At 55.0% G+C, this 60948-nt stretch overlaps 1 protein-coding gene across 1 annotated transcript; it reads left to right on the top strand.

Annotated features, from left to right (window-relative positions):
* Positions 1 to 6152: 6152 nt before the first annotated feature.
* col7a1l (collagen type VII alpha 1-like) lies at positions 6153 to 60298 on the top strand. Its single transcript, XM_086147324.1, has 106 exons — positions 6153 to 6325; positions 11399 to 11582; positions 14621 to 14801; positions 14991 to 15150; positions 17158 to 17251; positions 18371 to 18544; positions 18677 to 18840; positions 19438 to 19567; positions 19666 to 19782; positions 19896 to 20051; positions 20378 to 20494; positions 20595 to 20741; positions 20833 to 20952; positions 21165 to 21323; positions 21476 to 21589; positions 21670 to 21819; positions 22201 to 22338; positions 23683 to 23829; positions 24747 to 24866; positions 26079 to 26225; positions 26870 to 27181; positions 27340 to 27479; positions 27576 to 27699; positions 28602 to 28745; positions 28829 to 29019; positions 29183 to 29263; positions 29833 to 29850; positions 29938 to 29964; positions 30054 to 30119; positions 30906 to 30986; positions 31081 to 31107; positions 31530 to 31574; positions 31653 to 31727; positions 31816 to 31911; positions 32033 to 32059; positions 32258 to 32311; positions 32441 to 32512; positions 32598 to 32657; positions 33178 to 33213; positions 33321 to 33365; positions 33590 to 33625; positions 33735 to 33779; positions 34069 to 34140; positions 34698 to 34730; positions 35821 to 35892; positions 36015 to 36074; positions 36156 to 36191; positions 36629 to 36709; positions 36864 to 36899; positions 36977 to 37021; positions 37129 to 37200; positions 37322 to 37357; positions 37602 to 37628; positions 37807 to 37845; positions 37943 to 38005; positions 39145 to 39183; positions 39264 to 39317; positions 39412 to 39444; positions 41038 to 41103; positions 41252 to 41296; positions 41402 to 41437; positions 41509 to 41535; positions 41623 to 41694; positions 41802 to 41864; positions 41995 to 42012; positions 42379 to 42414; positions 42523 to 42561; positions 42641 to 42676; positions 42762 to 42890; positions 42994 to 43086; positions 43602 to 43817; positions 43953 to 44009; positions 45123 to 45167; positions 45496 to 45588; positions 46929 to 46979; positions 47946 to 48011; positions 48086 to 48136; positions 48210 to 48233; positions 48318 to 48626; positions 48797 to 48832; positions 50495 to 50521; positions 50614 to 50673; positions 50949 to 51074; positions 51163 to 51234; positions 51320 to 51355; positions 51540 to 51599; positions 51970 to 52014; positions 52093 to 52128; positions 53477 to 53512; positions 54303 to 54359; positions 54592 to 54663; positions 54755 to 54826; positions 54903 to 54938; positions 55016 to 55096; positions 55175 to 55228; positions 55312 to 55365; positions 55438 to 55500; positions 55576 to 55638; positions 55723 to 55839; positions 56882 to 56959; positions 57637 to 57690; positions 57765 to 57813; positions 58206 to 58400; positions 59550 to 59690; positions 59915 to 60094; positions 60175 to 60298. The coding sequence occupies exons 2-106, from the start codon at positions 11507 to 11509 to the stop codon at positions 60192 to 60194; spliced, it is 8703 nt and encodes a 2900-aa protein (XP_086003450.1). The 5' UTR covers positions 6153 to 6325; positions 11399 to 11506; the 3' UTR covers positions 60195 to 60298.
* The last annotated feature ends 650 nt before the right edge of the window (positions 60299 to 60948 follow it).

The raw sequence follows: 60948 nt of genomic DNA on the forward strand, positions 1-60948 counted from the left end.
GAACCCTGAGGAACCCACGGGGAGAACGTGGAGGCTCCTGTGGGAATCCCAGCAGGGACCTTCTGGACGACCACGGCTTCGCCTTAGAAATTAAAAGTGAAAACGACACGATGGTATTCAGATTCAAGAAACTCCCCAAAGGAGCCGAAATTAACCTAAAAAAAAGTGCGACCTTTCAAAGAGTCGCGGAGCGTCAGGATAATAGTTTCTTTCAATGGAAGGAAAACATTTCAAATGTCACATCACTTCACGTCACGCTTCAGCTTCCTCAGAAGAACCTCGGTTCTTGAATGAGAGCAGAGCTAAAATACACTTTCCTCGGGACGAGATGTTCTGTCACACACAGGAACCCAAAGCCAACGTACAACTTTCTCCAGTGTGTGTGTGTGTGTGTGTGTGTGTGTGTGTGGCCCAATACTTCATGGAACAAGTTTAGACTTGCGCTGGCTCTGTGTGGCTCCTCACTGTGAGCCTCTGGTCCATGAGCTCATAGCTGGAGGTCAGAAGATCACCTGAAGAGGTGTTAGCTGACTGAACGTGGATTCATGACAAATAGAAGAAGAAGATAGAAAGAAGAAGAAGAAGAAGAAACATGTCTGGCTGTTGAAAAACCAGAATTCACCCGCCGCTCTTTGAATCTTCATCTCCTGCAGACTTTGAAGGCTTGAAGAGACGAGGCGCTCAGAGCAGAAGGTGGACCTCGTGGCTCCTGCGAGATGTTTTCCTTCTCCCGTGGACGCAGGGACTTCGGCGGCAGGAGATTCAATGTGCAGAGTCAAAGTGTCGCCCGTCGTCCGTGATCCCGAGCGTGACGGGCGTTCGCAGAGAAGCTTTATGGTCCTGACCTTCAGGATGGGGCGCGGCGGTTGATGAAGAGGGTGGTGTTCAGGGCGCCTCTCGGCAGCGCAGCCTCACCCGGGGCCGGAGCCCGACCCCCCCGACCTTTCCTGCTGATCGGGATCAATGGGAGGATCAACCGATGAAGGAGACCCGACGGTGAACCCGTCTCTCTCAACATCTAAAAGGATGTCTTCTTCTGTCACGATGGACGGAAGATCTAATGGATTCAATGTCCTTTAAAACATCTGACACATCTGCTCTCTGACGTCCAGGTCACATGCAGACAGCTGCTTCACCTTTGACCCCCAGGGTCATGCACTTCCTAAATATCCAACAGGTATTTCTACCAGCCTGGATCACACACACACACACACACACACACACACACACACACACCCCACACACACACACACCCCACACACACACACACCCCACACACACACTTCCCGTGATGAATGAAGGTTTGGCCCTTGTTGTCAACAGATACACTGTCATTTGCTGATGATTTGCGGATGGATGATGGATGGATGATGGATGATGGATGGATGGACGGATGGATAATTGCTTTACAATTGTCAAATGACACTGACAGTGACAGTAGTTCACAGTAGGATGAGGTTCTCCATGCAGGAAGGAGGTTCTCCATGCAGGAAGGAGGTTCTCCATGCAGGAAGGAGGTTCTCCATGCACGGAGGTGTTTCTGCGCTCCATTCTGCTGACATCCTTTGGCGGCTCGGCAGCAGTAATTGGACACACACTCATGACTAATTCCTCCTGCAGCATCTGCGTTCTCTGCTCTCTCAAAGCTTCTCCCAGCAACCCCAGCCCTGTGCAGCCGCCGCCGCCGCCGTCACTGTTTCTCCTGTTGCCATGGCAGCCAGCATCCCAGTCGGGGGACAGGAAGTGGCTCGGTTAATGAAATTAATTCATCACGATAAAAATTGTCCACGAGAGGCGGCGGACCGGGGGGGGGGGGGGTTCGGGATGTGGTCGCCCACGTTTGTCGGCTCCAATCTCCTGCACGCCCGTGAGATGTTTGCTGGGCGTGAGCAGAGGACCTCCTGCAGGACACGACGCCGGACACAAATCCTAAACGGAAACCCGTCGGAAACGTGGAGCGGGCCTGCGGAGGCTGCTCGCAGGCACGGCGCCGGCCCTGCGGCCCTGCGGCCCTGCGGCCCTGCGGCACCGCTCTGACACTTTAATTGTAAAATGTTAGAAAATCCAGCGGTCAGAGTTCAACGCAGAGCCAACGATAGTCTTTTTTCGTCCGGGAGAAACTCGGCTACCGCTATTACAGTAATATATCCAGCAATTACACACGCAGAAATAAGCAGATCTGGATTTCAGGCGGCCGCTTCGGCTTTACATGATTAAAGTTTGAGAAATCACACAATTAATGAAGTGCCTTCGGCGCCGGCGGCTTAAAGATCCTTTGATTCTCCGTAACCTTTGTGATGGAAGCGTCCAAGCGAGGAAGGGGAAGAAAAAAAAAAGCGCAGAAATGAAGATTTCAGAAGGCCTTTAAATCTGCGGTCGCTCCTTGAAAAGACGCCACCAGCCATAAATAGTGAATGACCGCTGATCCCGCGCGGAATATTAATTGGTAATTAGATCGTCTCGCACCTCCGTCTCTTACATCACCCGGTGGCCTCGCCGCCGCCGCCGCCGACCATTTCAAGCGTAGAACCTGCCGTGAAACCGCCTCCTCAGCTGCGTCGCCCCGATTCCTCCTGGATTTTATTCCTGTTTCCTGGCCGCCGCCGCCGCCGCTCCTTCCCCCGCCCTCTTCCCTTTTCCCCTTTTGACTCCCGAAGGACATGATTGTTTTTCGCCACGCCTGCGGCGGGAATTTAATCAAAGCTGGCTTTTTCGCGCCGGCAGCTCTCCTCTCTGCGGGGGGGCGGCTGTGCCCACTTGGTTAGGGAGCACAATTAACCCAGACAAGGCCGGTTAATATTCGGTTAATATTCCCTGCCGGACGCCTCCGACAGGTCCGCCGCACCTTTTGTTTGTAATCACCGGCGCCGCGGGGATCTCTAGATGGCGGCACAACTGCGCACGCAGACGCCACCTTTGGCCGGCAGCGTGAGTGATGGGCCTCCCGCCACTTCCGCGGTGCGTCCGGGGGGTCGGCGGGAGGTCGGCGGCGCGCGGCCCCGTCCGGCCCGGGGGGAAGCTTGGCTTCACCTCGGGTCGCCGCGAGTGTGAGACGGATATAAAAACATAAATCTCAGGTGTGGATGCTTGGCCTCGGCAGGTCAGCGGACCTCCCTGGACGGCGGAGAAACCTTCCTCCACCGCCTGGATTTATTCAACCGTGTTTCCGAATGTAAAAATCCCAGGCGGCGCTATCGGGCCGTCCCTCGACCTTCTGTTTCCGTTAACGGTCCTTCCGCCATTTTCCAAAACGTCGAACAACTCGGGCCGGGGAACGGCGGCAAAGTCCTGAAGATCCTCCACGCGGGTACTTTTGCGTTTCGGGCGGTTCAGGAGTGTCAGGATGAGGAATGCAGCCGTTTGGGTCCAAACATGGCGCCTTGCGTTCGTCCGATTGTTTACCTTTGTAAAGTCAGTCATGTTGCCGCTCCACGCCGGCGTGTCGGGACACCCGAGCTGACGCCTTCACGCAGGCCTGCGTGTGCACATGCCTCACCCGCAGCAGAGATAGCGGGACATCTGTCGCTGCAAGGAAACCAACAAGATATACAGTTGGGTTTTTTTGGTTTGTTTGTTTTGCACGAGTGACACACACTAAACACACACACACACACACACACACACACACACACACACACACACACACACACACACACACAAAACACACATGCATGTAATGACACGCAGAGCAAAACCTCTTCTCCAAAATGTTGACTGTTTTAACGTGGCACTTTTTAAATGCACCGGTTGCGGTTTTCTGCACCAAACACAATACGCTGTCACACAGTCACAGGTTCGTCTTCCAAACCACACGACGCGAGACGATTCGCCGATATAAGAGCCACCTGGCCGATTCGCCGCATTACATTACATGACATGACATCACATTCCAGTCATTTGGCAGACGCTTTTATCCAAAGCGACTTACAAAAAAGTCCAATTCAGTCACTGAAGATCCAAAGTATCAGTAGTTGGAAGTCAGAAATGATCACTCAACCAAATAGCCATCTCAGAGCCATATACACACATTCATTCATTATTTTTATTTTTTTTTGGAGTTGGGGGGGTAAGTGTGATTAGTGGGGCGGTGCTTGGTGAAGAGGTATGTTTTCAGCATGGTGCTCCATGCTCCATTGTGACCGCCAACACCCAGGAAGTAGAGTTTTGCGACCAACATGTTTGGTGCAAAGAAAAAAATAAAAACTGCACATGCGTGTGTGTGCTATCTGAAGAATCCTCGACAGTTTGAAATATTGGAGTATGTAGGTTAGGCTTTAGCACGCAAAAAATGTCCCTGCTTTTCATTCTGCCCGCCGTGTCGCTGGTTGGACACAAACGGTGTGATGTGAATGACGTGCGTGCCATTGGTTGCAGAAGTGTGATTTTGCGAGTGCTGGATGCACTCTTGGCTGCAGCGCTCACTTTTGCAAATAATAATGAGGTATTTTTCAATTTGGGTGCGCGGTTTTGCGAATCGCGTCGAGGTATTTTGCTAAAAGCGGACGCTCCCCGGAAGCACGGCAGCGGCCGGGAGCCGCGGAGCGGAGGCAGGATTCACACGTCGCCAGTTAACACACAAATAACTGCCGGCTCGCGACGCATTAAAAAGCATTCGTGCGGATCCTCGGTTTATGACCTTTTACCCGCAACGCCACAAAGACGGTGGGAAAAAAAAAACAGCAGCAGAGCAGTTTGGAGATAAAGAGCGTGTATTAGATACACAAATAAATAAAGCTGTCTGAATTTATGACCAAAATCCAGGACGCTCCGGGCGCCACCTCGTCGAGACGCCGGCGACGCCCCCAAATAATCCATCAATAAAACAAACGAGGCCGCGGCAAGCGTTTACAATTGCGATTACGTTGATCGTGATGCGAGCGCCGACACCTTTATTGGAGCGGCGGCCGCGGGCCGAGCCGTGGCGAGGACGCAAAACATTCCTGTGACGCCCTCACCGCCGGGCTCCCGTGCGGGAGGAAGTTAAGTCATGCAAATTGTCATTCCGCAGGTGTATTTATTCGCGCCGCGCTTTCGGCTCATCTTTGCAGTCGGTCATCCCGTGGCGCGTGAAGAGGCGGCGGCTCCCCGGTGGTGTTCCGCCAGTAGAAGGTCGCAGATGGAGGCCACGCCGGCAGCTTATCGTCGACGCGTGAGGCACTTGGAGGCTCTTTAGGGCAAGTTTTGTAAGTTTTGCCCCGCTCTCTGCCCCGCCACCCGGAGACTCGGCTTCAGACGGACCCGGCTGCAGCTCCTGGCGGCGGAGAATGCACGTTGAGTTACGGCATGTCGTGACCGACAGCTGGCCAAACCTCATTAAAGCGGCCCCCGCATTCCTGGGGTCCACCGTCAAAGACCCCCCCGCCGAGCGCCGCCGAGGCCTGTGATTTACTCGCTCTCTGCTTGCGGACGGCGATTGGGTCGGCGGCGGCCCCGTGCCTCAGCTCGCCGGCCCCGCATGGAGAAGAAGGCTCGGCCGACATCATGTCATGGAAACATGGCGTGAAAGCGGCGGCTTTTGTGGGTTCACATAAAACATAAACAATACACACACACACACACACACGTCTGGAGCGACAACCGTAATTAAAGCGCGAGCGGAGAAAACACCATCATTATGGAGGAACAACAGAAAACGGGAAAACACAATGACTTGAGTTAACAGGTGGGCGCTGAAATAACCTCGGCTTGGGTGAGAACAGTGGAAGGACGGCTAAACGTGTGTGTGTGTGTGTGTGTGTGTGTGTGTGTGTGTGAGATGCCCCGCACCCCCCCGCCCTCAGGTCTCACAGTGGGAGGGTCCTGGCGGCGAGCAGATGCCTGGCTGTGACCTCGGTGTCAGCGCCTCGGCAGCGCCTGCTCCTGTCGTTAAACGCACGCCGAATTTTCAATTCCTCTGCGGTTCAGCCCTCCTTCTCCTCCTCCTCCTCTTCTTCCTCCTCTTCTTCCTCCTCTTCCTCCTCCTCTTCCCCCGGCCGGCTCTCCGCTGTGCATTCCTGCGGGGTCAAAGCTCAGCGTTGCCTTCCTCCTCCTGGGCTTCCTCAGCGCTAACAGGTAGCCCCCGCCTCCACCCTCTCCTCGCCCTCCCGCCCCTCTTCCCAAACTTTTCCGCGCCTCGGCGCAGTCCTGGAAGGGAAGTGGCGGTTCATTCATTCACTCACACCTCCTCTTCCTCCTCCTCGTCCTCCTCCTCCGGGAACCTCGTCCGGCCTTTGACAGGAATACTTGGTGAGCAGGACTCCAGCTCTGCTGGCTTTGCTCCGGCCTCGGATCGGCCCGTCTTTCCGTCCGCCCGGAGAAGATCCCTGAGGTCCGGTCGTCCGCAGAGGTGAGCGCAAACGTGCGCGCCCATTAGAGGGCCGTCGTCAGAACCCATTAGTTTTACAGCACTTTAATGCGGTGCTTTGCGGAGCGCTTTTAAACTGTTAGCAGGACGGATAGTCTCCCAGCGGCAGGGGGGGGGGGGGGGTCTGGACGGCGGCCAGCGTTTGTTACACCTGGCCGTCGACGCTCATTCTTTACCGCTTGCTTTGTCCTTTAACAGCCTAAATGTTTAACACCCGCCGCCCCCTCGCTCCTCCGCGCCCAAGATGCTTTTTATTTAAGCGGTCGCCGGCTCGCCCGCGCGCCCTCCCCGACCTCTGGGAGGCCGGATTATCCCGTCAGCTGCCGGCTTTCACAAACACGGAGAGCGTCAGGTGTTGTCTTGGCTTCATGCTAAGACTCGTCGGTGCCCATGTGAGCGCTGCCTGCCGCAGCTTGTGCGCCGCGTATTTATGTGTGTCATCGCCGCATATCCCAGGCACGGCGCAACGAAAATATCTGCTATCTTAGGTTGCAGCGCCGAGTAGCGTGCGTGCGTGTGTGTGCGTGTACATGCGTGTGTGTGTGTGTGCGCACGTGCACCTTTTCACCGTTAACAGTTTGCCACCTACAGGGATAATCCATCCTGTGAATTGGTGAGCTGGAAAATGCCATTATGTAGAAATAGCTGACATGCAGCTACACTTGCAGGGTCTGTGATGTGTAAGCGAGTGTGTGCGTGTGTGTGTGTGTTTGTGTGGGTGTGTGTGTGTGTGTGTGTGAGTAAACTTCATTTTGTTGTATTATTTAATCCTCTCGGGACAGTGTTCAACCAAAGGCCTCGGACCAAAGGTGCTGCGAGCCCTGGACGCCTCTGAGAACCTCGGCTAGATGCGACCTGGACCTCTGATCGCCGGGCGGAGGAGCAGATCCGACCGTTTCGAGATACTTTGGCCGACTTTAACCTGCGCTGATATTGGTGGTTGTTGTGGATGTGTGTGACGGAACACGTGGTCCCGAAGGGCTTCCATCTCTGCGCTTCATGAGGTTTTAACTTGACGTGCTGCACAGCTCCTCCAGACCCGGTTCCACCGCCGACCCCCGTAGATGTTCTGTCTGTTGTCCGTTCCTCACGCGCTCCAGGTTCGCTTAACAATCCCAGTTTGCACGAGGCCGCGGCTTCTTTGGTCTCCGGTCCCGGTGTTTTGTCTCCCGCCGCTGGCGTCATGGAAGCCGAGGTCTTTCTGGGACCGTTTGCCTCCTTGGCCGTGGTCCTGCCGCACAGACAAAGTGCAGATGTGCGCTGGTGTGTGTGTGTCGATGTTGTAACAAAGCGAGGTCTCGCAGGAACCGGCTCCGTGTAGCTCCATGTAAACGTGCCTGACTTTCATAGTTGGGTGAAGTTCTGTCGGGGCGGCGCGTTGTGATTGACGACAGGCTCGTCCCTTTATGTAGCTCGCTCAAATTCCTGCGTGGAAAGCTAATGTAAATCATAATGGCGACGACCAGCGCGGCTCCCGAAGGAGGCGCCTTCTTTTCAAACGCTGTAATCCGTTATCGCGACGCGGCGAGATGGCCGGGGTTTCACGCCCTGATCTTTGGGTTGGATTTTCTCGGCTCGGCCGTCGATTGCACTCCCTTCGCCCCGAGCTGTTGGAACTCCTTCTCGTATTTTTGCGCGGCGGGGTTTTAACCCGGCATTAGGCCTCGGGGCGCAGAGCTGGATTGGAAAGGTGCGGTAAAGTCGGCCGGGTAATAATACCAGGATTGCCTTGTTGTAATGGTGTTTTTATCCCATCGCAAAGCGAACCCCCTGCAACGAGCCGCAAAGCTGCGAGGATTCAAAACAATAAAAGATAAAAGGTTTTCACTTATATGACGCGAGCTCGCATTTTTATACGGCCGGGCCGTCGGGGAAACGCTCGGGGTGTCGCGGCCTCCAGGGGGCTCCTGCTGGCGGTGGCGCTGCACGTGTCCAGTTCTGGTCCTAAGAGGTTCTGCCAAAGTCGCCCAGATGCCCCCCGCCTGCATCCACGGGCCCAACCTGGGGGTTCTGGGGAAAATAAATAGGGCGGCGCCGAGAGGGTGCAGACGTGGCGAGTCTGAAACTACAGATGGGATGTTGGGGGGGCCTGTCGGCGTTCTGCAGGGGCGCTGCGGGTCAAGGAGCCCTCAACTCGCCCGGGGCGGTTTCGGGGATCTGCACCCCGGAGGCGGGGAGCCTTGCGGGCTTTAAGCTAAGCCGCTAACGCTGGTTAGCTCGCACGCCCCCGCTGCTGCGGCGAAGCTACGCTTTATATTTAAACTTCAAATCCACTTTTGCAAAGTTGGTTCTGCTGGGTTCCCCCGAGCCGGCCTCCCTCCCGGGGACGCGTGTCGCTGCAAGTGGAACAGGAAGTACAAACGGACGGGAGCAGCTGGCAACGTCCGCCTGCCGTTTTCATCTCAAACCGCTCAGAAGGCCCTGAATCAGCGGCGCAGAAGGACTTCACGTCCCTGCGGTCCAGAGAGGGAACCGTGTGTGTGATGCGACGGCGAGGAGGACGCCCGGAGTCCCGCCGCCGCGCCGTTAATCGCGTCGCAAACTCTTCGCGGTTTCACAGAGACGGGACGCGAACAACAAAAACAAAGCCGTGGGTCCGTCGGCAGGGAGGTCGGAGAACGGCGGCGGCTTCCGAGACCCCCTGGGTTGCCGGGGAAACCGGTGATGTTGATAGAAGTTTTCTTCCTCAGCACCCGACCCCATCCAGTTGACAAGGTGAATCATTTAGTTGAGGGGATTTTTGAGAATATGGCAGCATCTCAGGAGACGTTTCAGGTGTCCAGACTCCTCTCTTCGCTCCTCCGTGTGCCAGTCCTGCATTTCCTCCGTCCTGCCGGACGCCTCCTTTGACAGCTGGAGATTAAAAAGCATTGTCACCTTGAAAGAGTTGGATATTAACGAGCAAGGCGCCTCATTTATGCAGCTAAAGGAAAAGTCCTCCCTTCCCTCCACACATTTCTTCCAGGACTTGTAGATTAGGAGCAACGTTTGCTTGAAAGTAACTTTCAGTCTCTCCCAGACCAAAATGAGACGTATAAACCTTTGTTGGACCCGCCTGAATCTAAAACACTTGCTTCTACTTTTGTAAATATATTTAGGGAGCAGATGAAAGATGCTGCATCCACACTGAGGCACCGCCGGGGAGGATCTGGGGACGAGGTTCGGGAGGAGGAGGATCTGATCCTGCTCTATTAGTGCCGGGCAGCTGCATTATTCAAACCTTTCCCGGTGCTGCCTCTCTGTGACGGCTGCAGATCTCTGAGCCGCCTCTTCCAGACATGCCCAACACCGGATCTTATGCCAGTGGTTTCCGTGTGTGTTTGTGTGTGTGTGTGTGTGTGTGTGTGTGTGTGTGTGTGTGAACCCGATCCAGAGTCTTGCTGTTCGGGTTCCCTCCCGGTTGAGCCGCTGCGCCTCCATGCAAAGCGCTGATATGAACGGTCGCTAACGGCGGAGAAAGCAATACTCGTTTTAAGACGTGGTTACTGAGCTCGGAGGTTCTGCACACGGAGAGAGTCCTCATGCTATGATGGACCTTCTGTTCATGGATCATCTGAGATGTCCATCAGGACCAGTCAGTGTCGTAGCATTAGTCCAAGCACGGTGCGATACAGAATAATTCATTATTTTCTTTTCTTCTTCCTCTTTCCCCTTCAGGGCTCTCCACCTTCTCCATCTCACCTTATCTCTGGATCCTCCTCCATCTAACCCTATTCTCTGGATCCTCCTCTCTCGCACCCACTACCTTCTTATCCTCTCTCACGACGTCCACAAATCTTCTTATTCATTATTTTCTTTTAATGCACCCTTTTTTGTTGTGTCTTGTTTTTATTTGTTTGCTTTCCGGACAGGTCCTTAATTTGTGATGTGATTTTATAAACTGAATAAATATATTGTAAAAAAGAAAAACAAAAACAGGCCGAGAACATGTAGTATATATCATGTAGCATGTAGCATGTAGCATGTAGCATGTAGCATGTAGCACAGACCAGCATCTGAGAACCTCCACGGCCGGCCTGCAGAGTATTTACCTTGGCAACAGCCAGACAGAGTGGAATTATGTTGCCCCTGCTGAGTCTTTATCTTCATCGGGTTCTTCTGTTCTCCTGCGACGCCGGTCGTACGCGTGACCGCCTGATGGCGGCGATTCCACCGCGTCCTCGGAGCGCTCGGCCTCCATCTGACACCGAGACGTGACGCCGTCGCCTACGCCTTTCTTGGGTCGGCGGTTATATTCCTCGATGCCATGGCGCCTCTGCAACCCTTAGTGTGTGTGTGTGTGTGCGTGTCTGTGTGTGTGTGTGTGTGTTTGTGTGTGTGTGTGTGTGAGTGTGTGTGTGTGTGTGTGTGAGTGTGCCCCCACCAGCCTCGCCCTCTGTTTCTGGCGGAGAGCAGGGGAATGAAAGAAGGATCAGAATGTTTGCTTGTGTTTCTACTCTTGGTCACCAGCTCTGTCCAAAACACCAGTCACACACACACACACACACACACACACACACACACACACACACACTCCCTGGCGGGCATGCAGGTACGGGGAGCGGTTCCCAGTGGTCCCTCAAAGCGCCGACACCTTCAACAGGCTCGTATTCAGACAATACTTTACCTTTTTGTCAAATGGAAACAGCGTTTCCTCACTGCATAGAAAACCCTGTTCACAACCTGTCACACACAACAACACAAAGAGTGTGTGTGTGTGTGTGTGTGTGTGTGCATATAAAGATGTTTTTTACGGGGGGTGTCTACCGAACCGGTGCTCGTCACAGGTTGGCTCCAGAGTATTACTGCAGCAATAACACTTACCGCCCGCTCTGTAACTGCTCTCTGATTGTCGGCTCCTTATTGCGGGGTGGGGGGTGGGGGGGGGTTTACTGTGTCTAATAATCACAATAATGTTTAATTTGTCCTCTTTACGGCGCGCACAGCTCTGAATGCACATGAAACATCAAATGCATTTGTTTATGATATTTATTGTGCTGTCATTACCCCACCCCCACCCCCCTCTGTGTGTGTGTGTGTGTGTGTGTGTGTGTGTGTGTGTGTGTGCACCTTCAGGCCGCGGCGGGTTGGGAATTGATGACTGCGGCGTCGGACACAGGAAGGGGAGTCGCGGAGCGCCGAGCCGGCAGGAGGTGATCGGAAGAGGAAGAGGAGGAGAAGATCATGGGCGGCTCCTGGCTGTGGGTCCTTCTCCTGACGCTCTCCATCGCCCTCCACGCCGTGGCGGGGGAGGCCGAAGGTACAGAACCAGCGCTCGCCGCCGACCCCCCTCTCGCCTCGGCGCTGCCTGGTTTCAGATTTCACGGCCGGAGAAGACCCCGCCCTCGTCCCCGACCCGAATCCCCTCGCCGGTCCCTCGATCCCCATTTCATGTGGCGTCTGGTTCTCTCAGCCTCTCGCTATAAATTAGCCGGTTTTCTCTTTGCGGAGCTTAAATCCCTTCCATGTGTCCATGTGAGAGCGCTCACTCCACTCCACCCGGCGCCGCTCGCTGAGGCTCCGCCGTTAAATCCGGGTCGGCACACGAGACCCGGCCCGGCTAGAAGCGGCGGCCCAAACATCTGCCGGACTCACGCGGGGTCACGGAGCAGCTCCGCCTCGCTTGACCCGGCCAGGGTCGATCGGCCAATCGGAGTTTGACGTTCGGCTGATGCGGGTCGGCGAGGTCGGCAAAGGGCCTCTTCGTTAGTAGAACCCATATCGCTGCTCAGAGGCCCCGGAAACCACGGAGCATCTCCGGTTCCTGCTGCAGCCGGACCTCCAGGGGAACATCTCCTGAGGTTCAACCAGGGTTTTGGGACATTTGTGACATTTAGCTTCCAAAAAGAAATGTTTTCTGATAAAAACAAATCAGACCAGCGTGGAGAAGTAGATCAGGTGAAGTTACCTTGTTTCAATGCTGCCGCGGTTAGCTTGCGCAGTGTGTGTGTGTCTGTTAGCATGTGTGTGTGTGTGTGTGTGTGCAGATGTGAACCATAGGAAGCGTTACATCTGAGTGTTATTTAAAGGCATCCCGGCCGAGGTGCTGCGTCAACATAAAAGTTGTAAAGCGCAGACACGGCAGAAGTGTGTGTGTGTGTGTGTCGTCCGCCGGCGCGCCAACTTAGCCCGCATCACTTTTCTGCCCCCCCGTTTCTTCGCTCCACGGTGTGTGTCGGCGGGTTGCACGTTCCTTGCGAGTTGCAGTGAAGGTTCCTTCGGCCACCAGAGTTTGTAGGGAGAGTTTGTAGGGAGATGCAGAATCCTGCCGGAATCCAATTGAAGGCCGTAAATCAGCGCGTGGATCCGAAGGTGAAAGACTCGAGGCTGTTGTTTTTGCGTGAGATATTTTTCGTTTTGCCCAAACGCTCACCAAACACGGGACGTGTCGCCGTCATTCAATCATTCGGTCATTCGGTCATCTCCTGGAAACCAGACTTTCATGGGTCGTCAGATGATTTATTTCTCGTCTCCTTCGACCTCGTCTCTGATGTCGATCCCGTCGCTCGTGGTCTCGCTCGATATGTGGCGTCTGAAACCCAGGAAGGCGACCGGCCGCCGCCAGCAGCCGGAACGGAGGTTTTCCCCGCGGCCTCCGGGACGGTTTGGGGTCACAGCTGCTTGAAAGGTGGAACGGCAGCAGATCCTCTCCGGCTCCAGCCATTATAGTAAAATGTGCGGGCGGCGGAGGAACGGCTTCAATAACACCACAACATCTGCCGGGAGATGGTCTGCCGGCAGATGTTTCTCCTGAGGTGAATGGATTCCTTCTGCGGAGCCTGATCCTCCAGGACCAAACGCGTTCCCGCGTCTCCGGGTCCAACCACTCCAACCCCACGCCAGGAATTGACCGTGCACGTCCTCCTGCCGGCAGGGGGACTAAATCTCCCTGACAAAGTTCTGGTCCGTACCCGGACGTGCTATCATCTGCTACGTCCGGCCTGCACCGGCTGCCGGAGCCGTTTTTTTCTGCGCTCGCGGGAACGTTCGTCTTGCCGAATCCCCGCTTTGCCTCGGACGTCCTAATTGTTTTTTTTGTTTTCTTGATCCCATCTGAACCCGTCGCGGCGATGCGCGATCGTTCCTCCGACGGCAGAGTTCCCCCGCGGCCGACGCCCAGCCCGGCGAGCTGCGGCTAATGCGGAAATCGATGGTGGTCCGGCGCCAGGCTGGACACAACCTTTGAGATATCAGCGTAGACAACCTTCAAGAGAAGCACTCCTAATCCCTCAGCGTGCGTTGTCTCCTTATCATAGGCGTGCGGCCGTCACCTGCCAGCTCAGACGCACAAACTCCTGGATAATTGATCTTGTTTCTCGGCTCGGTGTGTGTCCGCCTGATGGACGCCGGCCTCCAGCTGCACCCTCTCAAAGGCTGCTTGTTTGATGTGCTTTGATCGAAATTCTGCGATAAATAGAGCAGCCGCCTATGTGTGTGTGTGTGTGTGTGTGTGTGTGTGTGTGTGACAGCTGATCGCCTGTCTGCGCGAAGGCTGCCTGTTCGTTTTGCATTTGTGCCGTCTTCTCTCCAGACAGGGTGGCTTCCACAGACAGCATCCCTGGGAGGTTCCTCCAAAATGTTCACGGGTAATGCGTGGCCTCCTCGCCGTAGAAGGTTAGCGGGAGAAATGACTTTGGGTTGCCGCGGGCGACGGGCAAACGTATCCCCGAGCGCTTCTCGGGTGGTGAAGGATGAAGGCCAGAGGAGGAAGGGGAAGGAAAACGAGATTAGCGTTCCCGGACCGACCCGATCGGCGCCGTCAGTCCGCCGCACACCTCGGCCAGCGTCCCGTGGGAACGCCTTCGGGTTTCCGTCTTCGGGTTTCCGTCCTCGGGGGTTTTCTCGGCGGGCCGTGAGATCGTGTTTCCCGCCAGCGCACACCTGTGAATGCGTGGGGGGCGAGGGGGGCGACCCCGGTTTCAGGTGCGTGTACCTTATTATTCTAAGCGTTCCTCATCGCCATACTAAAGTTTTATTGTCGGAGTGCTCGGAATATTGATAGTCTCTTTGGCTGACTTCTGTCTCATTAAAATTCATGGGAATTTGTGTGGCGCTCTGGATGCATGACAGAGGCCAGGATAAACCCCCCCCTCCTCCTCCCCCCGCCGTCAATGTGGTGGAACAACACTGCTATCTGGTGGGAAGAGCGGGAACCAACCATCGTGCGTCGCCAAAAATACTTTTCTTTGGATTTCTCACAAATCCTTTTAAATATTGAAGGTTAGAGAAGGTGAGATCATCCGCCTGGATCTCCTTGAGTTTGAAAAAAGGTGTTTTGGTCTCCCCCCCCCCCGCCAGCGTGCAGGACGGCGGCGCAGGCGGACATCGTGTTCCTGGTGGACGAGTCCCGGAGCGTTGGGCAGAGCAGCTTCTCCGCCATGAAGGACTTCATCTCGTCCGCCGTGTCGGCCTTTGAGGACGGCGCCGTCGGAGCGGAGGGCGTCCGATTCGGCGTCACCGTCTTCGCGGATGTGGCGAGGTAAAAACACATTCCTGCCGCTGTGGACGTGCAATCCGTCGGTGATGGCCAGTTAGTTGGACTGGAACAGCTGGCGGCTCACTTCGCGCTCTGAGGCATCTGTCCATCAGCCGACCTCCAGAGTCACATCTGACAGCCGCCGCCGCCGCCGCCGCCTTTCTGTTACTCGTCCCGTCATCTTTCTTTCAGAATGCGGATCGCTCTGACGGACTACGGCTCCCTGGAGGAGGTGCTGCGAGCCGTCAGAGACCTCCCGTACGGCGGCGGCTCCAGGAGGACCGGCGACGCCCTGCGGTTCCTGGTGGACGCCGCGTTCAGCCCCGTCATCAGCCGAGACCACGCCCCCAAGGTGCGCCCACTCCACAAATGGCATTGGAGCGCATGAACGTCCGTCTCCGTCTGCGCTCCGCGGGCTGCGGCGCGACGGACGATGAATGTTGAGCAGAACGTCGTCAAACAGAGAAGAAACCGCCATTTTGAACGCCGCCGTGAATAATTTAAAGCGCGAGGCTTCGGCCTCAAACCGCTGACCCCACGGCCGCGACACGCCGGCTCTGTTTGCCAAACGCACCGGCGGCCGGAAGCTTCGCCGCCCGACGGCAGCACGAGGGACGGTTTAGCAACGCATCGAGCTGTTTCAAAAAGCACAGATGTCGGTCTCAGCACGCGTTCTTGGCATAAGATTCGGATCAAACTCCACAGGTTTGTCTGGGAAACATTCTACGGACATCGGCTCCTTCCTGGGCGAGGAGGAGGAGGTGGACCAGGTGAAGGACGCGAGTCACGTCAATTCAGAGGTTTATTTCCACTGTCTGGTGGCACTTTGAAGGCCAGGAAACCCCTGCTGGCGGCCTTCTGCCTCGACCGCACAGATCGAGACAGAGGAGGTCCGAGGGCCGGGAGCCACCTTACCAGTAGCTAACAGCTTCACGCTAACAGCTACAATGCTCCGATCATAGCTTTAATATTAAATGTTGGACGCCCGGTGAGACGCTGCAGGAGGTCCGGCCACCGACGAGAGCTCTGAGGTCCCCGTCACGCCTCCTGATCCTGTCAGACTCAGATTACCCGCTGCGCCGAGAAACCACGGGCTTCCTTTCACGTAAAGACCGGGGTGCAAAATCGCACGACCCTGGATGGCCGTCCTCGGCGAGGCTCGCCGCCGCTCCGGAGCGCGACCTCGCCGAGAAACGCTGGTTAGCATTCCGATCTGCCCTTCCCATCTCGGAGTGTGTGCGAGCCAATCATTCTGGATGCGGGAAGGCGGAGGACGGAGGCTCGGGCTGATATATTGAATTTGTAGCGCCGTCATGCATGCAAAGAGAAGCTACAATCTCATATTGATGTTTTCCGTCTCTAACTGCGGGATGAACTTTCGATGCTCCGAGGGCGTCCTCCTTAATGGGCGAATCATGGGGCTCAGCCACGGCGGCCTCTTCCAACGGTTTGATCAAGTTAGCAATTACGGGCTAAATAAAGAGAATGTCCGACAGAATTCTCCGGCAATTTATCGGAAACTATAAATGTTTGAAGGGGAAATTCAACCCAAACGTGACTCGAGGCGGGCGGGAGCCGTTTGGACTTCAGGAATGACAATAATACTGTGTTTATGCAAAATATCAGGGTTAGCGCCGCCTCCTCCATGCTTGGTTCCCACAGGAGGGCTTCCTGTGCAGCTTGGTTCCCACAGGAGGGCTTCCTGTGCAGAGCCTCCATGTTCTCGCGTGTCTGCGTGGGTTCCTCGGGTTCCTCGGGTTCCTCGGGTTCTCCGGGTTCCTCCCACCATCCAAACAGGAGGTTCCTGGAGACCCTGACGTGCGAAGGGTCGTACGATTGACAGGTGAACCCCAATGATTGGCTGGGATCGGCTCCTCCCCCTCCTCCCCCAACGAAGGATGAATCACAATAACTTATTCTTATTAATATTTATTACTTTGGCATTTTTGTAGTTTTGACCAGATGGCTTCTTTTAACTGTTCCGGACCGTTAGGGTGATTTAATGTCCTTTTGAGGAATTCAGCGGCGATCAATGAGAATTAAATATGTGAGCACGGCCACCGGTATCCGGCCTCATAGTAAACTATTAAAACCGCTGGTTTTCCGCTTCGGTAGAAAAACGATGCAAAGCCCTGGGATGGGGCTCCGGGGCCCGAGACAATATCATCTGTAAACATTCAGCGGCCGCGCGTTACGACCAGAATAACGAAGGGGAAGCAGGTGTGTTAGCTGCGAGGGCTCCTGGCGCTGTGGTTCCTTCACACACACACTTATCCATGTGTCTCCATGACGGACACCAACCATCTCACGCACGCGAGCGGAACGGCAAACGTTAACATTCTGCCCGCGTTCTCCGCAGATCGCCGTTTTAATCACCAACGGCCGCTCCGACGACCCGGTGGACGCGGCGGCGAGGGCGGTCGCCGACCACGGGATTTCTCTCTTTGCAGTAGGTGAGTGCCGAGCCGCCGAGCGTATTGTGAATTCCTGCAACCCCCTCACTGCGGCGCGCCGCAGATCATATCCCGGCTCGCCGTCTTATCGGCGCCGTTTGCAGTCGGGGAGCGGCGTCCCGTACATTTGAATTCCCCGGACGGAGGCGACGCTGACGTCTGAGCAAAGCTGCGGAGCCTCCTCTCGACATGTCTGCTACAAGAAGAGAATCCTTCTCGCCGCCGCCTCCACCAACCTTCAACCCGCCACCTCGCTTTCTGCCCGAAGCCGGAGAATAATTAGGGCTCATTAGCCGACCGGGGGGCTTAATCGCCGCCATCCTTCAGCGGGCGGTCCGGCGTCCCCGCCTCCGACACCGAGGCCGCCGCTGGAATCCATCACGGCCGGAGGAAAGACCTTTGACTCCGCCGAAGCGCCTGCCTGGCCTCCGCCTGCCACGCGTCCGTTTCCGAAGCGCCGCGAGAACGACCGACGGGGAGTGATCTCCCACGGGAACGCTCGGGAAAAATGTGTGCGCTCATATTAAGACTTTATCCGAGGCTCTGGCAGGAAGTGGCGCCGCCGAGCCGAGCCTGACAAATTCCCGTAATTCCACGACTTGAGCTATCCGGCGGGAAGCCCTCTGTTGGCTCGGCGGCGGCGGCGGCGGCGGGAGGAAAACCACCTGGAAGGCCACAGCTCCCCCAAGTGGAGTCTGCGCTGAAGTGCAGGAGGAACAACCGCCGGAGACCTCAAGCCGCTTTCTTTGGTTGTACGTGAATCTGCCAGAGCTTCCAGAGCTTCTGGAAACACCTGGACGATGAACCGGGTGAAAACATGAGTTCATGGACGGATGAGGTGACAACGGGTGTTGCTGTTCCGCAAGAGAAAACTCTTTTCTTACGTTTTATATTTGCTTTCACCCTTTATCATTCCCGCTCCTGACGGAGGCTCGGCCCGGCGGACAGAAGGTCCCCGGTTGGATTCTGTGCAGATCCTCCATGTTCTCCTCCGTGTCTGCATGGGGTTCCTCCTGCTGCATGTAGATGTCCGGCAGGAGCCGGGTGTCTTCCTCCCATTTCGAGTCCCGGCACCGCTCACGCTTCTTCTCCTCCACGCCCATGTTCTCCTGCGACCAGGTGTGAGGGGCGCCGACGAGTCCGAGCTGAGGAGGATGGTGTCCCGGCCGTTTGAGGAGCACCTCCTGATGGCCGCCGACTTCTCCGTCCTGGACGGCGTCCTCCCGAAACTGTCCCGCCGGGTCTGCTTCGCCGCCTCCGAGCCGCCGCGGCCCGTGAAAACCTCCCGACCCGGTCAGTGGGAAGCCGTCTCCTCCAGGGCCTTCGCAGATGTTTGGAGAACCTGCAGCCAAAGAGTGGAAAGCTCTGTGACGTTCTCGTCTCGTCCTCTTCGTCTCACTCCTTGTTCTCGTCTCCTCCTCCAAGTGGAAGAGCCCGTGGTGGGTCCTCGAGACCTTCAGGTCAGCGAGCTGAGCCACGCCTCCCTCCGGCTGACGTGGAGCCCGGCCACCGGCGACCTCACGGGCTACCGCCTCCTGGTGACCCCGGTGACCTCCAGCGGGCAGCTCCTCTCCTCGCAGCAGAGACAGGTGAGCCGGACGCCAGACGCTCTCCAGATCAGACGGCTGAGGAACCACCACGGCCAGGACGGACGCGTCTTCTGCTCGGCCCCATCGTCAAATGAGCTCCTCGCAAATCCGTTTTCTGGAGCTGCCGATGAAGAATAACTTCTCGACCTTCTGGCGTGCCAGTCCCATCCAAAGCGAACCACGCGTTCTCCTTGATGTTCTCAAGGAACCTCCTCATTTATCTCCCTCCTTCTGGAGTAAAGTTTCGGAGACATTTTGCATTTATTACCAAATGCAATCAGAAGGTTTTCTGTCGGTGGGTTGAGTCGGGGGAGGAGGAGCGAGTGTGCTTGCAGATGCAGAGCAGCAGGAGGAAGAACATTGGCAGATCCTCCAAATCTTTCCATCTCAGGAGATAAAAACCAAAGAGCATTTTGGCAAAAGCCCGCAGCCTCCACAGCCTGCAACCGAAACATCTGTCCGTCTCACCTCTACCACCGGCTTGGGAGTTCTCCCAAAAACCAAATTTTCGAGGCTCGTGCGTTTGCGGCGGCATCAGATGATCTTCTAGCAGTGTGTGTGTGTGTGTGTGTGTGTGTGTGTGTGTGTGGTCCACAGATCGACCTGAAGGCCGACGTGACGACCGCGGTGGTGACGGAGCTGAACCCCAAGGCGGACTACTCCCTCACGGTGTACGCCGTCTACCCCAGGCTCATCGGGGACTCGGCCACGGTGGCGGCCCGGACCAGTAGGACTTCCCTCACGAACACCACGCATCTTCTCAGCCCCGTTATAGGCGATCGTCACGTACGTCTCCACCCAAACCTCCCTGTTCTTGTCCTTCAGCCCCGTTGCCCGAGGTGACAAACTTCCGTGTGATCGAGGAGGGTCTCTTCTCCCTGCGCCTGGGCTGGACGCCTCCTCTGGGGAAGCTCAGCGGCTTCAAAATCTTCATTCCCAGATGTACGGTGACGCCGACACCGCGCTTCCTATGAAGGGCCAAAGTCCCGACTCTGCTCAAAAATGAACCGGCGCTCTGTAATTTGCATTATTACGGATTTGCGTTTCCCCCCCAGCCAACCGCCCCGGGTTCACGTACGAGCAGCTGCTCCCAGGAGACGCCTCCTCCCATGTGATCGACAGCCTGGAGGAGGACAAGAAGTACACCATCAGTATTTATGCTGTGTATCCCCAGGGGCCCAGCCAGCCGGTCTCAATAGTGGGCAAGACATGTATGCTTTCTTTTTCTGCCCTATGTATTAATTTCCATCATATAACCGAAAGGGTTCCCGAGGTGTAGTACCATCATACATCCAGAGCAGGGTGATGTTGTTCTAAAATGAAGTTGAACCTCCACCGGCCTCCGTATCGTGACGCTCCGTGACAGTGCAGACGGATGAGTCGAGATTTATGTGTTTGTGTGGATGGTGATGGATGAGCATCGCATGCACACTAATGCCTAAACATCCAAAAGCAGCCAAGAAACAAGAAAAGCACGTTTCTCTCAACAGAAGGACTGAACTTGTATGCGTTTGTGTGTCTCCTTGATGCGCTGCAGTGAAGCTGGTGCCGGTCCAGAAGTTCCTGGTCCAGAACGCCACCACTGACACCGTCCAGGCGAGGTGGGCGTCGGTGAAGGGGGCCACCGGCTACCGTCTGACGTGGGCCTCCCCAGGTACCGGGCTCGCCGCGCCGCTAGAACTCGGCTTTAAGTCTGGAGGTCCGTCTTCACGCCGTGGTTTAACAGCGCCGGTTTGTCGTCGTGTCTCTTAAAGATGGCCACATTGAGAACATAAACCTCAGGGACACCTTCAACTTCTACATGATCCAGGGCCTCCACCCCGGCTCCGAGTACACCATCACCATGAACCCCATCTTCGGGGACATCGAAGGCCCCGTGACAACCGCCAAACTCAAGACCTGTAAGTATCACGTTAGCAAGAAAGAAGGTGCGCTTACGGTTTGAAGACCAGGAGGATCTGGGTGACCTGTCCGCCCCCCCTCCTCTGGCAGTGGAGAGCAGCGCCGTGCAGACCCTGACGGTGTCGGCCGTGACCACCAGCAGCGCCGCCGTTTCGTGGAACAGCGTCCCCGGGGCCACGGGCTACAGATTAGCCTGGGGACCCACTCCAGGTGATCCCGGCCTTTTCCACATCTCCAAAACACACCCGGGCATTTCAGAGCGGGGCTGACATGGCGCTACGAGCCCCTGCTGATTGTACCGTTCATGGGGAATAACCGCCAAATCGCCGATATTCAAAATGATGAGTCCCAAATCTCAGATCTAATGCCCCCTCGCAACGCCCAGATGAAAGTGCGTCACCGTCCTGACGCGTTGTTTCTAGAGTTCGGCGGTCGTGATCGTCCCCGGCAGCTTGCCCTGAACGCCAGCACCACGGAGTACCACCTGAAGAACGTGGCCCACGACACGGAGTACGTCCTCACCCTCTACGTGCTGTTTGGATCGGCGGTCGGACCCGGGATCAGCGCCACCTTCCGCACGTGTGAGTGCCGGGGATGCGCAACTGAGGGAGTTTGGGGTTCAGTCTTCCGAGACGACCCTTTTGACCCGTCTTTTCGTATCTATCGTGCCTGCGGCGCTTGATACGTTGAGGCAACGACAACGTCTGATGTCTCCTCCTCCTCCTCCCATCAGCTCCTCTGGGCTACGTATCCAACTTCAAGGTGACGTCCTACACCAGCAGCTCGGTAGACGTGGCGTGGAGCCCTGTGGTCGGAGCGAGCGAGTACAAGCTGTCCTGGGCCACAGGTGATGCGTCTGTATTTTCGAGTCCCCCGGCGTCAGATCCAGACCGGCGGTCTCATGTTCTGGTACCTCTGCCCTCGCAGACGACGGCGCCCCTCGGTCCCTTTACCTGGACCGCAGCGTCCTCTTCCATCGCATCGCAGACCTGAGGCCGCGGTCCGGCTACACCGTCACCATCCGGGCGGTGTACGGCAACACCGAGGGCCCGGACATCTCCTTGTCCCAGCTCACAGGTACAGAACGTCTCATTTGGACCCGTGACTTTTAGGATCCTCGGTTCCCCGGACCGTCTCGTTAATGAAGATCCGTGGCAACCCGTCACCGTTTGACTGACGGGTCGTGTTCCCGGAGCTTCCCATCTAACCACAGCTGCCGTCCTCGTCCTCGCGACGAGTGTCAGCGGGGCTGCTATCAGTCAGTCAGCTCCCGCTTCACACACCAGTCTCATCACAAATTGCAGGCTTTCCATATAATTCCCATGCCAGAGATTCTCCCACGAGTCGAACGCGGTGCACGTTGTTTTCTTCAAGTGGTCTTCGACCCGCGGCGTCTCGTGCTGCGATCGGTAAAATGAAACCAGACTCCGTCAGGAAGCGTCGCGTTGTGTTTCTCAGCTGCCGTCTCGGACTCCAAGCCCGTCCAGGCGCCGAAGGAGGTGAAGGTCAGCGACATCGGGGTCAACTCCTTCACCCTGTCCTGGAGGAAAGCGCCGGGAGCCAGCGGATATAAGATCTCCTGGGTCCCCTTCCTGGGTGAGACCGGCTCCTCCTCCGCCCAAATCCTGCATGTATTATTCCAACCCTTCCTGAAATTTCGAGTATTGAATAGTCGCGTTGCTCGGTATAGTTCCCTTTTCACCCGAGTCCTTGATGTGTTATTTCTTTGTATATTTATTTACCGTATTTTCACGACTACAAGGCGCACATAAAAGTCTTAGATTTCCTTCAAAATGTGCGGCGCGTCCTATAGTGCAGCGTTCCCTGTGTGTGTTGTTGTTGTAAGGCGGACGTAGTAGAGACACCATGAGAAGGTTAAAGGGGGAAGTGTTGGCGTTGATTGTATATAAAAGAACAGGAATGTGCGTTATGTAGAACATCTTTGTTTTAACAACCCTGATTACAAAAGCGACAAACACATCCAGCCCAGCTACGTCCCCAACATGGATGAGGTGCCAATCACTTTCGACATCCCTGTGAGTCACACTGTGCAGAAGAAGTGGACCAGCACGGTAGTGAGGCGCACAACGGGGTACGAAAAGTCTTCTTGGAGACCACAGTTTCACTAAGAGTGGAAGGCAGCGCCCGGCGAGTTACGCCACAATTTGCTAATGGATTGTAGATGCTCGGGCTAACGTGTAGATGCTCGGGCTAACGTGTAGATGCTCGGGCTAACGTGTAGATGCTCGGGCTAACGTGTCTGCTGGCACTGTTGTTTGAGCTTTTGAAAAAGCCGGCATCATTTCCGAGGAAAGCGACTCTGACAGTGAAGAAAGTGAAGCTGGCATATTGGATGGAGATTTAGCCCAGATGTTCAAACCAGAAACAGAGGATGAGGACTTCCATGGTTTCGATGGATGACGATTACCGATAAAAAATGTGAATACCAAACTCAGTTTTGCTCCCGCACTATTTTTAAATACACACACTTGTATGCTTGTGTGTGTGTTGTTGGCGGACGTAGTAGAGGACACCATGAGAACGTTAAAGTGGGAAGTGTGGGCGTGGATTGGATATAAAACCCGCGCCTTATAATCAGGCGCGCCTTATATGTGAGTTAAATACAGTAATGGATCACATAACTGAGACTGCACCTTTTAGTACGGTGCGCCTTACGGTCGTGAAAATACGGTAGTTTCCACTCGCCGTCGCCTCTGTTTACCCTGCACTCCAGTCATTGTAGCACTGCGCTCTGGCCGGTGAATGCAGCGAACACGCTGGCCTTTAAAATGCAAAGCGTTCTTTGATGCATTTAACCTTACGCTCCTTTTCAATTGGCCCCGCGGGAAGCCGATGAGCAGCTCTCAAAGCAATTGGAAAACTCTCTCGTCGTTTCAACCATATTGTCTTCCGCGTCCATTATCTCCCCCCGTCCATCAGGTGGCGAGGAGAAGTTCGCCACCGTCCCCGCCGGCTCCAGCGCCTTCACCATCACCGACCTTCGAGAAAGCGCCGCTTACAAGATCCAGGTGTCGTCCATGGTGGGCGCCAAGGAGGGAAGTCCCGTCCTGGTCACCGCGCGCACCCGTGAGTCCCGTGAAGCGTCTCCGAGGCGACGCCCTCCCAGCGGCGGGTCCCTGGGAGGGCCTCCCTTGTGGGACCCTCATTGAAAGTGGTTTGAAGGTGGCGGGATCCTCAGCGTCCATGTTCATCCTGAAACTCATTTCTGACCGCGTCGTCTGATGAGCCACCTCGCAAAGACGCGATGGGGATGGAGGAAATGTGCTCGCTTGGACCTTCATGGAAAATCAAAGCACCGGAAGTGTTTAATTTCATTTAATTTTTGGAGAGAAGGTCAGGGAAGCCAGACTGAGAAGGTTGGGTCACGGACAGAGGAGGGAGAGCCAATGTATTGGTAGAAAGATGCTGGAGGTCTAGAGGAAAGACCAAGGAGAAGATGGACGGACGTCGTGAGAGAGGATATGAAGGTAGTCGGTGTGAGAGAGGAGGATCCAGAGAACAGGGTGAGATGGAGAAGGTGGTTTGCTGTGGAGACCCTGAAGGGAAAAGACCAAAGGAGAAGAATTTACCTTTAATTGAATTTTATATGGATTTAATTGAAATGAATGAGAGGGAAGGAACTAATCAATACCTGAATCAATTGCTATGATAGCCATTTCCCTTTGACCATCAGAAATAGAAATACTGTATTGATCCCACAGGAAGTCGTGTGAAGTCAGGCGCTCCATACAGAAATAAAAAATACATAAAATAAGATGAGATGGTCAGATATAAAAGAATAAAGATAATAAAGTAGAAGTGGTTGAAGAAGAATAACTTACCAGGGAAAACACAGCCAGATGGACCAGATCAGATCAGATGAGATCAGATAGTGTGACGTTGTTCCCGCTGACATTAAACTTGTCAAATAAGCGCTGAATGTCTCTGAGTCGGCAAGAAGAAGCAGAATGTCCTGGTCTGACCTCGTTCCCGCCGCTCCGCAGTGGATCTGCCCAAGGTCGACGGGTTCGCCGCCTTGAACACCACCGACGGCAGCACCGTCCTCAACTGGACTCGCGTGGACGGCGTCTCCGGATACCTCCTGTCCTGGAGACACATCTCAGGTGCGACAACGCTGGTTAAACGACAACACACACGAACACACAACACACAAACAACACGCGAAGACGACGTATGAATTCATCAGAGTAGCTTCAGCCGGCCGCCGGCTCTGCTTCATCTGCCTTCTCACGCGAAGCCAAGGTACATGTTTGGCCAAAGTAGTACGATTCAGGTCAATGTAGTTGCGGTGTGCACGTGATTGTACGCGTGGTCTTATCTCTACTTTGAAAATGAAATTCATCGCCGAGCCTGCTGGACAAACATCTCTATGACTTTGGAGTAAAAGTCCTCTTTATCTTCTTTTAGTTTTAAAACTTTCTCTGTCCGATGGCGGCTCTACGCCGTGCACTGAGTTTGAAAAGGGCGTGTTATTTTTTACCCATCAACTGATTGAACGTCCAGTTTTCAGAGGTTTTTGAACTTCTGCGTACAGTCTTCCATTTTGCAATCAGGGTAAAACGATAGAAGCAAACAGAGTGACGCGGCGCTCTGGACTCTTTTATTTCCCACCATACTTTTTGTGTGTCACTCATGAAGAAGACATGAACCCTCTTCAGGGAGGCAGAGGTTCTGCTGCCTCACCTCCTGCTCCTGCCAGGCGAGCGAGGAGAATATGAGTTAGCTCGTCGCCGCCTCGCTTGTCGTCTTTCCACCGCGGTTGAACAGGAAAATACAGAAAATCAGCGATATGGACTCACTGAGTCACTGGAATGATTAGAATCATACAATAATACATTTCTATCACGGATCAGCGGACAAATATTAACAAATTTTATCATTATTTGTTTTTCATGATGCCGCAGGGGAGGCGCTGCCCGACGCACGTCACCGTATTATTCCCCGGCTTCCACACATTTTACGGGCTGCGTTTGTGCGCGTTTTTTCCGAGAAATGAACCTTTCTATTACGCAGAAGGTGTTGAGCGCAACGCGCTTTATTACTGTTTGTGCGAACGCTCCGCTGCGGAAAAGATAAATGAAATTAATATTCACACTTTATCGGGTCGTAAATTCCTTCGGTGTGAAATTCTCATAACTTTAGAGGAGTGTGTTGGATGTAATCGTCGGTCTGTTGATGCAGAACAATTTGCGGCGACTGTGTTTACGCGGAAATGCAATTAATTGGGATGTAACATCATAATTGGATTCACGGCGGAAGCGATTGTTCCCGCAAAAGCTAATCATTTGAAAGTACCTCTGTGTGCCTTTCTGCAGTGCTGGAGACGAAGACGGAGACGCTGAGCCCCGGCTTCAGCTCCTATAAAATCGGCGACCTTTTGTTCGGCAGGACGTACATATTCACCATCAGGCCTTTGTACGGGGAGGTGGAAGGGCCCGTCAGCACCGTCTACCAGAGGATAGGTGAGCACACAGTTTCTGCACCGGGAGAGGCAGCAGAAGGAACGCACGCCTGAAACGCAAGCATGCATGTCAGTGGCCGAACAGATAGCGACCCACGCGCCGCCTCTTCATTCATTACTTCCCTCCTTCATTATCCTGCGGCCAGGAAGCCCATCCCAGCTGTCACTGCCAAAATGCTGCCGTTCCCCCTGGATCCGTCACATGCAACCATTCAGCCTCTCATTCACACGTCATACCGAGACAAACAAGCATTCATCCCGTCATTCATATGCATAAAGACATACAAGCATTCACCCTGTCATTCACACGCCATACAGAGACAAACAAGCATTCCCCCAGTCATTCCCAGTCTCATCTAGACGGCGGTAGCGACGGCGTTACAGCAGCGTCGGCAGCGAAAGGTGCAGTCGGGCACCTCAGAATGTCCAAACTGTCACCCTGTTGAAGATTTGAGGCCTCAGAAGGATGAAGCTGCAGCAGCTGCAGCCGTCCTGTCTGTGCAGTGAGCGCTGCAGCGGCTCGTTACGACTGAAACTTCAATAATTGCATTTTCATTGGAGCTCAAAGGATGACCTTACTGAAACCTACAATGTTATCAAGTCTGACACGTCATCCGGCTAATGGAGTGATTATGTGCATCTCAGTGGGACAGGATCCTCCAGTCCAGCCGGTCCATCCGGTCCAGCCGGTCCAGCCGGTCCAGCCGGTCCAGCCGGTCCATCCGGTCCATCCGGTCCAGCCGGTCCAGCCGGTCCAGCCGGTCCAGCCCGCCACGGCCACAGCAGCTCCCTTCACGACGGCCTCAAAGACCTCCAGGACCACTCGGCATCCCGTCGCCGTGCCCCCGACCAGAACCTTAACCGCCAAGAAACCGAGCGTCCCCGAGCCCAAACTGATCGGGATCTCGCGTCCGTCCACCGGCCTTAACTCCAGGACCACGGCTTCCTCCAGAGCAGGTGATTATGGGACATCTTCCGATCTCCATCCGTCCCTCTGTTGAGGAACAGACTTAAAAGGTCTCGAGAAAGCTCAGGTCTGGACCTGCCGCTCATGTCGTGTCAGATGATCCGCTGATTTATGATGAATGTGACGTCGCGTGTTTGTGTTTTTGCAGTGTGCGCTCAGGCGAAGGCAGACATCGTCTTCCTGGTGGACGAGTCCTCCAGCATCGGCGCCAACAACTTTGTGAAGATCAAGGACTTCATATTCCGGGTGGCCACCTACTTCCCTGCGGTCGGCCCTCGAGGCACACAAGTCAGTGTCTCCGACAGCCGCGATCGGGTTGATGTTTCCCTTTCGGCCGAGGTCGGACGCCTGACCTCGAGGCCTTTGTCCCGGATCCTCTCCTAGATAGCGGTGGTTCATTACAGCGACGAGCCGCGGATCGAATTCAGACTGAGTGACTACAGTGACAGGAACGCCGTGCTCAGGGCCATCAGGGGGCTTCGCTACGGAGGAGGCAACACCAAGACGGGTGAGCCGGCAGAAGCGAGGAGGTCCGACAAACCAGGAGAGAGCGGTTGTTCTCGCAGACGTCCTGCTGGAACGCCGCTTAGACCGGGCAACCAAGTGCATCACTCGCAGTGCTTCTTCTTGTCCTCTGGGCTGCTCCCTTCAGGGGTCACCACAGCCAATCATCTCCCTCCATCTAGCCATCAGCCAATCACCTGCCTCCATCTGACTACAACCAATCACCTGTCTCCATCTAGCCATCAGCCTATCGCCTGCCTCCATCTCACTCCATCTACTTCCTGTCCTCTTCCCCTCTTTCCCATCTGCAAACCTCCTCTCTGGTCTTCCTCCAGACCTCCTCCAACCTCAGCATGCTTCTCCCCAGATCTTCTGCATCCCTCTGTCCATTTCCAAACCGTCTCAGTGGGACTTTATCCCCAGAACATCTAACATACCGTCCCTCTGATGGCCTCCTTCCTGATCCTCTTCATGCTCCTCCCTCCCAAAGGGGAACCTCCACATGTCCACCCCTGCCTCCTGTCTTCTCCTCAGTGTCTCCAGAGCAGAGATCATGGCTTCTCTCACCTCCACCTTCATTCTGGCTAATAGTCTTTTCTCCAGCCATTCCAACCTGCCTCTCCAGCTCTTCTCCGTGGCGCTGGACCGTTGTCCCTCTGAACTTAAACCCCATCGCCTTCTTCACGTCCACCTGTGTAGGCTCAGCGTTCCTCTTGGGTTCCTCTCGTTCACACTGGTGTATCTTGTCCTGCTGGAGCTCACCCTCCTCCTTCTCCTTCCAGGAGCAAACCTCCACCTCTGTTGATGTTCTACCACCTGCTGCAATCACAATGTCATCTGCAAACGATGCAGTCCGGTATGTCGTCTCTCGGCAGGTGTGAGGGTCCTTCTGCTTCTCTTCTCCAGGTAAAGGCATCAGTTACGTTCTTCAGGAGCTGTTCCAGGAGTCTCTGGGGATGCGGCAGGACGCGGCCCACGTTCTGGTGCTGATAACGGACGGCCGGGCCCAGGACAACGTGGTTCCTCCGTCCAGGATAGCGCGAGCTCTAGGTCAGAAAGATGAGCGCGGCCCTCGGAGGGCGTCGGTGTGTCCCGTCTCCTCCGGGCTGACGGCCCGGATCTCGTCCATCCAGGGGTGAGCGTGATGGCGGTGGGCGTCGCTAACGCGGACGTCGACGAGCTGAATAAAATAGCAGCTCCGAGCGCCTACAAGAACATCTTCTATTCACCGACGTTTGAGGACTTTGGAACCGTGGAGAGAGAGTTCATCAACAGCATCTGCAGCGAAGAGCTGCTCTCCGAGTTCAAACCGCACGATGACGAGGTTTGGCTCGCTCCTTATCGCTATCCGACGGAGTGACCTGTGAACGTTCGCCTTTGGCTTGATCACGCACGTGTTTTTAAATGAACCTCTCATCTGTGGGATTATCAGAGGTGCGTGAAGCATCTCGCCATGCTGTTCTCAAATCAACTTATTCCTTCTCCAGTCCGCTCAGCTGGACACCCCGACCGAAGACCCTAAGGAGACGCCGAAGCCTCAGGGTCCCTGCTCCTCCGGCTGTCTGAAGGTCGGTGCTTCCCAGAAGCAGCTTTCTGGTCGTCGACGGAATCTAAAGGTCAGGGTAGAGCAAGGGGACGGCTACTGCCGTGGAGATATCAGCTAATTCTCCATATCATTGTGTTCTGATAAGATTAGGACCTCCATTGAGAGGTCACGTGGTCTACATGACGTGATTATCTTTCCAAATCCACACGTCTCCTGTGTTCGTAAGAGAAAGCCTGTCGCCTAGCATAGCCTTAATCATGCCGTTGTTGACAAAAACAGCGCTTGCGTTTGATTATCAAAGCCGCCGTCACTGCGACCGAACGTTCCCGGTTCGGTTCCCGACCCCTCCGAGTGTGACGAAGACACCCAACCCCCGACCGCTCCCCTGATAGACGCCAGCCGACTGCTCGTGGTTCATCCATGATGGCCTCAATGCAGAGACAATTCCCAGCAAGGGATTAATAAAGTGTAAATCATTTTGATTAAAAAGTGTGAAGCCGTTTTTCTCGGCCGAAGAAAACAGCGGAATGATTTCGACGTAATACCATCCGTCATTCAATCGCATCAACTGTTTGTTTGTTTTTCCCGCAGGGCCAGAAAGGAGAAAAGGTTGGTTCACGGCGACACAAACCCTGAAATATGCAATTCGACTGGTGCAAGAACGTTAGCCAGGCTTACTCCATGTTTTCTCTCCAGGGAGACGGTTCTGGACTCGGAGGGCTGGTAGGTTCCCGCAACGTTGTAGCCAAGATGTGCCAAATATTCAGATCGATACATCATCGATACATTGGCGGCGTTGATCTGTCGCGCAGAGATTCAGGCAAAGTCCCGGCCAGTTTGATCCTTTCATATCGTCCAAAGGAGAGAAGGGAGAGAAGGTAAGAGCCGGCCTTCACCGCTACCACGCTCACGCTCCTCATCGCCGTCGCTATTTGTGCCGAAAAATAGCGTCTCGTTCCGACGGCTCCTCCTCCCATGCATCAGCTCTGCTTCGCCAGAACTCTTTATGCCCAGAGAAGTTCAGATATTTAGACGTCTCCACTGTCCTGTGTGTGTCAGGAAACATTTCCCTGCACTTTGTGGCATAAATGCAACATAAAACAATGAATACACAATCTGTAAATAAAGAGCAGCGTAGGACAGCATTGGCTGTGCAAATTGCAAACATATATTTATATTTCCATTACACTTATACATTCGCCAGGTCACCTTACTTATTATCATTTCATTTTTACCACCGCCTGTTATTTTTATAACACCCTTGCACATCCTTTCAATCATTACTGTTTGCACACTTTTCTACCCTTTGGTGCTGCTTTGGAGCTCCACTGAACGCCACAGGAGGTCTTTCCTACCTGAGGCTATCAGACTTTTTAATTCCTCTTCCTTCAGCCGAAGGGAATCTTCAAATCTTTGTCATCTTTAAGACCTTAAGACACTTGATAGCCTTAACTTTGACACTTTATATTTTATTGTATTTCTTATTCTCCCTCCTTCCTGCTATTATCTATTATTGTTATCTTTTGCTTGAAACTCTGGCACAACAATTTCCTTAAATTTCAAATTTCTGGGATAAATAAAGTTGTGTCTGATCCTGGACCACCTCTGTGTGCGACATAATTACCACGTTTCCTCTCACGGACCTTCATGCTCGACTTTGCCAGGGACCTTCCGGAACAGACGGTATCCCTGGGTTGCCGGGGCGACCGGGGAGGACGGGACCCCCGGGCTCCGCCGGCCAGCGGGTAACTGCATTCGGGAGAAGCGAACGCACGCCGACGTCGGAAAAGTTGATTGTGTCCGTGTGCTGCAATGAAATAAGCCTCATTGTTTCCACAGGGCGCTCCAGGCCTTCCAGGTGACACGGTGAGATGATTTATGGGAACCTCCCAAAGCTCCGCTCTCCAAGACACCAGATTCCACCGCTGACGTATCCGTTCAGAGCCGCCGCCTCACAGCCAGAAGGTCCACGGTTGGATTCCAACAGCGGGCCTTTGGTTGTGAAGCGCGAGTGCGCGGGGTTTCTCCAGGGTCTCCCCGACATGTTCATTGGAGACCCCACATCGCCCGGACGTGTGAATGAGAGGGTGAACGCTCGCGTGTCTCTAAATGTGATGGACCGCTCCAGGTCCAAGATGGGCTCCAAAACAACCCGACCGCCGGCCAGGAGGCGTGGAAGATGAATGAATGAACACACATAGCCTCCGTCGCTAGTTTTCTCAGCGTATCACATCTCTGTTGGATTCATTGGATCCTGCGCCTGATGTGTGTTTTCTGCTCCCCCGAAGGGCGTCCCTGGACTCACGGGTCCGAAGGGCCAGCGAGGAGAGAGGGTAAGTCCAGGCCTCGGCGGCGTGCGCCGACCTAACCTGAAGCACATGTACGCTTAGCACACGTTTGCCGCCCGGCAGGGGGAGCCCGGCTACGTCATCGCGGGCGCCGACGCCAACTACGTTCCAGGGAGGAAAGGGGAGCCCGGCTCTTCGGTGCGTCCTCGCCGTACCCCACCGGATCTCATCCCGCTGACCGTTTTTGGGCAAAGCCGATATAATTTCACCCGTCTCCATGTCTCAGGGTCCCCAGGGACCCGCCGGCGTCCCGGGAGTCAACGGATCCCCAGGTTTGCCCGGGCAGCCGGGGCCCCCCGGAGCGCCGGGGATATCCGTCAAGGTGAGCGGGGTTTGATCCGGGTCGGGGACGGCAAGGGGATCCTAAACCCCTGGGGTCGCATGAGTAGCTCTTCTTAGCGTTACACCTCACGTGCTGCCTGTGTTGCGTCTGGTTTCTGCAGGGAGACGCCGGGGAACCCGGAGAAAAGGTACGCCACGCATCTGTTCGCTCTCCGGGCTCGGGGAGTCATGGAAACCCGCCTACGTGCATTCCAGCGACGGGACGCCGTCGTGCATTTTCACCCGACAGAAGCCTGCGTTTAATATCTGCAAAGAAAGAGCAAAGCATGTGGGCATCGAATGTGTCAGGGTTTATTTTTATCTCATGATAATTTTCCTTGAATCAGGGACTTCGTGGGAAGCAGGGCCCGAAAGGAGACAAGGGAGAGGCCGGGAAGACGGTGAGCGAACCCCTTCAAATACACCCTCCGTCTCCACGTCTGGATATTTCACATTTTGCGCCGCGCGTTTCCCGTTACGTTTCCTTGTATTTTTGCCTCCGGTCACATGCGATGTAAATCCCCCCCCAGGGCACCGCAGGGCTGCCGGGGCCCATCGGGGTGGACGGGCTGCCGGGATTAACGGGGCCCAAAGGAGACAAGGTAGACGCTTCTTTCACCGGTGCAATATATATAATATAATCCGAACGTTCGACAAGGAGGAGCTGACGAGCGGACGTTCCCGCAGGGCGATGAAGGAATCGGCATCCAGGGCATCCAAGGCCCCCGAGGACAGCCGGGAGAGAAGGTGCGTCTCACTGGGTTTGGGGGCAGAAGGGGGTTCCTGCACCAACGGCGTGACTCGCGTCGCTTTGCGTCCGCAGAGCTGATATGGAAAGATTTAATCCACGTTCCAGACGGAGATGAGTGTTTTTGCGGTGGCTCGCCTGAGTTTTGCACAAACCCAAACATCTCAGATCTTCTAAGTCCCCTTCTAAGCCGGTGTTTACTTGTAACAATACAGTCCATCTTCCATAAGTCAGATGACTCCCAAGAGCTTTTGCTGCATTTGTTCAATGGAAGAGCAGCCGCTCTGTTTTCCTTCTTCCCTTCAGGGACGCACAAACCTCTCCAGCATCTCCTGAACTTCATGGAAGCTGCATGAAACATGAATGAATGTGGGGACCACGCCGTCGCTTGGCGTCACCTCATTGGTCCTCCGGAACCAAAATAAAACATTTATGTCATGAAATTGATTCTCTTGTAGGAACTCTCAGAATACATCGCTGTGAAGCAGTGATTTACCTTCTAACCTTTTTGTCTTGCAGGGAATTATGGGCTTAACGGGACCAATCGGACCCAAGGTACCCATGTGTGTGTGTGTGTGTGTGTGTGTGTGTGTGTCGGGTGTGGAAATGATCCAGACGGATCCAAAAACCCACGTCACATTGTTCCAAATTGGTGTTTCCAGGGTGAAAAGGGAGAACAAGGCATCCAGGGAGTCGTCGGGCCTCGGGTTTGAGCTTCATGGTTATCTTCTCTGCAATAGCCGGCAACCAGCTCCTCCATGATTCCCCCTGAATGCACACGCCTTCATTATACTTTTGACTTCCAAATGTGTGTGTGTGTGTGTGTGTGTGTGTGTGTGTGTGTGTGTGTGTGTGTGTCGGGGGGGTGATTTGTGCAAATCAGCCATGAACACATTTGGAGCCGGCGGTTTGTTTGTTGGTTTGCCTGCAGGGAAAGAAGGGATTCAAGGGCGAACAAGGACTGAAGGTGAGTCTTGTACCTTCGTCTCGTCCCGAAACCTTCTCGTTCTTTACAAATACAGGAAAAAAGCTAAATGAGTGGAATTAAAACGCTTTTCCCAACGTTTGATCGCCAGGGCGGCGTGGGTGAGAGGGGACCCACCGGACCGCAGGGACCCACGGTAGGTTGCACAGAGAACTCACCAGAAATGAGAACAAGCCGAGTTTTATGACCCTCCGGGGACGGAGGCGGTGTTTTCACTGCCGGCAGATGTTCACATCGGTAAATGAAGAAATTCAAATGGGGCTCCGGTGGTTTCACGCGTCGAAGCGAGCGTTGCCCGGGAACAATCCCCAGCTCACGCTCTTCATCCCAATAACGCGGCGGCGAGGGCGGCCCTCCTGTTTCTGGGCTCGGCCTCCCGGCCGACAGAAGCGCCTCAGACGCTCCTTTTCCGTTTGCCTCCGCAGGGACTGACGGGGCCCATCGGGCTGAAAGGGGACGAGGGCCCTCGAGGGGCCCCCGGGGACGCAGCCAAGGGGGTAAGATGGCCGCAACGCGTGAATACATTACATTACATTACATTACATTACATTTGGCAGACGCTTTTATCCAAAGCGACTTACAATAGAGGACATAAGGACTGCAAATAACACTTGCAAATACAAGATGCACAGGAAATATACAGAACAGTAAGCTGGGGTTAGTGAGGTTGTTTTTTTTTTTTTGACAAAGACATACACAAACGTCCACACACACACACACACACTGCATAGCCTAATTTTGCTGCCTAACCTGATCTGGGGCATCAGCGCAGTAAAAAGTCCTGAAAGAGAACAGTTTTTACCTGTTTCTTGAAGGTTGAGAGAGATGATGCTAGTCTTGTTGCTTCCGGAAGTTTGTTCCACCACTGAGGTAGTAGAACTGAGAACAGTTTCGCCTGAGATCGCTTAGAGCGAGCAGAAGGTACTGCTAGTAGGTTTGTATTAGAGGAACCCAGCTCTCTGCCGGGAACATAAGGTCTTATCATTTGGTTCAATACGAAATATACGAGCACCGGATTGCCAGCGCTCACAGTTATTTTATTCTTTTCCGACAGATCATCGGTCCGACCGGAAAGAAGGGCGCCCGGGTAGGAGGCCTTTGGAACAACCGACACACGGACCAATGACGTGTTTGAAACACAGTCACTTCCAGCGCATCACACTTTTGACAATCGCTGAGACACAACTTTGCAAAATCAGCTGGTTTTGTCAACACATTTCAACCGAAACCCCAAACCAAACTACAATATACCTCATATTTCCTGCAACCACTACCGCAAACACCACAAGTAGAATCCCTCATTCGCACCGACGCGCACACTTCCTTCATGAAACCAGATTCACGTCCGACCAAAGAGCGCTCTCGTCTTCGTCACGCTAAATCCTGACCCAGCAGTCACACATTTCAAATACTTCAGATCGTTCACATGCACAGGATATATTTGCACACGCTTGCAATCCAAATGTTGTATTTTGTATGTATATTTATTTTTTGTCAGTAAAGCCGGTGCTACCCTTCGGTCATGTCATCGGACAACTGTGATTTTTCATTGTTGTTAAGAAAGGTGCTCGCCTGTAGTCCTCCAGTGCTGTGATTGGCCGGTGGATCAGATATCAGCCAATCAGCTCAGGTCCTGTCATTTTGAACGGCTCCTGTGAGCAGAGGACTGCGGTCAGCGCCTTGAACGGTGTAAAATGACTGCAAAGCAGATGAAAATGTGTCTAAAGTTTGGGAAACCGGAGAAGAGATTTTAACTCTTCAAAAAAAACATAATCCTTTTGTTTGCTGAGTCACTGCAAGTCATAGTTTTACTTTTACATTGTTACTTTTACCCTTCAGTTTGGCTGCGGGTGAAAGGATTAGCTTGGATAAATGTTTCTGTGCTTCTGCTTTCATATTCATTCTCATCACAAATACACCTGTGTGTGTGTGTGTGTGTGTGTGTGTGTGTCTGCTCTCATGTGGTTTGTGGTTTGCATGCCGGTGTGGTTTGTGTGTGTGTGTGTGTGTGTGTGTTTGTGTGTGTGGGAGTTTATCTGCTTGCACATGTACATGCCTGCTCATTGTATGTTTGTATGCGTATTTTCATGCATGTTTGCGTTTGTGCGTGTGTGTGTGTGTGTGTGTGTGTGTGTGTGTGTGTGTGTGTGTGTGTGTGTGTGTGTGTGTGTGAGCAGGGAGACCTCGGCCCAGTGGGCTCCACGGGCCCTCAGGGAGTGAAGGGCGAGCGAGGAGACAAAGGAGAAAAGGTTGATAAGAACGGAGTGATTTCAACCACATCTTTGCTCACAAGCAAACCCACCAACCAAAGGGTGTGTGTGTGTGTGTGTGTGTGTGTGTGTGTGTGTGTGTGTGTGTGTGCGTACCTCAGGGGAGTCCGGGGTTCGGGATTCCCGGCCAGCAGGGACCGAAGGGAGAGAACGGCGAGAGGGTGAGTCACCGGATCCGAGTCTGAGTGCGTCGGAAGAAGTCAGCCGCCAGCGACGTCTGATGTGATCACGATTATTTGCAGGGCAACGTTGGATTATCTGGGAAACCGGGACCGAAGGTCAGTGAGCGGAGGTGCCGCGGCGGGGGGGGGGGGGGGGGGGGGGGGGGGGGCGCTTCGGGGGGAACCTGTGACACCGACATGAAGCTTCATTTTGAGTCAAAAAAGATTCTTCATCCCACCAGTGAGATGGTCGACAAGTACTAAAATCAAAATAGCCGACAGGGAGTGCGTCGTCTGCAAGCACACGCACTAACACACCAACACACCAACACACCAACACACCAACACACCAACACATCAACACACCGACACACCCAATAAGTGCAGCACGAGAGCAGGTGGAGGTCAAAGCACAGCTGCTGCTTTTAAAACATCTGTGTCAAAGGCCTCTTGGACGGACGGCCTTCGCTCCGTCACGCTTCCTCGTGTCTCGCCGAGTCTTCGTCGCATATTCAATTGCACGCCGTCAATTCAACATGTGCGTGTCTGTGCAGGGACACGACGGCTCCAAGGGCGCAAAGGGGGACATCGGCCTGCCCGGCAACCCCGGAACGCCGGGATTAAGAGGTAAAGATGTAAGTAAATGGCGGGCGGTCCGTCGGGAGCGGCTCGTCCGGGCCTCCCCACCGCACTTCCCAACAGCGGACGTAGAGCGAGGCCGAGCGCCGTCTCTACGCTCGTAAAAGACCAACAACCGGCCGCAGTGTGTGCCTTCTGCGTTGTGTTCAGGGTGCGCTCGGATCCCGAGGAGACCAGGGAACGAAGGTGAACGCGGAGGAATCCGACGCCTCGACGTTGGTCCGACTCGGACCGCGCGTTGATCTGTCGTTGTGTCCCGGCAGGGGGAGCAGGGGCCGCAGGGAGAGCCCGGCCACATCGGGATCAGGGTAATTCTCGGGCCGGTTCCTCCGCTCAGGATGGACCGTCACAGCTGCGACCGCATACCCGACTTCATATTCTGTTTGCTCTTCTTCCCTTCTTGCATTTCTCTCAGGGACCTCTGGGGTTGCCGGGACGACCCGGGGATCGCGGGGAAAAGGGAGAAGCCGGCGGCTTCGGTCGGCCCGTAGGTCCTCCCTGTCCGTTCCCTCGGCTCGGTTTCACCGTTACAAACTCCAGTCCGGTGTGGTTTGTCGTTACTCCGTGATTCGCCGTAGCCATTTCTCTTTGTCTTTGTCTTTCTGAAGGGAAGCGATGGAAACAAAGGCCAAAAAGGCGAGCCGGTACGTTTGTCTCCGCCGTCTCCTCGCCGAGCCGTTCTTTGTCCGCGGCGCTCCTACTCACCTCCCGTGACGTTCTTGATTTCCACCCCGATAAGTTCTCCGCTCTTTGTGCGCTCCACCCTTGGTCGCACCCTCACCCCCGCCGCCCGCCGGAAATCCCAGATTTAGCCTCTGACAAACACGTCCACGTGTCCGGAAACTAACCGTCTCCTGTCTCTGCTCTTTGTTTCCCGCCGCTGCGAAGGGGAGACCGGGCCCTCCGGCGGCGCAGGTAAACAAGCCTCGGTCCCGCCGTTATCTGATCAGCCCCGCTCTGCGGCGAGGCTCATTAAGAGCAAACAAATAAATTGAAATGAAGTGCCTCCGTCATCCGACGCCGGAAAATAGATGCCGAATTAAAATCCGTCCGCCAATCGGCAAATGAACTCCGGTGGTTTTTGTTCTGCCAGGTGGTTGCGGACAATAACATCCTCACCAGAGTGATCAAGGTACCCGCTCTGACTTCTGTTATTAAATCTGACACTCCGTCGCCATCTCATCTCTCCTCTGTTGGTCCCTCCTCCTTCTCCTCTTCATCCTGTCCAGGGCGAGCTGGGAGAGCCGGGTCCGCCGGGTCCGAGGGGGGAGACGGGCCTGTCCGGACCCAGGGCGAGTAGCCAGTTACTTCCTCTTGTTCCGGAAACGACCGTTTGAATAAGTTGCTCCCGCCTGAGCCGTGCAGTTTGTGCCGGCGTTCAAAAAGCCGCGCCGGTGTGGCAAAGTGGTTTTTCGGGAAGGACTCCGTACGGCGGCGACGGCTGCAAGGATGACTCCATTTGACGTACGATGGCAGAAGATCCGTCTGCGGAGGCTCTCGGCGATCCGGCTCGGGGTTCGGTCCTGTGGAAATCTCAGGGCTGCTCCCAGACGGTCATGAGCTGTCTTGCAGAGCTCGGGTCCGACGTGTTCGTCGTGCTATCGGAGTGAATCCATAAGCGTCGGATCGCACGGGACAAAGGAGGGGAACCCGTTGGATCGCCTGGACTGAGGCTGAGTCGGCGGTGGATCTTCTGGGGCGGCTCGGAGGGCACGGGCGGACCTGGTGTGAGTTCCCAAACGGGTCCGATCCCCAGGAGTCGTACCTTTGTTCCCCCGTCAACACGACCGCCCGGTTCGATGCCGTTCACATAACAAGCCGTCGCAACTCAGAGCAGCAGCCTCACAAGGAAACTCCTCACAGACCGTCACGGCCGAGAGGAGAAACATCTGCAAGGACAGAAACTCCAGTCCGGTCGCCGTGAAAAGATTTCGAACGGTAAATAGTTCCTCCGCAAGTCCCTTTTGGAACCACCGCCACGGCCCGAAGCACGAGAGACGGAACACGCAGCAAAACCAGGCTGAACCGACCGAAGCTTGGACTCCTGAGAAGGATCAGTATCCAGAGATGGAAGTCCAGCAGAACTCGTGGAGGAAAGGAAGCCGTGCCAAAGTCAAGGAGCAGCAACGAGCTCAGCAACCAGAGCTCAGATCTCCTCAGTTATTCTGTCATTATCTGCCGCCGATCCTGCAGTCGGGTAATCTGGAAGCTCTCCCGGCTGCGATTGGCCGCCAGGGGGGTTCACTCTGGACCCATCACCTCCTGCATGGGTTTGGACTGTGGGAGGAACCCGGAGAACCCTGAGGAAACCCACGCAGACTCGGGGAGAACCTTGAGACGTGGAAACTCTTCTGTCATTTATTTATCCAATTCTCAGGATATTGATAAATGTCATCAATGAGTCGAACCTTTTTTTCTGTCACGCCTGCAGGGTCCGGAGGGGAAACCCGGTCCACCTGGACCATCTCTGGTACGTGGAGGCCTCATCGAGGAGGAACTTGTACTGATACGTGCACGTCTGCGCCTCTCACTCAGAGTCCTGATTTGCAGGGCGGCTTCGGGGGAGTCGGGGCCGACGGCTCGCCGGGGAAACCGGGAACGAAGGTGATTTGAAATCTGCCTCCGCGGCTCGACGGCTTTTATTCAAATGATGCGAATGCGAGAGCTTCTCTCACCGAATGTGCGGTCGTATCCGCAGGGCGAGCCGGGACCGAAGGGAGAGTCCGGTCAGGTAAGTGAAGCGCTGTAATTACGCCGCAAAATGCCATTTCTTCTGCGGTAATGGCTGCAGATTTGCGTGCCGGGCGTCGGCGGGAGGCCATTTGTGGACGCTCCACGGGAACGCTCTCCGAAAACAAATGCATTCAAAGGACGTGCGGGTTTTTTATCTGGCAGCCTAAAAGTTAATCCGTGTGGGAAAAAGAGCCGCCGTCGGCGCCGGAGAGAAACCGGGAAGCTCTGGGTGGGTGAGCGGTAACGGCGAGGCTACGTTTCTGTCCATTAACGTGCAAATAGAAGCCTCTGTGCAGCCATCGCCTCCCGCCAGGAGACGCCCAGCTTTAACTAAAACCCCTGCAAGATTTAAACAGCGAAGGCAATTAAGTTGTTACAGTTCATTTGGTGGAAAAGCAGCTTCCATTACGGATCCAGTTCACCGTGTCGCAGCGCCACATCGCTCATGATCTATATTTGCAGAGGGGTTACACGACAGCTAAAATACTTTAGTGAGAGTTCTTCAACTTCTGATTGGCCGCTTCGCGGTCACGCGGTTATCGAACAGGAAGTGAGGATGTTGTGAAGCTGCTGCGGTCCAACTGTCTCCTCCAAGCGTGGAGGCCACGTGCTGCACCATGATATCTTCCCATAACCTCACCGGGACTTCCAGACCTGAAATCTAGTAAAGTACGGATGTTTGACAGGATTTTTTTCACCGATCCAAGAACAGTCCTTCCCGTCCAGACGAGCTTAAGCTGCGATTCCGACAGGAAAAATCTGGTCCGGCTGCGGCCGCCTGGTTGTTGTAGATCCTCAGAGGACTTCTTCCCAGGCAGAGGAGTTGGATGTCTAGAAACATCTCCACAACTCCACCCGTCGGGCAAGTCCTGAAACGTCTAGTGTCACATCTGTGGCCGACTGCCTTCGGTGCTCCTCGGGGTTGGACCACATCTTCCATCAGACTGGGCGACAGAGACGTCTCCTGAAGTTTCTTCCAAATCCCAGATTCCACCAGAAGACACATAAACCACTTCACTCTTCAGTTTGTGGCCGAAGCCTGTTCTGGATCCGTGGAGATCAGAGAGGATCTGTTGATCTCATGCAAGGGAATGAGGCTGTTGCAGCAGCATGACCATGTGGTAATAATAGAGAAAAGATGCAAATAAGGGATATAGATACAAATAAACAGTCGATGAACACTGTGTACGACAGAAGGCACAAATATAAACAGAAGAAGTGCCTCATACCGGGAGTGTTTTACAACTAGCAGCCGCACAGAGGGAGATGTGGGGGTGAAAGAACAAGTAAGGTGTCCTGGAGAATTAATAAATGTACTTTGAATATAAATACAACACGGATGAGATCGCAAAACATATTTTGGCGCTTCATTTAAAGAAAAGCTCGTACGAAAGCAACGAGAAGCAACTTGGCAAATGGCACCAATCCATCAGTGCACCTGCTGGCAAACAATTACAATCATTCTAAGAGTGAATATTTTCCATCGATTTCATTTTCTATCCACATACAGAGGATTATTTGAGGTAGGAACAGAAGTGTGTTGATTTTTCAGTGTGTGTGTGTGTGTGTGTGTGTGTGTGTCATTCCCCAGAGGGGTGAAAAAGGCGAGCCGGGCCGGGTCGGGATCGCAGGAATGCCCGGTTTACCTGGAACTGCGGTGAGTCTGGAGCTGATGAGCTGATCCGGTTCTGTGGCTGAAAGTTTCCTCCAGCTGTCAATCAAACACAGCCCTGCTGGATCCACATTCTACAGAAAATCCATCTTCAGGATCAAAAAGTAGATATTTGGTGTGTTTTCCTGCGCAGGGGAGATCCGGCATTGACGGGAAAAGGGGCCTCCCGGGAAAAGATGTGAGAAGCCATCGACCCTCCGGTTTTTGGGGGGATTTTCTTCCTCATTTCCTCGGCGGTGGATGGTTTGAAAGGGAATGTAAATGTAATTATCTTCTCCCGCAGGGAGAAAGAGGACAAAAGGGAGACGACGGCAGAAAGGTTCCTCCTCGCCTCGCCGACGCCGAACAGTGTGTTTTTCCTTGTGAACCATGAGTGGTGTGTGTTTGCAGGGGGAGCGAGGAGAGAAGGGGGCCAGCGTGAGTGCTCTGCATGTTGAAAAGACAAGAAAACAAAAGAGGAACAAAGTGAGAAAAGTGCAGCTCGAGTGTGTTTGGATTCTTCAGGGCAAAGACGGCAGCAGAGGAGAGCCGGGAGCTCCGGGCCTGCCGGGGAAGCAGGTCCTGGTGACCTCAGAGGTAAAAGATGGCTCGGCAGCTCTTAATCCCGGCCGTCCGGGGGGAAGGCGTGGTCGATTCAGGAGAACGCCGGCCGCTCTCTGACTCTGGTGTGAATCTTCTCCCAGGGCGCCTCCGTGGACGACGTCCGGCGGGCGTTCCCCGTCCCCATGGGTCCTCCAGGAGCCCCCGTGAGTCTGACGCCGCCGCCGCCCGTCGCTCGCTTCGCCCGAATGAAACCCCAGAACTCTCCGAGCGCCGACGTTCCATCTGTTTGGAAGGGAGGATGAGTGTGGCGGGTTTGTGTTTCTCTGTGTCCAGGGTTCTCCTGGAATGAAGGTAGGACATCCTCGGCCCAACGCGAATGTCTAGGTGGCGTCCGAACGCGGGGATGAATGAGTAAATGAACATGTCGGGATCGGAGCGGGACGTCCCTCCGATCAGAAGGACGTCGGTTCGATTCCCGGCTCCTCCTGTCGGCATGCGGGCCGGCTAGCGCCTAGCATGCTAGCTCTGCTCTGCCGCCGACACTGAGTGAACGGGTGAATGTGATCTGCTGTAAACACTATGGGGTAAACTGCAAGGTGATGGGAGCACGATGAAGGTGGAGACCATACACACACACACACACACACACACACACACACACACACACACACACACATACGTATACTGGATGTGCTGCCCACGTTTGTCTTTCTACAGGGGGAAAGAGGAGAAAGAGGCCTGAGAGGAGAGAAGGTGGGGCTGCAGGCAACAGAAGACACCAAAGTTCATGAACCTCCTGTAGAAATACTCTGTGTGACTGTGTGTGTGTGTGTGTGTGTGTGTGTGTGTATGGACACACAGGGCGACGCTGGAACACCTGGGAAACGCCTTGAGATGAAGGTGAGTGCTGATCTACCTTCTCCACCTCCACGATGGATCTGGTCTTTCCGATGGACTGAGTTGTGGACGTCTCCTGCAGGACCTGGAGATGATGTTCGATGCTTACGGCATTCGGGTGAGCACCATGCTCGGCTCGGCTCGGCACACCCGTGAGCGGCGGCTGCATCTCCGTGTTAATCACCTTAAACCTCGTATTCCAGCTGCCGCTGCTGAAGGCTCTGATTGACAGACTGCTCCAGGACGGCGTGGAGGAGCTGCTCCACGTTCTCGCCACCTCCAGGAGCTCAAGGGACGGCACGGAAACCTCAAATGTCATCACGGAGTACACGGTGTGTGGACGGCGTTCCTGCCGGGGAGCCGGTCAGACTCCGGTGTTATCGGTCCTCGGAGATGGATTTTCACCACCGCGTGTCTGAATGTGTGGCCGCTCAGAGTGCGCTGAAGGTGGACGTCTCCAAGCAGCCCCTGGTGGACACCACGGAGGAGCTGGAGTCAGAGGAACAGCTGCCGCAGCCTCGGAAAGCTGTGAGTTGACAAAGATATTTTTCTTTGATTGCCTCCTGCAGGGTCCAGGTCAGCTCCTCCTCCTTCCTGTCCTCTCCATCCATCCATCCATCCATCCATCCATCCATCCATTCACCTCCTCGCTGGTCTTCCCCCAGACCTCCTCCAACATCAGCTTCCTTCCACCCAGATCTTCTCCATCCCTCCTCTGTCCGTGTCCTCAGCATGACTTTATCTCCAGAACATCTACGTGTGCTGTCCCTCTGATGGCCTCCCGCCTGATCCTCTCCCCATCCAAAGAGGAACCTCCACATCTTCAGCCGTGCCTCCTGTCTTCTCCCCGTGTCTCCGAGCCTCACCTCCATCTTCTCCAGCTTTCCTTTCACTCTTCCTGATGCTCTTTCTCCTGCCGCCCGTCCAACCCGCTCACACGTATCTTCACCGAGGTGGACCAGATGTTCGGTTTCTTCTCCGTCCCCGAGCTCTTCTGTCTGCGAGGCTTCGCCCGAATCTCGCCTGCGGTCTTCTCACCACAGGACCCTTTGAATGAAACCTCTGATGGCCCTGCGTCCTGGACGGCAGCCAGAGGAGCCCAGGAAGATCCAGAGGAGAAGGAGGCGGAGAAGAGCGGAGAAGGAGGCGGCGGCGAGGCGGCGCTGCTCAAAGTGAACGCGGCCGCAGCCGACGGCGCGTCCACCGGCACGTCCACCGGCACGTCCACCGGCACGTCCACCGGCACCGCCTCCCCGGAGGTGAGCGCAGGGGAACATCTGAGCCGCAGGTCTTCTTCTCTCCAAGAAGAGAGAAGAAAACGAACCTCGTTCGAGAAGATTCCCCGAGCATCGGCTCTTTGCGAGGGGCGACCTCACGTGCTTGTCCTCGCGCAGGAGGACGCCCTGAAGAAAGCCAGCGTCCACAAGAAGAAGAGCCGGGAACGCGTGAAGGTACGGTGAAGCCGCCGAGGTCAGAGACGCCCCGAGGATCAGAGAGCAGCGCGAGCGGTCGGCCGTGGGACTCCTGGACCATCTCCGCCGGGCTGGAGGACCACACTGGTGGACCGGGCCAACACCAAACGCTTCACGCAACAAACAGATAGAAACTGCATGTCAGAGAAGGTTGAGGAGGAAGGTCACGCTCTCAGAACATGACGGAGAGAAGAAAAGTTGATGCAAAACGAGCTTGCGTTCAGCTTGCGACGCCCAAAAACATGCAGGATAGATAAAGAAATAGATGAATGATCAGCTGTGGTTCCGTCCTGCGTGGAATCTTCATGTTCTCCCCGTGTCTCCATGGGGTTCCTCCAGGTTCTCCCAGGTGGAGACCCTTTGTTGTCACATGTCTCTGTATGCAGCCCTGTGATTGGTCCAGGCTGAACCCTGCCTCTCGCCCAATCACAGCCGGGGTAGAAAAATAAGAATAAGAACAACTTTATTTATCCCGAAGGAAATTGTTGTGCCAGAGTTTCAAGCAAAACATAACAATAATAGATGATAGTAGGAAGGATGGAGAATAAAAAATACAATAAAATATAAAGTGTCAAAGTTAAGGCTATCAAGTGTTTTAAGATCTTAAAAAGTACAAAGATTTGAATAGCCCCCCCCCACGAGCCACAGTGCACGATAAGAGATGCGGATGATAAATGAACGAAGGAATGGAAAAAATGAACACGCACATTGATAAATAAGCACATTTAAAAAATTATAATCCAATTTTTTGCAAAAAAAGAAATTTTGATTTTCAAAATCCTAGCAAAAAAACCTCAGGTTTATTTATTTTTACCGGAACGTTCTGCTCGGGGTAAAACCACACCGAACAAATGGCGTTGGCAGGTTCACCAGTTCAACCGAAGTCATTTACGGTTCAGAGAAGGTAGAAACGTCCAGGTCCGCCTCCGCCGTCCCACCGGCGGAAGCTCCGATGAACGGCCTGGAACTCCTCGCCACTCATCTGCTCTTTGTATCTCCTGGACTTCTCATGTTGTACCTGATCACCCACCGTTTCTGAAGCATGAGGAGCCCTTTGTCCTCCTTCTGTCTGACTGTCAACTTCTTAACCAGGGCAAAGGAAATAAAGGACGGCATAAGAGGCAGAGACACCGCCTGGTAAATGTCCTTGAAGGGGTCACGACTAAAAACCGGCTAACCGCGGCAGACTAACCCCGGATGGCCGCCGGCATGGCGTCAGCGCATCTTTGTTTCCCCGGCCACCGCGGCGGTCCGACCAAGGAGCCGGCCGGCGGCTTTGGACGCGGCGTTTGGCTGCTGTCGCCTGCCGGAGCGAACGCATGCTCGCCGGGAGACGCTAACAGATACCGGATTCACGCCCTCGCTTGCCTGCTTGGCGTCTTCCTGCCCGCACGCTAACACGCCGCCACCTGCGACGGTTTCCTCTGCCGCAACCATATCCCCTCTTATTTTCTTTCGCCTACAGACGACTGCGGAGGGAGGCCGGGCGGAGGAGGCGGAGGAGGAAGAGGAGGAGGAGGCGTTTTATCCCGATGACGAATACAACTCTGACTTCGAGGTGGGCAGCCGCGGCCGTGACGTTTAAAGTGCTCCGCTCGTGTCCGACCCGGTGTCAACCGCCCCCGCCACCGATTTCAATTTTAATTCTTCGCGAAACGGCGCCGTCCCCTGAGACGAGGACGCCTGGGAGAATCCCACCGGGGAAGAGTGGATTAATGACACGCCCACCACCTGATTCAATCACGAATTGGCGTGACGACGGCCCGGCGCTCCCGGCGCTCCCGCCTGCCCGCGCCTCACGCTCGGCTGCGTTTACAAGTTATAATTACATTCAAGCGGCAGAACTTTCCCCGGGCGGCTCCTCGCCTTCCCCGAGTCGCCCCATGATTCATTTTAGTCCTCCGATATATTCAGCGTGTTCTCGGCGGCGCCGCCGACGTGCCAAAGCGAGGTAGAAATGGGGGCGGAGCCAGCCGGCGATGGCACGTCCACGCCACCTGCTTTCTCCTCGAGGAGTTCACGACACGCTCTTGGGTCTGTTTGTGCGACAGCGGAGGGGAAGATCTGCATTCACGTGGAACATCTACCCGGCTCAGTGCAGGTCGTCAGGGGTGGGTTCATGATGCTGCGAGAAGGTCCTGCTCCAGCTCTTCCACCGTATCTGGGTCTGCCGTATCAGAGCGAAGCAGCTGGAGACCACCGACACCCGCATGTTGGCAGAAACCCTTAAAATGAACCTTCTGCTTCATCTGACCATCTTCTCTCACTCCAACCGTCTTCCTGTCCTCTACCACGTGCTGTCCATCTGATGGACTCCTTCCTGATCTTCTCCATCCTCCTCGCTCCCAAAGAGGAACCTCCACATCTTCACCTCCGCCTCCTATCGTCACCTCGGTGTCTTTCCTTTCCTTCTGGCTGACCCTCTTCTCTCCAGCCGTTCCAAACTGCACCTCCACACTGTCCTCCGTCTCTTCTCCACGCTCTCCATCGTTCTACCCGTTTGACCTTCGGTACTTGAACTCCTCCACCCTCCTCAGCTCCACCCCTGTGGCCTCACCGTTCCTCTTGGGTTCCTCACATTCATGTACTCTGACTTGCTGCACCTCCTCTGTAGATGTTCCCCCACCTGTTGCCTTCTATCACTGTAGACCACAGTGTCATCTGCAAAGAACATGCAATTCTTTTAACTCCAAGAATTCATGTATGGTCTTTCTACGTGTGTGAGGGACTCCGTACTTCTACCTCTTCTGATTCTTCGCAATCGCAGAAACGGACGAACGGACGAACGATCAGTTTGAAACGTCAACCTCTCGAACAGCGACCGTGTTTCTCCCGCTGATCTTCTGGGCTTCTGAAGAGCGCCGCTGTTTCCAGTCATTCTGTGCTTCTTCTTTACAGGAGGAGGCGTCCCTGGCCACGCCCGCCGTCACGCCCGAGGACGCCCACAAGGTAAGACTCTCCTCCGGATCCTTGCATGCCTCGGAATGCTGAGAGCCCTTCCAGAACATCCAGGGTGAGAGTCCCGGACAAACGCGAAGAGATGCCGGAGGCGACGTCCTCCTGTAAAGTGCGGGACTCCCCCTCCTGAAAAGGGGACGAGAAGGTGCAAGAAGGTGCATTCGCGTAGACGGCCGAGGCCGCGGTCCAGGCGTTCGGCTAGAAGCATGAGATGTTTGCGGGCCGGCGGGCCGGCATGCTATGAGCACGAACGGTACGACGCTCGCCGCTCGACAGAGATCTTAATACTTTCCCTCTGGTTTTTGTTTTTTCGAACAGGGAAGCTCTTAAGTCCAGACAGACTGTGACAGTAAGGTTTTAAGCTTTGGTAGGAAACTCACCGCGTGGAAAGCCAGACTAGACTGTGAAGGTGTCGCTGGCGAGGAGTCCCGCCCAACCCGAGTCACGAGGCTTCTCATTGTCACGCCGACGAGCCCCCCGACCTCCAGTTCCCCTTTGCTCCGGCGGCGTTCTGTTAAACGAATGGGCCTTAGACTGTCTTAGTGTGAACGCCAATGTATCCTTGAATGTTCTACCACGTCCTTTATTTATTGCTGTCTGTCACCAACATCCTCCCTCTGCCTCCTCCTGCGTCCAGATGGACATTTGATTTTTTTTTATTTATTGACACCTGTGTTTTGATGCACCCCGTATTACTCCAAACATTGAAATAGTGTTTGTTTTTTTTCCTCGCCAGGTTGAAACCCTTTATTCGCCGGTGATTTTTTACATTTTTTCTGTTCCTCCAGTGTTGTGTTTACCTCCTTGTGCATGTACAGCTCAGTAAAGCAGACGTTCAACCGTCCACGCAGCTCCGAGTCTTTATTTCCCCCCTCAGAGTGTTGTTTTGTACGCGAGCTAGCAAGCTAGCTAGCTAGCACATGAACCTGCTCTTAAAGATGTGGGGGCCCCCGACAGGAGCCCCGGCCCCGGCCTCGGCCCCGGGGGAGGCCGAAGAGGGGCGCGACCTGGCGCCCCAAAGCCGTAAGTCACGTACACTTTGTTTCAATCTCCGTTGTCACTTGAGATGGGAGCGGCAACGCTGTCTCCTGTTCCAGGTCCCCATGCCCGGCGCTCGCGGTGGACCTTCTCCGCTCCAGGAGGACAAAGTAAAGTTCCTTTCTGTCTTTTCGGCACGGTTAGAAGATGTGGACGGGAGGCTGAGAATTGTTTGGGTTTCAGCGCGCGTCCTCCGGCGGCTGGAATGTGAGTCCCGACCGGCGGCGGCGGCGGCGGCGACGCGACAAGCAGCTTCTGTGGTTTGTGAGAAGAAAGGCGGTGTGTGTCCAGAGGAGGCGCCCGGACGGGGGGCCGGACCTCGGCCAGCGGCGGCGCCGAGGCCAACCGGACCGACCCGAGGAGGACCGGGAGGCCAGCGGAGACCAGGAATGGGAGACGGAGGACGACCTGGAGCCGGAGGGCGAGGACGACGGTGACCCGGAGGAGGAAGGTCTGGAGAAGATCGGGACGGAGGAGGACGGAGAGAGGGACTTTGAGAAGGAGAGGGAGGAGTGGGAGAGGAGGAGGGCGGATCTGGAGCGAAGCCCAGAAGGTCCTGGACACCACTACCCGTACCCTCCGCACTACTTCCACCTCAAGGTGAGGACCTCGCAAACATCTCCGACATCTTCACATAACCAAGGAGTCTCCTAGCGACCGTAAGAAGAACCTGCGATGGGAACCCACCACCTTGCGTCTGAATCCTGGATCATGAGAAGGTCCTGAGGTCCGCTGGGGTTTGTTTTAACCGTACCTTCTCCGTCCTGAAGGGTCAGCCGGGGGAGGACGGCCGGCCGGGCAGCAAGGTGAGCGCTCTTCTTCTGACATGCTCTAGAACAGAACAGAACAGAAGCGTGGCAGCTTTGCAGGGTGACAGGTAGCTTCTGCTCCAGGGAGGATCAGTGAGGACCCGCAGGGACGAGGGGATTAGATCGCTTCAAGAAAGAAACCGGGTGTTGGCCGTGTGGAGCGACCAGGGAGGAGGTCCGGGGAAGGACCTTCTCAGATGCAGGGCCTGAGGCATATTCTCTGGTTTGGAGACGCTGGCAGGAGGCAGAGGTGATGATGTGGAGGTTCATCTTTGGGAGCGAGGAGGTCAGAGAGGATCAGGAAGGAGGCCATCAGAGGGACGGCACACGGTAGAAGTTCTGGAGGTTAAGTCAGACGGAGATGGTTCGGACATAGAATGGAGAGCATCTTGGGAGAAGGAGGTTGGAGAGGTTGGAGAAGGTCTGGAGGAAGACCAGAGAGGAGGTTTACAGATGGAGGGAGAGAGGCAGATGATTGCTGGTGCCGTTCCCTCCACCAGAGAGGAACCGGATGAATCTTCTCCACCTCGCCTCCCAGAAGGACACTTCCTGTCACCTGTGATACCACTTCCTGTTTCCCGTTCACTTTGCAGCCCTCGTGTGGCCAGGCGAGCGGTGGTCCTCAGCTTCACGGCCGTCGGTGAGGAGCATCGTTAGCGTCGTCCAGAATGACGGTCGCCGTGAGAAACGTGCCGTCAGTTCATGAAAATATTATCTCGCCGCCGCTCTGAGGGACACCAGAGCGCAGAACATGTCTGGCCTGCCAGAGAAGACGGGACGTCCACCACTTTGAAGTCCCTCCTGCTATTTCTGTTGGACTGACAAGGCAGCAGATGAAAGAGGACATCAATAATTCTCCTTGTTCGTCATCCAGAGACGCCTGGTGATTCCATCCAACGGCCCTTTATGGCGCCTGCTCTGGAGGAGCCCAGGAGGAGGCAGGAGGCAAAGCTGGAGGGAGATGAGCAGAGAACATCTAGAGGTGGAGGTCTGACCCGGAGGAATGAAGGTTGGCGGAAGCGAGGGCAGAATATGTGCGTGTGGACGAGAGGAACCCATGAGGAACCGCGAGGCTTCAAGAGCAATGGAGAGGGTGGAGAGGAGATGGAGGAACCTGTGAGGGCAGGTTGGAGAAAAGGTACCAGCCAGAAGGAAACAAAGGATGGAGAAGGTGGAGGTGAGAGAAGCCATCATCTCTGCTTCGGAGACACTGAGGAGAAAACTGGAGGCAGAGATGAAGATGTGGAGGTTCCTCTTTGGGAGTGAGGAGGACGGAGAGGAGCAGAGGAACGGCACTGGGTAGATGTTCTGGAGATAAAGTCACACCGCGATGGTTTGGACGTGGACAGAGGAGGGATGGAGAAGATCTGGGTAGAAGGACGCTGAGGTCGGAGGAGGTCTGGAGGAAGACCAGAGAGGAGGTGGATGGAGGGATGGATGGATGAGAGGAGGACAGGAAGTTTGTTGGAGTGAGAGAAATGAATTAGACGGAGGCAGATGATTGGCTGAGGGTTAGACGGAGGCAGATGATTGGCTGAGGGTTAGACGGAGGGAGATGATTGGCTGTGGCCCCTGAAGGGAGCAGGCCAAAGGCATGTGGCTTATAGAGGAGAAGTTGGTGTTCTCTGTGAATGATCTGTATCTTTATCCGTGTTTCAGGGTGGAATCGGTGAAAAGGGACAAAAGGTAAACACGAGGCTAATTGGTGATTGGCTGAAATGACTCCTCAGCCGTCACTTCGGGCGAATGAAGTTATTTTGGACCTTCTGCATCCTCAGGGGGAGCCGGGCATCGGCCACAGAGGCCCAGAAGGACAGGCTGGTCCTCCAGGTCAGAAGGTGAGCCGCCTCTCTTCCTTCCCTCTCTTACGACATCTCAGTCGGCGAGCAGGAGGAACGGCGTCCGAATCCCCGCGACCTCCCATTCCTCTCCTCGGGCTGATGCTGCTTCTCCTCCACGTTTGAATTTACGCTCCCCCCGTCCTCTGGAATCGCTCGTCACCCGATAACGGCGACTTATTGCAAAGCCGGCCGTATTTCATTAACGGCGGCCGGAGCGTGTGACCTTCGGCCGCGGTCGTCCTCGTCCCGTCCTCATGTTTCCTCCCGTCCAGGGCGAGCCGGGGGAGGCGGGGCCCGCCGGCGCTCAGGGCGTCCAGGGGATCCGCGGCCACGCCGGAATGCAGGGTTCTCCGGGAGCCAGGGGCGTCCAGGGGGATCCGGGACGGCCGGGTAGAGAGGTACATCTCCACGCGTCGCCCTCGGGGCCGTCACGTGTTCGACGGGAGCACATCTTCACCTCTACATGCCTTTTCTGGGATGACGCAGGGGGACCGGGGGCGGCGGGGGAAGAGTGGATCCTCTGGATCTCCTGGACCTCAAGGAGAGCCTGGACCAGATGTAAGGAAACACCTCTTTGAGTTTGCACTCCTGAAGTTCTTGACTCCGGATGTCAACAGAGGCGTTGTTGTGCTTCTCTTTGCAGGGTCTCCCGGGGAGGCCTGGAGTCAAAGGGGAGAAGGTACGAATAGGATCCTCTCAGTCATGGATAGGCTCCGCCCCCGACCCCGCCGCAACCCTGAGCGGCGGTCTCGATGATGCATGAATGAATGACTCCGGTCGGACTTTCTCCTTGTCGAGAGCGAACCACCAGACCGGAGGTGTCCACGGCCGCATCTAAGCAGGGTTTCCGCTCCTCCTTGCAGGGTGACAGTGTTCCAGGAGAGCCCGGGGCCCGGGGTCAGCCCGGCTCCCCCGGGACAACGGTGAGAACAATGAATCCGCCGTCTTAGAAAAACAGCGTTTAAGTGTGATGGCTGAGGAGGAGGTTGAGTCAGCGGCTGGTGGAGGTGAAGAAGCTCGCTCTGACAGCTCATCGCCATGAAATATCTGCCGGGACAAAAGCGGCGTCTCACCATCTGCTTTTTGTTTTTGTCCCCGCCATGTTCTCGGCGCCGATGACAGAACGCCGGTGTGCATTTCAATCCCTCTCTCATCTCGACGCCCGTCCTTCCTGCTTGTACAAATCATCTCCGGCTAATTTGCCCCGCGTTGATTCTCGCCGGCTGTCACACACACACACACACACACACACATATATATATATCATGACTCAAAAAATGCATTTTATTCCAGGGTGATAAAGGCACGCCGGGTGTCAAGGGAGCGCCCGGAGATCTCGTAAGCGCTTCAGCAAAAATGAGGTTTTGGCTTTCAGGGCGGCTCTGTTTCCTGAGGATCTCCTTCCTCTGGTTTCAGGGTCCCAAAGGCTGGAGGGGCTCCAAAGGGGAGAAGGTGAGCCGAACCCCTGAACCCCCAAGGGTTCTCCTGGCTGGCCTCCTCGCGGCGGAACCATGTCTTCCTGCGTTGGGTTTTCTCGTAGACGTGTGGCCCGTCGGAAGCGTGTCTTGATAGCTCAGCCTTGCGTGGTGTTGAATGCGATCCGGTGTGAAGCTCCACAAGAAGAGGCAGCGCCGTTATTATTTGTGACGGATAAAAAGTAGCGTCAGATAGATCCAGACCAGATCTGATCTGATCGGGGCTTCATCTCCGCCGCCGCGCCGTCGCCCCCGCGTGATGAGGGAAGTGTGTTTCCCGAGCAGCCCAGGAGAAGATGGATGTGTTTGCGTCAGGAGTTGCGGTGATGCCGGTCTGATGGATGGCTCCGGCTGCTCCGCGATCGGCTCCTCCTGATTTGTGTGAAAGCGCCGGAGCTCGCGAGGGGAAAGCTGGCGACGCAGAGACGGCCGAGCGGCGGGTGACCTCTTGACCTCGTCTACTGGACGCAAGGTGAGATGTTTGAGCGGAGAAGGACCGGAGCCAATCCAAGATGGCCGAGGCCCGTTCATCTCCAGGGAGAACCAGAGGAGCTCCATGGAGGAGATACAGGGAGACCAGATGATGCACAGGAGAGGGTTAGAAGGAGGCGGGGGATTGGCTGAGGGTTAGATGGAGGCATGTGATTGGCTGAGAGCTAGAAGGAGGCAGGTGATTGGCTGAGGGTTAGAAGGAGCCAGGGGATTGGCTGAGGGTTGGAAAGAGGCAGGTGATTGGCTTAGGGTTGGAAAGAGGAGAATGATTGGCTGAGGGTTAGAAGGAGGCGGGTTATTGGCTGAGGATTGGAAAGAGGCAGGTGATTGGCCGAGGGTTGGAAAGAGGAGAATGATTGGCTGAGGATTAGAAGGAGGCAGGTGATTGGCCGAGGGTTGGAAAGAGGAGAATGATTGGCTGAGGATTAGAAGGAGGCAGGTAATTGGCTGTAGGTTAGATGGAAGCAGGGGACTGGCTTAGGGTTAGATGGAGGCAGGTGATTGGCTGAGAGTTAGAAGGAGGCAGGTAATTGGCTGAAGGTTAGATGGAAGCAGGGGATTGGCTTAGGGTTAGATGGAGGCAGGTGATTGGCTGAGGTGACCCCTGAACGGACTGGCTCACAGGAAGAGAAGAACTTCCAGAGTCTGGATGACCACCAGATTTCTCCTTTGTCTCCAGGACTTTGCTTTTTGTTTTCAGTTTTGTTCCATCGAGCACCAAATGGATAATGAGAAGAAGACCTTTGGAGTTCACGTGATACTATAAATACGACGTGCAGTTCAGTAGCTTATAATCATGAGGAGTCATGTAATGAGAAGATCTTTCCTTGCAGGGTAACCGTGGGTTACCAGGAGTCAGAGGAGAACGGGTAAGATCATCTCAGCTTACTCTTCGAACGACTAACCTCTGACGCTCTTGTTGCCAGAAGCCATTTTAAACGATAAGATGATGTCATTAGACTCCGCCCCTTCCTGTGCTCATGCGCCGCGGACGTTCCCGTCGGTTCCAGGACCGACCGATGCATCTCCGAGCTTCTCGGTCTCCCAGACAAACCCCTTCAGAGTTCAGAGTTTTGCCATTGAGTCCAGGATCACCTGCAAGATGGTGCTCCTCACCTACAAACGCTCGTACCACTGCTGAAACTCTGCCATCCTTAGTATTATGGGATACAGAGCGCTGGGCTGAGCTGAGCTGAGCGTCTGGTCTTCAGACCTCAATGTCAGAAACCCCGACTCTCGTCCACGTCATCAGATCCCTTCTCTCGTCTCCGAAGCCTCTTCTTCTGTTCCTCACTGTGTGGACGGCAACTCGGGTTTAGAAACACAAATAAACTGTTAGCATCAATTCATTTCATTCGTTTTATTGTTATTGTTATTATCGTTGTTGTTGTTAATATTGTTAATGTTGTTATTATTGGTAGTAATACTGATAGTAGTATAAATATTCAGTCGTCATAGAAGCAGTGGTGGTAGTAGTACCATTGTTACCAGTTATTATAATTTGTATTATTGTCATTGTTTATGTTAATGTTGTTCTTATAATTGTTCGTATTCTATCTATGGAGTGGTAGTGTGGTGGTGTTGTTGTTGCATGTATGTGTGTTCATTGTGTGTGTGTGTGTGTGTGTGTGTGTGTGTGTGTGTGTGTGTGCTGTGCAGGGCAGTGTGCTTCAGATCCAGGGGCCTCGTGGATTCAAGGGCTCCAAAGGAGATGCGGTAAACCTTCTGTCCTTCCATCCTTCTGTCCTTCCATCCTTCCATCCTTCCATCCTTCCATCCTTCCATCCTTCCATCCTTCCGTCCTTCCGTCCTTCTGTCCTTCTGTCCTTCTGTCCTTCTATCCTTCCATCCTTCCATCCTTCTGTCCTTCCATCCTTCCATCCTTCTGTCCTTCCGTCTGTGATGGCAGCCGTGGGAAACACTGGACTGTCTTTCCGTGGCGTTCCAGGGCGAACGAGGACCGCCGGGCTTCGATGGCGATAAAGGAGAGAAGGGCGAGGACGGCCCTCCTGGAGTCAAGGCAATCCATCCTCAAGCTGATCCCGCTTTCCAGCAGAAGATTACAAGAACAACCCCTTTTTTGGTCAGTGAATATATCTTGTCTTCCAAAGGGCCTGAAGGGCGACGCCGGCACGAAGGGGGCTTTAGGGCGCTTCGGGGCTCGAGGACCAGTGGGTCAGAAGGTCAGAGCGGGTTCACGTGGATTATCTCGAGGCTTCACGAAGCTCCTTTGGCTGAACTTCTCCTCCCGTCCTGCAGGGAGACCCGGGCGAGCCGGGAGCCAACGGGGTCATGGTAAAGGAGAACGCACAACCGCTAAACAAACGGGGAACCGGGTTCCAAGCCATCCACCGTCTTTGGGGTTCTTTCAGGGCCGTAACGGCGACCACGGATCCGACGGAGCCAAGGGGGACAAAGGGGACATCGGGCTCCGGGGTCAGAGGGGCAGTCAGGTCCGAGCAGACCCAACCCTCGCGTTCTCTCGCCTCCCTCGGAGGATCCTTTCTTTTGACGCTTCGCTTTTTCTGCAGGGGGATTTCGGGGAACCGGGCTTACCTGGAGATCGAGGGGAAAAGGGGGAGAAGGTTGGTTGTTTTCCCCCAAAGACGTTCCCCGCCGTTCCCTTCGCTTCCTGCCCCGGTAACCTTTGCTTCCTGCGCCCCCCCAGGGATTCCGAGGTTTTCCGGGGCACATCGGGATTCCGGGTCTGGACGGTGAAAAGGTCAGGCGTCTATCATTATCTGCTGGTAACCCCGGGGCGGAGCTAAGACGTGGGCGCTGTGTGTGCTAACAGGGAGATATGGGTCTGTCCGGAACCCCCGGCATCCCCGGCCTGAACGGACTCACCGGGCGCAAGGTAAACACCTCAGCGCACCTCGCCCTTCGGTCAAACGTCCTCCTTATCTCCGCTCCTCGCTGTGGTTTCCATCAGGGGGACAAAGGAGAAGGGGGCGTCGACGGCGTCGACGGCGACGTCGGGCAAAAAGGGGAGAAGGTTGGTGGATTATTGCGATCTTCGTTTTCTTTCACGGTTACGACGGTTCACCTGGCCTACTGGATCTGCACGGTCCCCCCGCAGGGCGCGTCGGGGTTCCCGGGGTTCCCCGGGTTCAAGGGCTCGGCGGGGAGTCCTGGAAGGGACGGGGACGAGGGACCACAAGGAGCCGCCGGACCCCGGGGCCTCGCAGGACTGAAGGTACAGTCGACTTCCCGGAGCTCAGGTTTTACCTTCACTTCTTGGTCACAATGTCCTCGACGCCTGTTACGTGAAGAAACGAGACGGAGGAGACGGACCTGCGTGCGCATGGTAGATGTTTTGGTCACACTGAGATGGTTTGGACGTGGACAGAGGAGGGATGGAGAAGATCTGGCCAGAAGGACGCTGAGCTTGGAGGAGGTCTAAAGGAAGACCTCAGAGGAGGTGGATGGATGGACGGGATGGACGGTCTGAGAGGACGGGGTGAGATGGAGGCAGATGATTGGCTGAGGAGCCACCGGAGGGGAGCAGAAGAAGAAAACTCTCATGTCCTCTCCTCCGTCTTTTTTCTGAAAAGCGTTTCATTCTCCTCCCTGCGGTGAAAATCCTCCACAGGTCCTCGATGGTCATCCGTTTATCTGCTAAATCCTGCATTCACACTCGTCTGAAAGCTGGATCTGCGAGGGTCACTTCGTCCAGCACTGGCTGGCAACTCTGTGTTTGTCTACGGGGAGACGAAACATGCATTTCAAAGAGTCCAACTGAGAAGAGGAGGAAGAAGAAGAAGAGGAGGAAGAAGAAGAAGAAGAAGAAGAAGAAGAAGAGGAATAGTGAGAATGTGAGAAAGCACTGTGGACAAAAGGAGGCGCCGCACTTGATTACAGTCATCAGTGTGTCTGAAGAGCAGCGTTGAGGGCTCTGCACCGCAGCACGGGACACAGCATTAACACACACACACACACACACAGACACACACACACTTTCCATCTGTGTGTGAGTGTGTGTGAGAGAGAGAGACAGTTCTATTTCTGTCTGCGGCTCTCAAGTAATATGATACTCAATTAGCTCCTTTGAGCTACAATTACCCGAGTGTGTGTGTTGACAGCGAGTCACTGGGACCTTCTAATGAGGATATTCCAGGGACGGGTATCATACTGAGGAGTGTGTGTGTGTGTGTGTGTGTGTGTGTGTGTGTGTGTGTGTGTGTGGTTCATCTGTCATGTGATGAAACATGATGTCTGGGTGTGTTTGTGTTGAGCAGGGCGAGAGGGGAAGACGAGGCCGAGTGAAGGCGTGTCAGAGAGGACCTCCTGGGACTCCTGGACGGAGAGGAGAGAGTGTGAGAGCTTTACGTCACACACACACACACACACACACACACACACACACACATACTAACACACACGAACACACACACATTCATCCCAGTCGTGAAGCTGGGATTTTCACTGATTCGATTTGAGGCGTTCAGATCCTCATGATGGCAGTTGGAAGTTCTCTCACGAGAAGTTCTCGCTCAGCAGATACAGGAAATGATGGATGCTGTGAGAATTCAAGCAGTCACAGTTTCCCGTCACTTTCACACTGATGGAACCAGATAGTTTGTCCGGGTGTCGGCGGCAGGGAAAGCGGCGGGTGAGCGGAGACAAAGAATATATAATGAGCAGAATAAGGACAGCATCGGACGTGCAGATTGACCTGCAAACGGCGGAGCGCGACTTCCAGCGTGTAAATCCAAAGAAGTGCAAACATCCAAGGAGGGCGCCGGGCGGCGAACGAAAATCCAAAATACCATGCGGTCCATGCTCAGTAAGATAAACCCCGATTGGCCGGACGAGCAGCCGTCCGGGACACAAAGCGAGGAGATTGTAAGCCAGTCAGCTCTAGATCTTTGCTCTGCGTCAGGATAGAAATGAGCATCTCGAGCTTCTGAATGCTTCTTTTCGCGCCATCGGGCGGCGCCGAGTCCTCGCTCTGAGAGCGGCGGGAATGAGTAACACGGTGCTTTGCCCGCAGGGTTCGACGGGGACTGAAGGAGCTAAAGGCGAGAAGGGAGAGCCCGGACTCTCGGTACGTGATTCCACGCACCTTCATGCAAACGCTGTGGAGACGCAGATCTGAGTTTGTCTCTGGTGTGTCTGAAGGTTCATGAAGTGAAGGAGCTGGTCACCCAGGAGGTGGCACAGAAGTGTGGTAAGTGTGTGTCGTGTTTCTTCTTGACATTTATCCCCGGAAGAACGGATAGCGGTCGCTGCAAAAGGCCCACGAGTGGCGGGTGTGTGTTTGTGTTTGTGTGTGTGAATGCGTGCGTCTGTCAAAGAACTCCTGTGGCAGCGGCACGGCACCCGTGTGTGTGCAGCCATCTGTTGTGTTCTGGGAGAGGAACACACACACGCCACGGCGCCAGAGCCATTCACAAACACGAGACGCCGCCCGATTTGGACACGACGGAAAGGGACGCTCCGTAATCACGTATCGCATCGTATCTCGTCCGAGCCGATGAGCCGCTCGCAGATATCGTTTTACGCGCCGAGGTCGTCGTGGTTACGAAAAACAAAGACGACGGCGCGTTCTCGTCCTCGCAGGCTCGGACTACAAGTTCGTGGTGAAGTCCGTGGATCCGGACGGGGCCGAGGAGGCGGAGCCGTCCTCGCCTCACGCCGTCCAGCCAGGAGGGACTGAGGGAGGCTGGGAGGAAGAGGAGGAAGAGGAGGAGGAAGACGGCGCCGGGGAAACGGCTCGTCCGCCACCGGAGGACGCGCTCCCAGCAAACAGCACTGGTATGAAGGTGTTCGTGGGAGGCCTGGGGGCCCGGGGCCCGGGGCCCGGGGCCCAGGGCCCGCTCCGTCATCACATGCAAATCTACGTCAGCACCTCCCGCTCATACACATGGCCCACTTCATGAACACGCCTTTTTCACGGACGCCTGGCGTGATGGATTCCGGGGAAAACGAGGAAAAAGGCCCCGTGCAGTTAAACTGACGGTCAGACCCGAAGAGTGTTACGAGTTCGGTGAAAATGCGGCGGCCGTAATAACATGCAGATGAGGCCGCGGGCGGGACGGCGGATTCGTGTGATCATATTGAATAAGTAGAGCCGCACGCCTGGAACCCTCACATCTCCTCATCGTCCCCACGGACGCCGCCATGTCGTAAAAGCCTGCAACTGCCGAGGTCACGGCGCCAGAGAGCCGGCTGAGGCAAACGGCGGTCAACATGCAGCAAGAAATCACACACCGTTTCATGAAGCTCATTAGTCACATCCCCCATCCCGCCGACACACACACACACACACACACACACACACATACATGAATTGAAGAACAGGACAAAACTAATAGTTAGCGTTAGCCTCGCCCTCGTGATGCTGCCGTGGTTAGCGTTAGCCTCCTCTGCTGAGGGACATCCCATGATGCACCTCTCTCCTCGCTCCATCTCTTCCTATCCTGCCCCTCATGGCACCCCAGATCTTCTCCGAGTCTCGGTGGCCAGGTTGCCAGGTTGCCAGGGGGCGAGGCTTGGTCTGCCGCAGCGCCTCGCCGGGCGTCCACCGTCGTTTTTCCGTGACGAATGTTAAGGCCTTCCAGCTGTTCGAGGCAGAAGGTCGCCGTGTTGAGCTGGAATCAGGGGTTCCTGCTGATGTTTCCTCACCGCTGTCTCCAAGCTCTTACTCCCGGGGGACGCTGGGTTCCTGTAGATCACCTTGAAGAGTGTGCTCTTCGTGGAAAGTGTCAGGAGACGGTTGGGATCTGATGCTGTGGAAACAAACATCTGACTCAACGAGACCCTCCTCCACCTCTGGAGGACGATCCTCTGACCTGCTAGCAGATGATCTCAGTCTGCAGGTGGAGGTGTTTCCTCCTCAGCCTGCAGTGATGGTTAGTCTCCTGACCCAAGAAACACCTGGGTGTCGTTGTTTCCCGCCTGCAGATCCTCTGGAGGGAGCGACCACGAGGTGGAGCGAGAGGAAGAAAAGAAGGGTTTACGGAGCAAACGCTGCCGGTGAGACCCCGAGGACCTTCTCTGGACCCTCCTTCTCCTCTATCACTCCAGCTTTCATCCGATCTGCAGGTGAGGTTGCATTTCGACCCGTTGGGACCGCTTACGGCACCGGTCCGTTACAGCTCCACGCCTGCTTCTTCTTCTTCGAGTAGTTCGGAGGCGAAACCGAAACACCCGCGCCTTTGTTTTTGGAGGCGCCTTTGGTTTTAGTCGAGGCGGGAGAAGAAAGGGGGTCTGGATCGAAGATCCCGCGGAGGTCCTGACCTTCTCTCTTACCCCACGTGTCTCCTCAGCGTGGGAGCGCTGCCGGGAGCCCATGTCCGAGGGCCCCTGCTCCGACTACGTCCTGCTCTGGTACTTCCACCTCCCCTCGGGGGCCTGCAGACCCTTCGTCTACGGCGGCTGCGGAGGAAACCGCAACAGATTCTCCTCCGGGCAGGAGTGTCGGAGCTGGTGTGCCACGGATTCCGCAGGTAAGGAGAACATCTACGGCTCCGAGGAGCGAGCGCCTCCTGCTTCTGCGGGGATGAAACATCTGGGTGTGTTTTTGCAGGCGGCAGAGGAGCGAGGTGAGGCCGGCGAGGGACACCGCACGAGTTTGTTTGCTCTGTTTGGTTCTTATTTATAGAAAGCAACTGCTTTTTTTTTAAAATCGTGATAGAAATGGAAAATGTGAGCGTGAGCTTTCATGTGAATGTCCTGGTGTCTCCCTGAGACGGGAGCCGTCCACCCAAATATTAAATCCGTCTCGGCTCCCGCCGACCTGCGGCGTCACGTCTGCTTCCCCCCCCCCGCATCCCCTCGTGTCCTGGAAAACGAGGTCGAGTCATGTGAACGCCCGCTGCCTCCTCCGCCACTACATATGCTCCTGAGGCGGGGGGTGTGACGGGCCGGGCCGGGCGCCCGGGGGCCGCCAGCTGCACCGGAGGGGGACTCCGGCTCCGGGACACTCGCGGGGACGGCTCGGTTTCTGGCTGAGCCGCACGCCGCTTTGGGCCCTTGGTTTTAAGGCACTTTTTGAGTTTAGAGATAAAATCTACATTTCTGCAACAACACTGCACCTTCATGCTGACACACACACACACACACACACGCGTTGGCCAGCGTGCACGTTGTGTTATTGCACAAACTATTGTTGTTTGTTTCATTTAACACAAAGGTGTTTGAAGAGGGAGATTTTCAGGAATGACTTCTTCAGCACATGGTAGATGTTTTGGGGAGAAGGTGAGACGGTTGGGTCGTGGACAGAGGAGGGAGACTGGATATGTGGGTGGACGGACGCTGGAGTCGGAGGTCTGGAGGAGGACCAGAGAGAAGATGGATGGAC

This window comes from Fistularia commersonii, chromosome 5 (genome assembly GCF_037954325.1).
Source record: "Fistularia commersonii isolate RoL2024-O1a breed Wild chromosome 5, RoL_Fcom_v1.0, whole genome shotgun sequence".
NCBI classification, from domain to species: domain Eukaryota; kingdom Metazoa; phylum Chordata; class Actinopteri; order Syngnathiformes; family Fistulariidae; genus Fistularia; species Fistularia commersonii.

What these genes read in the sequence shown, in the direction of transcription:
- col7a1l (XM_086147324.1), top strand. Translation starts at nt 11,507, where the DNA reads ATGGGCGGCTCCTGGCTGTGGGTCCTTCTCCTGACGCTCTCCATCGCC. An exon ending in CGTGAAAACCTCCCGACCCG is followed by an intron (nt 18,545 to 18,676) that starts GTCAGTGGGAAG and finishes TCCTCCTCCAAG; the next exon opens with TGGAAGAGCCCGTGGTGGGT. An exon ending in AGAGCCGGGAACGCGTGAAG is followed by an intron (nt 44,010 to 45,122) that starts GTACGGTGAAGC and finishes CTTCTTAACCAG; the next exon opens with GGCAAAGGAAATAAAGGACG.